At 42.5% G+C, this 72,089-nt stretch overlaps 3 protein-coding genes across 5 annotated transcripts in view; 1 reads left to right on the top strand and 2 right to left on the bottom strand.

Annotated features, from left to right (window-relative positions):
* fam49al (family with sequence similarity 49 member A, like) overlaps window positions 1-18,861 on the top strand; it is a 34,580-nt gene extending 15,719 nt beyond the window's left edge. Inside the window, exons 1-11 of one of the 3 annotated variants that reach the window (XM_069177112.1) lie at window positions 544-582; window positions 4,544-4,623; window positions 8,491-8,612; window positions 9,877-9,982; window positions 12,797-12,933; window positions 13,021-13,098; window positions 13,238-13,354; window positions 15,772-15,851; window positions 16,202-16,328; window positions 17,240-17,310; window positions 17,402-18,861. In XM_069177112.1, the coding sequence (XP_069033213.1) occupies window positions 4,551-4,623; window positions 8,491-8,612; window positions 9,877-9,982; window positions 12,797-12,933; window positions 13,021-13,098; window positions 13,238-13,354; window positions 15,772-15,851; window positions 16,202-16,328; window positions 17,240-17,310; window positions 17,402-17,465 (975 nt within the window). In that variant the 5' untranslated portion in view covers window positions 544-582; window positions 4,544-4,550 and the 3' untranslated portion in view covers window positions 17,466-18,861. Of the gene's footprint in view, window positions 1-543; window positions 583-3,115; window positions 3,196-4,543; window positions 4,624-8,490; window positions 8,613-9,876; window positions 9,983-12,796; window positions 12,934-13,020; window positions 13,099-13,237; window positions 13,355-15,771; window positions 15,852-16,201; window positions 16,329-17,239; window positions 17,311-17,401 lie in introns of those variants that run through there. The other 2 variants (XM_069177111.1, XM_069177113.1) reach the window with 2 other exon arrangements.
* A 13,138-nt stretch (window positions 18,862-31,999) lies between these two features.
* Window positions 32,000-69,732, bottom strand: trit1 (tRNA isopentenyltransferase 1). Its single transcript, XM_069175963.1, has 11 exons — window positions 69,560-69,732; window positions 55,509-55,649; window positions 53,698-53,796; window positions 53,201-53,358; window positions 51,445-51,587; window positions 51,168-51,279; window positions 45,557-45,669; window positions 45,354-45,431; window positions 34,721-34,830; window positions 34,002-34,119; window positions 32,000-33,599 (listed from the first exon to the last, which is right to left on the bottom strand). Exons 1-11 carry the CDS (start codon window positions 69,716-69,718, stop codon window positions 33,379-33,381), a joined length of 1,452 nt encoding a protein of 483 aa, XP_069032064.1. The 5' UTR covers window positions 69,719-69,732; the 3' UTR covers window positions 32,000-33,378.
* Window positions 69,733-70,604: 872 nt separating this feature from the next.
* Window positions 70,605-72,089, bottom strand: part of myclb (MYCL proto-oncogene, bHLH transcription factor b) — a 6,598-nt gene continuing 5,113 nt past the window's right edge. Inside the window, exon 3 of the mRNA XM_069175962.1 lies at window positions 70,605-72,089. This exon is cut by the window's right edge and continues 1,679 nt beyond it. The gene's annotated coding sequence lies outside the window, so the exon portion shown is untranslated.

The following is a 72,089-nucleotide window of genomic DNA, read 5'->3' as shown; positions in this document are numbered from 1 at the left end:
GAAACAGAGAAGTGAGGCAGAAAGGAAAGCTGGAGGGGATATTTTTGAGGAACCTGTTCTGACGTCAGAGACAAAAAGAGAGAAGGAGTTTTCTCTGTTTGCGCATGAATTGAAACGATACAGACACACATCAAGACAATAGAGCCGGAGGGGGGAGGAGGGGGGGAGAGGGGTAAATATCATGAGCGGATCGCATGCTCTGTATTAAAACCTCACCCGGCAGAGTGCCGTCCTCTACAAACATAGCTCGAAGAAGAAAAACAAAGAGCAGCAACTAGCACTGAGCGAATAGAGAAAACCACAGGCCTTTAAATAGATGGCGGAAAAAGAGAAGTGTGAAGTGGGCAGACGCACATCGAGAGAGACGGAGCGAGAGCAGAAGTTTACATCAGTCTCTAAGAGAAGCAGAGCGTGGCAACCAGTGCCACCGTGGGATCGCTGTGAGGCGCGCTAACCTGGGATTTACTCACAGTTCAGACAGCAAAGAGGCCGAAGACAGGAGGAAGAGAGGACAGAGGGGGGGGGGGACGAAACTGAGGGCTGGAGATAAAAGAAGAGGCTAAGCACTCACAGGAAAAGAGGGTAAGAAGAGAGACGCGTGAGAGGCCGCCGGCTGGCTTCATAATTTCCAGCTTTTAAAGCTTGATGAATTGTGTTTGTGCAGCGAGTGTTGTGCGGTTAATTTAAAGACGAGTAGTAACAACTGATGCATCAAGCAACCGACCCAGAGTGTGTGCAGGATGCACGGATGCTGTTTTTTTTTCTCCATCTTCAGCTGAGACGAGCAGACTATATCACCAGGCCAACAGTATCCTGGCAACCATCAGCCGAGCTCTTGCTCTCGGGATGGACCACATGCTGCTCCAGACTCGGAGTATGTGTGTTTATATGTGTGTGTGTGTGTGCCTGGTGCGAGGCTATCTCTAACACACACACACACACACACACACACACACACACACACACACACACACACACACACACACACACACACAATGGGCTATTTATGTGTCAGAAATCTTTCATTTCTTTATACGAGGCTGCGATCTGGATCTCAGCTTGACTTCGCCTTTGCAATCACCTTGTCAGGCTGAAGACGTGAATGTGTTATTCATATATTCATAGTACCGCTTCAGTGTGTCTCTTAGAGCAGGTGGTCTGAAAGTCAGAGGGAGACGGGGTGTGTTTTACACATTTGGACTCCTGCTCATAGGTTACAGTAGTGACTCAGCATGCAGCTCTGTTTCCTGGCCTGCCAACAGATTATAGCTGTAGATGGAGCAGACATACAATACAGAGGCTGCAGTCCTCATCTGAAACTTTGTCAGCGATGGCTGTCTCAGCGACTGGCCGTGTAACTCCATCCCCTCTGTGTGGACCTCAGTGCTGCATTGCAACACCGTTCTTGCTGAGTAACAGCGAAAAGGGCTACCTTACTTCTTTTTTTTATTTTGTTTTTTTGCAGGATGGTGGTATCTCATAAAAATGCTGATGCTGGCCGTAACTCATTCTTGCAGGTGGAGGGTGTGGGGGATGGGGGGGGGGACTGATAGGCCTCCGCTGTGTGCTAACATAGCATATAAACACAGAGGCTACGGCAGAGGAAGTGATACTTGGCAGCTGCTTACCCTCTGCTCCTAAAGTCCCTCTTTATCATCGTGGAGGGAGGTGACGTGTGTGCGTGTGTTTGTGTGCTTTTTTTATGCAACACACACACACACACACACACACACACACACACACACACACACACACGTCCACATGTGGTCTGTGAGTCCACTCCTGGTTAATCCTCTGGGTTAATTTCCTCTTAAAGTGGCTCTAAGCAGCTCTTCCTCCACACTGTATGACAGTTTATTCTGTATCAGCTTGTTCCACTTCTTTAATGAAGCTGTGTGATGTTTGAAACAAGGAAACATTCACACACTGGGCTCAATCAAACATTTTAAACACTAATCCAAACTATATTTGGATAAGTTCTGCTGTGAGTAGAGATACTAGTATTATTGGGACCGATTCCCCAAAATTATCCATCTTACGTTAGTTTGTATCGTGAGCAGAAACACACTCTTTACTCTGTGTGTATTTACTAATGCTTGAACATTTACTAATTTAAACTGATGTGAATTGATTACCTTGTTAGTTGAGAGAATTTACACACAGAATCACAAAAGTGATTTTAACATGCTTTGCATCAATTAGAAAAAGGCACAAATGGCAGCTACTTTGGTGGTAATGAAAATGTTTTCATTAGGAGCCTATTAATAATGAATTTACCTAATAAAGCACAATAAATGGCGCTCCCAGATTGGTCGTACATGAGCTATTTATGATAATAAACAATGAGGTTTCACTCGGTGGAAATAGGGCCCGGAGTCCTCTTGAAACACCTGTGTCCTTCTGTCTGGTGCTGAGCAGCAGGGGTCTTATTGAGTGTTTGTATTGAGTACAAATTTGTTATTATCAGCTATGTGAATAAATGTTACGAAACATGAGTTGCTCTCGAACACTTTCATTTCATCACAGTAGCTGTCAGAGGAAGGAGACCACCGATGTATAGGAACCTGCACACATGTGGTCTTGTAGATCCTCCCTGTCTGACCTACAGTGTTTCCTAATGACGCTTGCATCATTTCGTTTCATGAAGCTCTTTGGGTATGAAGTATACAAAGCTTGTCATAAAGTATCTATGGACTGCTGCACATAAAGAGCATTAAGGAAGCGAGCGGTCCGTACATGGCAGGCTGTTATTAGGTTACCATAGTAATGTAAATGTATTAAAACCACTGCTGAGCTCTAGTGACTCCAATAAGTGAGCTACAAGATTCACAAGTGGATTTCGGCGCTCCTGTAATTGAATACAGCGTACGCCATGGAAGGGATGAACATTGTGATCAGTGTCATTGATGACTGGAGCGTCAGACTTCGCTCTGGACATATTGCTTAGACAGAAGGATGGAGGAGCAAAGGAAGGAGGGATAATTAGAGAAGTGCAGATGGGTAAAAAACTAAACCGGTCCTGACCTGCTGTGTTCTCCATGTGCCTGTTGTGTGATTTCATACGGGTTGCCAGGTTCTGCGTACTGTATGCATTTTGTTGTTTCCTCCCGTCCAGGTCGCCAGCCATGGGGAACCTCATTAAGGTCCTTGGCAAGGATTTAGAGAACTGTCCACATTTTTTCCTGGACTTTGAAAGTAAGTGAGCGCCCGGGTGTGTGCACGTGTCTGTGTGCTTGCGTCGTGAGTGCACGTGTGTGGAGCAGAGGTGTGCGGTGGGAGGTCGGCGGGTGGAGTCGGGGGAGGCATGTTTGGATGTGAGCTGCTGAGTTGTTGATGGTGTGATGTTGTTGTTGAGGGTGTGGTTTGTCATTATCAGATGCTCTTCAGTCCCACTCTCCACCCAATGATGGTCTATATAGATATATACAGGTTTGCATAGGTAGTTACAGTGAGGCATGAAACGTCATCCAAAACCAACAAGTGTCCACGTTTGATAGGAGCATTAACATTTTATTTCATAGGAACTTGTTTATTTTTTTCTGTTTTGCTGCTTCACATTTTAGTTACACATCTGACACAGGAAGTAAATACCAAAAATGGGGACGCTCAAATTAAGCAGGGCAGTCTGGGAGAGAATACTTTAATTATTACGTTTGTGTTTGAGGTCATTTTTGGTTTCTAATTATTTTAATTCTCTCAGTTGAATTCTTCTGTATTTGATTTTCCATGTAATTTTTATTGGTCTTTTAACTTCTTCATCTTCTCTTGCTCATGTTTTTCTTGGCTCTTTTTCAGCTTGTTGCTCTTCCTCTTTTTGTTGCTCTTTTTCCTTCTACAATTTTTAGTTCTTCTTCTTCCTCATCTTGCTGCTTTTGGTCTTTTTCTCCAGCTAGTTGCTCTTGCTCTTCTTCAGCTTGTTGCTCTTCTTCTTCATCTTGCTGCTTTTACTCTTCTTCCTTGTCTTGTTGCTGTTGCTCTTCTTCTTCAGCTTGTTTCTGCTCTTCTTCTTCTTATTATTATTATTATATATTTGAAAGGTTTTTGTCAGAAAATCTTCACATTTTTGCCATTTTTCTATCTTTTGATTGTTTGTTTAAACCTACTATCATCCTCTTGATTATTCATTCATTATTTGTGGAAGATGCTCAGTTCCTACTGAAACAGATTTCTACTTTCAGATCAGTGTATTTTCGTATTTACTGTTTGTTCTGTTCTTGTTGTGTAGTTCTGTGAAGTGTTTCTGACCTTTACATTTGAAAGCTGCTACCATCAGCAGCATCACAGATAGAGAAGTGTGTAAATACTACCATGAGAGTGGGATTAAAGAAGCTCTGCGTCCATGTTGCCATGCTTCACCCAGGACATACTCTCACCATGCCATTCCAGCAACCTCCTCTCATCCAGTCGCCCACCTCGACACCTTCACCTCTCGCTCACCGCACACATTCAGCTCACACACACAAACACATATACACCCACGCGCACACAACCCCAACACCCATCCCCTCATCACCCACAGACTTCTCCCCTCTCTCTGTTCCAGGGGGCTCATGGGAAACCTCCTGAAAGTGCTGGCTTGCGCCGAACTTGAGCATGGCCCAATAGTTTTCCTTGACTTTGAACGTGAGACCATCCGCTTCTTATTTTTTTGAGTTATCCCTTTCTCTTTGTTGCCTTTCCTTTTATTTGTCATTCCATCCATCTTCGCTGACCATTATGCCATCTTTACATCCTTATTTACCCTTTTTGTCCCTCCTCAGCTCCTCTCGTTCTCACCCTTTTTCTTAATCTTTTGATTTCCGCTTCAGGGACTGGCATTTGAAAGTCATTTGGCTTCTCTCTAAAGAGTCTTATTCACACGCGCCACATCTTATTAGATGCAGACAGATGCACAATAGCACGGGGACACTGTAGCAAAAATGACAACAATGATGCTTTTGATCTCCCAAGCTACAAAAAGTGAGGAGAAAATAAACAGTGAATGCCAGTCCTGTAAGGGTTTCTGTTGCTCGGGGATGACGATGGCTAACAAAAAGTCTATCGTCATCCCTCCACCTCCTCATTCCCTTTTGTGACCAGTTGTGAGTCTGACCTATCTGTGAGTGTGTGTGCTTTGCACTGAACAGTGTGTGTGTAAGAGAGTAAGACTGATAAAGAGAAACTGAAAGAACGACAGAATGATTGTGAAAAAGTTCGGTAAAAAACCCACCTCTATCCCTTCTTCTCTCATTTCCCAGTCAGTGAATTCTGAACTTTGCAGTGTGAAAACATCCATCCTAACAAGTCTCCTAATTTGAATGCTCAATGTTAAAGTCTCAATGTACTTTTTGCATCAAATGAAATATTTTACCTGAATATATACTACCAGATAATGTTCATTTCACATGGTAGCAGGTTTAATAACATTTAGTTCGTCAAATCTCAAGTAAAGTAAAAAGTTTAATTTTATTGCACTTAAAGGGGCAATATGTAAGATTTAAGTTGCATCTCATAATACCACTTTGTACCACAAGAGGTGATAGTGAGTTACTCTAGTGTCCATTTTGCTGTCCGTTCATTTCTCAGAGTTTCCGCACTTTGGTTGAATTTTGTGTGTAATTACCCTGCTAACTAGTATTTTACTTTTTTTTAAACTGATGATTGTAAAGTTAGAAGTACAGACCGGTTTGTTTGATTCGGTAAAGCCTGTAGTTGCTTATTCTTTTTAGCGAGACCATACTAGCCACAGCAAAACCACACATCGATGATATTTGATTTTTTTCTTTTGCAGTTTATGTATTCATGAACTGCACTAAAGATCTGTTTTCAAGTTTACAAACAAGGTCAGAACACCTGGTTTGTTTGCTACATAAAATGACTTCAGTCTGATAGCTGATGAGCTAACTGAGCTCGTCACAAACAGCTATTGTAACTGCTCTGAACTGTTTATCTGGTTAGCATGCTAACTTCACCAGACACCTGTGCAACACAAGATATAGACATCTTTGACGTAACATCATAACATCGTTTTTGAATGTTTTAATCAAAACAAATCTTACTTATTGCAGCTTTAAAGTAAAACAAAAATCCCTACTTTAGATTTTAAGACTGATTAGGAGACTAAATAAATTGTTAAGATGCAGATATTTTGCACTGCATCCCAATTTACTTCGCTCCTCCTCAACCACTTCCCCCTCTTTAACAGCTGGCTTCCTCCTCCTCTTCCTCCACCAGTTCGATGTTACAGTGGGAGTGGGAGAGCTCACTGCTGGCGAGAGACGTCAGCTGTCGCATAGGTTGAATTTCCCCCCTTCATTTATCATGCCTGTGATTCACTTGACTTCAAAAGCGAGTGGAGTGAGTCAGACTCAGAAATGGCAGCTTTAGACTCGTCCCTCCCCCTCCTCACCCACCCGGTGCCATCTGTGAGCTCTCCTCCTCAACCCGGAGACACATTCACCTCTGTCACACAGCTCCAACTTTGGTTTAAACTACAGTGTGGTGTCATGAGACTATTTATAGCTGAATACTCGTCGTTCAACTCAGTGTCACGGCAAAGCGTGAAATAGATACGCTGGTCCACTACAGCAAAACGTAAGATTGCCATGCTTTGGGCTGTCTTGGCGTGAAAGTTACATGTTTTCTAAGCATGAAACTTACATGTCCGTATATGTCATGTGAACAATTTCTGCCTTGGGGACAATGAGGTTCAAATTCTGGAGGTGACAACATTTTTCTTGAGTTGTATTTTGTTTCCAAACCACAAACATCTGTTTTTGCAAGTAAAATTTTCCTGTAAATCAAATGTCTCAAAGCATACAGTAGGTTTCATTTTTCAACAGGAAAACACGTCACTTTCACACCTAGACAACGCCAAGCCTTGCTATGTCATGTTTTGCTGTAGTGGACGGGCTTGTCTATTTCACGGTTTGACGTGATACCAGGTTACATTGCTATTTATTCAAACTTTTTGTCGGAGAAGGAATCAAATCTGACTACATATATAAGTCCATACTTTCTCAGTTAAAGTGTCCGTCTCACACATGACAACATGACGTTTACAATTACCTGTTATATAAGAAAACTAAAAAGGAAAAGAAAAAGTAAAGCAACCCTGATTCCTCAAAGCATCTCAAAGAGCTACTTTGACATTTTACTTATTTACTTTCTTGTGTAGAGATGAGAAGATTGATACCACTCTCAAAATATGGCAAGAAAGTAAACTATTCCCTTAATGTTTAGAGCTAATGTTATGGTCATTTAATTAATACCTTGTGAGCATAATATGTTGTTGTTTACAAGGAGAGTGAAGGAGCGCATTAGTAAGGAGTCACTAAAATAGCCGTGCTTGCTGTGCTTATTATGGCAGCCGTGGGGTAGCAGATATTCCATGATTACTATTTCTCTGCAGGGAGGCAGGGCCTCGGGGTGCAAAAAATAACCAGCAGTGCTACAGCACGTCGAGAGCTGCCTCTCACTTTATACCCGAGTCACAGACAAAAGACAAGAAAACCAAACACAGCGATGACTCCAGAGGACGCATCCTAAATTGCATCCCTCAAACACTTAATCCCTCCTGTGCGCATGCAGCACGCCGCATGGGCAACAAGGCAGAGGTGTAACGGGGAGGCGCCCTGCAGCAAAACACTTCAGTTTACAGTAAGTGGTGTTGCCAACGTGTGAAATGGAAAACTAGAAAGACTGAGCATGCCCAGAGGTTGTCCTCCCTGCTGCTTGGTTTTTTTTTTTACATTTCTAACAATTAAATCTTAAGGGCAAAAAAAAATAAAAAATAAAAAGTCTCAAACTATTCATAGACGTGAAAGAGGAATAGAAAGTGAAAAAAGATGGATACGACTATTACATCAATATGATGGGCCAATTACACCAATCCAGGCCTGTATAAATCTCTTCTGAATGGACTGTAGAGACGATTATAGTTCAGGAGTCAGACACGTTCTCCAGGTAGTTGAATCCAGGCACTTTTACACCTTCTGAAAACCATCAAAATGTTTAACTACTACTTGAAGCATTCAAATTGTACCCTGAAGTGAAACTGACTTGTTCTGTTTTTTGTTGGATGACCACACGCTGTAGTCAAACCTCACTGTGTGACAGAGTGTGCCTTACAAGTCTCTTCTTATAACTCTATGGGTGAACTGAATCATTTATTTGCTGGCCAGATTCAGACCGTAGATATTCATGCTGTTGAGTTCACTAACTTGGATGAAATGCAGTGATTTTCACTAATGTTTTGATTGCATCCATGTAGTGAGTAATCTGTTATCTGAGGTTTTTGTCTGGCCTTCTAGGATATCATCATTTCAACTTTTCCTTCCTCACTAACTTCCTTCCCTCCTCAAAACTGTCTCATTTTCTCTCCACCCTCCCCTTCTTCTCCACCTCCTCCCCTCAACATTTTCATCTGTTCACTGCACCTTACATCACACTTTCACTTCCCACTCTCCCTCTCTCTTCCTCTCTCTCTTCCTCTTCTTCCTCCCCTCCCAGATGCCCAGCCCACGGAGGCAGAGACAGCCGTGTGGAACCAGGTCAGCGCTGTGCTGGAGGAGGCTCATGGGATCCTGGCCGAGCTGCAGTCGTACAACGGCGCGGGCCAGGAGATACGAGAAGTGAGCGCGCAGAGCAGTCGATGACTGATGCTGAACAGTGCAGAATAAAAAAAAGAAAAAAGAAGAAAATCTCATGTGTGATTCACATGGCCTGCCGGGGTGAAATCCTGACATGAAGTGTACCATGCAGCTCGCTCTAAATACAAGCAAAGACAGAAATGTGTGAAAGCATCTTTCAAACAAACATTTCATGCAATATGTTGTTTTTAGTGGCGATGTTATGGTAGAGGCATAAATACCATCCATTCGAAAGCTGATATGCTGACTCCTGATTCAGCTTTTCCTCAGCGACACATTACTGCGAACCTTTTCTCTCTGATATTGCTGCTGATAGCTCACCTGTCAACATGTACATGTAGGAGTGCTGAATCATTTCCTCTCCTTGCTTCCGAACTCGGAGGACTTGGAAGCACGACTTAAGAGCAGACTCTTAAGCTATCCGTGTATTTTACTAGATACTTGTTTTTTTAATATTGCACCTGCAGTAATATTGAAACCTTTGCAGCTGTGGGCTGTGCTACCACTACTAACATACAGCTGGATATTTGATGTGTCATTAAGTCCACTGAAGAGAGAAAAGCTGGCAAAAATGGGCCCAAATTTCAACTGAGAACCGAACTCATCGCTATGATTTTGACATTATTATAATAGCTGGAAAAAAAAGACTAGAAAGACATTTTTAAATCTATGTTTGTTACAAAGAATGTTATCATTTACACGCCACTGTAAATGACAAATGCACGATTTGCACTTGCTTGCGTGTTTACTTAAAACTCTAGTGCACAGGTGCTTAAGGAAATTACGTTTTTGTTTTTTTGTAGCAATATATATTTGTGAGCTGTTTTTAAAGATTTATTTCTAAATTAGGAACAAATTGGCTCAAGGAATGCCACAGACAGAGTGGGGAAGTACTGCAAGTATTGAAAGTGAAACTAACATCTTCAGTTTCAGGCTTTTTTTCTTTGACTTAAGAAAAATACCTCACCCTCTTAGGACTTATGTTTCCCCTTGTGTGTCTGTGTGATAGTTTGGTAAACTCTATAAGGATGTCATTGTTATGACATGTTATGAAATCAGTTGATTGGAGTAAATTACATTTTAAATCATATTTGAATCACATTTCAGTCTGTGACTCTGCATCTGAAAGTGAAAATGTTTCACTAAAGTCAAATATCACTTTAAGGAAGAGGATGTAGAGGAGATGGGAAGGCTTTTTAAATCCTTTTTTGGAAAGTAACATCTGCTTGTGTTACTCGCCCTGCAGGCCATCCAGAACCCAGGCGACCTCGCTCTTCAGGAGAAGGCCTGGAACGCCGTCTGCCCCCTGGTGGCCAAGCTGAAGAGGTTCTACGAGTTCTCCCTGCGCCTGGGTGAGCATGGCTGTTATTTACGGCCTATAAAATGGACTTTAGAGAGTGATGTAACGCACTCTCTGGTGGCCGTATTGGTGGTTCAACATGAGCTGAATTTATAGCTGCAAGGCTCTATAACATGAAGTTGAATCTATACAGACAGTATTTACTGTCAGCTCCTGCATATCAAAGAAGAAGGCTTTTAATATGGCTCAGAAAATGTGTGTTTCCTTCACTGTAGTGGGTGAAAGTGTATTCAGAGGAAGGTAGGAAGTCGAATATAGAAGATGTGCAGTAGAGCAGGAGGAGTTGAAAGTTGCACACGGGAAGTGTTCATGTTTACCTCTCCAGCAAAACAAATTACAATGAGCGTTTCTTTCATTTTGACAAAGCATCTTCCTCTTCCTTTTGTTCATCACTTGAAATGGTTGTTTTGTTTCATTATTTGTATTTGCAGGCGCATAAAGTGTACAATAGTGTCCTGGTCTCATGGATTACTACTGCATACCAACATGTCTTTTTAACAGCTGTTCAACAGTTACAAGATGTGAAACCTGTATGTGACAGTCGACGCTGCGAACACTTTGTGACAAATACAGTCATTAGAAAGATATTTTAAACAGCGCAGTGGCTGCAATGTAAATGTTTGATTAGATAAGAGGAAAATTAATTTGAATCATCATCATCGTTTTACATGCATTTTTAGTCTGACAGCATTCCTTAACACACGCACTCACTCATACACCGTGATGTCCTCTCAGCCATCTCTGCAGCATCCTGACCCAGCAGCCAGGCAGCCGTTGCTACGGAAACAGTGGTCGTCCAGCACTGGGAGAGACAGGGAGAGTAGAGAGAGAGAGAAGTATGAGCAGAGAAATAGAGTTCAGCTGCCGCCTCTGCGCTGCCTTCCAATAATACTTTGATCTCAGGGACATTGTGTTCTCAGCTTTCCAATACAATGGAGGTTGACCAATAATTGATGCTAATGTATCAGCGCTAATGTATCTGAGATACAGTCCAACAGACCACCTCACTTCTACCCTGTTTAATGGGAAGAGATCAAATCTTAATGACTCGCAAAGAATGATCCACAACGCCCCTCCTGTTTATGCACCATCTTTGTTTTATTTCTGTATTTGATCAAAGGAGGGAGGAAGAGGTTTAAAAAGTCCAACGTACAGTAAACAGTCCCTTTAAACCGTCAGGAGTCAGAGCAGAGGACAGGGACCATGATCTCCGTGCTAACAGCAGGAGGGTGACTGGGGTTTCTGCCCAGGCCCTTTAGATGAAACACTCCAGCGTTGTATTTATAGAAGGCCTGTATGCATTTTTAATGCAGAGGAAGGGATGGAGCCTTGGGAGGCTTTGCTTCTGAGGAATCATCACTACATGCAGCCTCTGGGGTCCGGCTCCGGTGTCTGATTTGTTACAGGCAGCAAAAAAAAGGCTTAGTTCAATGGCGTATGTGACACGGGGGGATATGTATGGTCGGTGCTGCAGCAGCCACAGGGATGATCGGGCTGTACGGTCAGCCGCAGCGCCATCTCCACAGAGTACCACTTACGGTCTATGTACATTTAGTTTGTGTTGTACAGTGATATTTATTCATAGTTCCTGTGGGCAGATGGAGTCTTGTTGAACTGCAGAACCTTAGCAAAGGGTCAAGATGAAAAAGACTAACAGAGTTACAGCCGTGCAAGCAGCTCTGAGAGTCTGTAATTGGGTGTTTTGAATTAAAATGCTAAGCAGGCATAATGTTTACCATGTTCACCATCTCAGTCTAGACAATTCAAATTAATAATGGAAAAATTAAAGGGAAGCTCCACCGATTTTACACATCAGCGTCTGTTTTACACACTTCAGTCCACCGTGTCAGGATATCGTGTCAATGTTACGATTAGCTCACTTAGGCGTGAAAAGGACACGTGTATTAGATCAGGGTTGAAGAAGGTCATGTGACAAAGAGTGATAAAGTCCATGCGGGGAGGAGGTCAGGAGTGTTTTGATGAAACAAACTTTAGATTTTCGTCCAGGAGTTTGAGTTCCTGAGAAAGCGAAAGTCAATTTGGATTTCTTTTGAGTAATATAAATGATACATACATAAGATAAAAATATTTAACTTGTGTATTGTATGTTAAGTGACTGATGCAAAATTACTTATTTTAACCCAAACCAGGATTGTTTCCTAAACCATGTGGATCTCAGCCACCTTACTTTTCTCGCCTTCGCGAGACAAAATGTGAAACTGACACGGTACTTTGTTGTGGACTGACAGGTGTATTAGAAGCATGAAGTGGTGAGCAATAAAACTGCATATGTGAAAAAAGTTGTACCGAGGTAAAGTTTGATGAACAGACTCAAGTCATGTCAACAACCAATGAAAACGTTGACACCTCGAGCCAGTGTCTAAAACAACTCCACATTCAGAGTTTCACAGACGTGTCGTTTCACACTCAGTGGACTCTACTTCTACTCTTCTACATTTCTGGTCACCTTAAATCTCAGCCGGATGAGGCCCACTGGAGGACCTGAGCCCTGTGCTCCGAGGTCTGTTGGTCTGCCTGAAGTCAGCTCACACTGAGCCCAAACGGTACCCTGTGGTATCCAGCAAAAACATGACAAAACTTGGGTAAAATGATTTGCAGCAGTTAAAATCCTGCTGCTGCGTTTGGTTTTTAAGATGGCAACATGAAAGAGTCTTCAGATCCTGGCAGGATTAGAGAGAATTACAAAGTCTGACCAAAAAGGAGATAAAAAGCCGGCGCAGTTTGACATGCAGTTTGTAGCCTGACTAAATGAATTTCTGACATAGAAATGTGTGTATACTTGCAGAGAATGCCCTGCGCAGCCTGCTGGAGGCGCTGACGAGCCCGCCGTACGCTCCCATGCAGCACCTGGAGAGAGAGCAGGCCCTGGCCAAACAGTTCGCTGAGATCCTTCATTTTACACTCAGCTTTGATGAACTAAAGGTGACAGGGATCAGACCTCAGACACTGACCTTTACTACGCTGAAAAGAAATCATATTTACCGAATGTCACCTTTTCTCTCCACGCAGATGACAAATCCAGCCATTCAGAATGACTTCAGCTACTACAGGAGGACTATAAGCAGGAACAGGCTGAACAACCAGCAGGTGAGGCTGTTTATGTTGCATACACGATCACTTTCTCTCTTTAATCATTAATGAGTGAAGTGGAGGTGTTCCACTCCTCCAAACAACACAAAGAGATGTACAATCAATACTTCATTTGATGTTTTGTTTTGGCTTGCAGCTGGAAGCAGAGAACGAGGTTAACAACGAGATGGCCAATCGGATGTCCCTGTTTTACGCTGAGGCAACACCGATGCTGAAGACTCTGAGTAATGCCACCACCAAGTTTGTTTCAGAGGTACATTTCCGCACACTTCACATCCATGCATACACAAGCTTTCTGTGTCAAGGGTCCGTTACTGAGCTGGACTCCAGATTTACCTCCTGCAGGTTTAGTTACAGTCACTGAGAAAAACAATAAGAGAAAGTCACAGGAAATTGATTTAAAAAGCAACCAAACAATAAATCAAGGGAGTTTTTGCTTTCAGATGATGAGTCAAGGGTGAAGGAATTAGTAGATCATCAGTTCAAGTAACAATGTGGTTAAGGCGCACTGACTCCTCGGTGTGATTCCCACCGTGGAGAAACTTTACTGAGGTTATTTAGGGTTCCTGCTTCTCTTCCCTCTCATTTCTTGTCTCTCTCTCTCTCCCATCAAATGAAGGCAAAAATGTGAATCTGAATGGAGAAAAAGTATCACACTCCAATACTCCATAGCAAGCATAGGTCTTCCATCGAAAAGTTACTTTAATAAAATTACGTACATATCATCAAGTATCAAAAGTACTCGATGCAGGGAAATGGTTCCTGCTATAGTTACACCATTATATATTATTGGCTTATTATTACTGATGCATTCATGTTGTAATTAGAATTTTACATTTGTATTTGGTTGAGGTGGAGCGACTTTGAAATATTTCACAGACATTTAGGTTTAATCTTTTAAACAAAGCATTATATTTAATAAACGTTGGATGTTAAGTCTTCATAAATAAAATATCCAGTAACTAAATATGTCAAATAAATGTCAAGGAGTGAAAGTTAAGACATTTTTACCTGAAAAACAGTAGAATAGAAGAGTAAAGTAGCACAAAATAGAAAGAACAACTACCTCTATTTTGTACTCAAGAACGATATTTGATTAAAATAATTTAGTTACATTTTAGCGCTGCCTAAAACTAATAATTTATCACACCTGTCAAAACACAATCCATTCAGTCATTACTCAGTTTAGAAATTAACACAATGACCAGAAGCTGAGAGAGTTTCTGCTGTCTGGAAATCCAAACATTAATCAGGGACTCATCAATACCAGCACACCTCTATTAGTCACCTGATCCAACTGTTCTGACCACAGAGCTACAAACAGTCTGTTATTAGAGAGCACAGAATACACCTCTAAATGTAATGTGGGTAAAATTAATACGAGAAATCATCAAGTTAAATAAATTACAACAGCATCCCTACATATTCTTATAATTAGTGTTATCACATTTTAAAGAATACAGATTTTTAAATTGCTGTGTTGGTCTGAAATTCACTCTGGTGTTTAGTCTGTTTATGCTGTGGTTCACTTGAGTCTTTTAGTGTGGTGGCAGCAGTCTTTTGCTAACTTTACACCTCAGTGCATCCTGACGGGACACACGACTGAGAAATACTTCTGAGCCTCATGTAAAATGCAGACGACATGCTGGTAATAATTGCCTTTTAGCAGAGCAGCTCCACAGTCCTCCTGCTTTTCCCCCCTCTGCTGATGCACTCTGTCTCCACCGTGTGGTTGGAACATTTTGTCCAGCCAGCACACTAAGGGCCTGATTTACTAAGATCTCAAATAAAGTTCCTTGTGCTAAATTGTGTGTTCCTTCTAAAAGTTTGCAAATTTTTTTGCACCCGTTTTGCTGAGAGTAATTGCGTCATTGAAATCAGGTTCAAATCGCGGTATTTAAATGGCGAGTTTACGTGTGTTAAAGTGATTCCAGCAATAGAAAACAGAGCAACCGCAAAAGGAAATCTGATCCCATTGAAATTAAGAGACATATATATAACAAGAACAAAACGCTTTGTAGGAGATTATTAGCAAGAAAGTCAATCCTGTGGGAAAAAGAAAAAGGCAAAAAAAAGTTTTAATAATAAAACGTCAGCAATAAAAGAGGAGGGATGGTGGATGAGCTCCTCTAACAAACACTGATCAGCAGGTCCGGCTCTTTCTGTGATGAGCAGGTGACTTTTCATTCAGTGACTCGCGAGTGCTCGGGAACCTTTTGTACCTGTGAATTCTGCGGGACACATTCAGGACCTGTGACAGCTCACCTGAATAACTGGACTGGGTGATACCTGAGTAGTACCTGACTTTCAGTCGTACTAAAATACACAACAATCACTTCTCCTGTTTCTACTTTCAGGTTTAGTAAATATCATTGCGGGTGCTAAATTGTTCTATTTGAATGTTCCCTCCCAGTATTTTGCACTTTCAGGTAGACACGCCTAATATTACATATGCACGCAGACAAACACGCCAAATGGACAAGGTGTGTTAAATTGCACATTTGAAAGACGCAATCATCACTGGATGTCATTAGTAAATCAGCTTGGAATTTTTTTTGCACGTGGCATTTGCACGTGATTTTACATGCGCTAACCTTTAGTAAATCAGGCCCTAACTGTTTCCAGACTGATTCTCATATCTGCTCTGGTTTCTCTTTTGTCTGTCACCAGAATAAGACCCTGCCCATAGAGGACACCACGGACTGCCTGAGCACCATGGCCTGTGTGTGTCGCGTCATGCTGGAGACTCCGTGAGTGCTCTCCACACTTCTCTCCTTCATCCCTTCATTCACTCCAACTCCTCTTCTTCTTCTTCTTCTTCTTTTTGTTGTCGTTCCCTGTGAAGGTCAGAAGCCTAAATTCGAATTAACAGGCCCTTTCAAAGTGAACATAAAAGAGGCGTCCTCAAATGTGAGGAGATAATTCAACAGACTGATTCACAGAGTCCTTCATGCCAAATTGAAAATGTTTGATCTTCGTTAATAGATATGTCACCGGCAGCTCATTAGGTTTCGACTCTTTGTCCCGTCCTGCTCTCTGCTCTCAGCTCTCAGTTCATACAACTTTTGTTTTTTGTCTCCATTAACTGTCTCGGTCCCAGGGAGTACCGCTGTCGGTTTACCAACACAGACACCATGCTGTTCTGCATGAGGGTGATGGTGGGCGTCATCATCCTGTACGACCATGTCCACCCCGTCGGGGCCTTCGCCAAGACCTCCAAAATTGATGTGAGTATGACAAATGCCTACAAACATGAATCACTGCTGTCCAATCAGTTTTGAATGTGCCCTATTTTTTGCGTTGTTACTGTATATCCCATGTTGAAAAGGCTAAACCAGGTAAATCTAGTGCACCTGAGGGATCTAAAATAAAATCTGAAATAATGATAAATTGACATTTGGATTAATTTCTACACAGGTCAACCAATAGTCATCAATCACAAGTCATCAGTGTTTGATGTTGTTCTGATATTTAATCATCACAGTGTGCTGTAAGATTTTAGTTTACAGTGAATAAAGCTTGCAGTAAGCCTCACATTGCCTTTGACTGTTGCTATATACCTCCAAACTTATTCTATTTATCTGGGCATCAATGGAGAGTTGTATTAGCTGTCAAGCTTGCATTTGAAACACTTCGATACTCGTCTCCCCTCACCAAATTGAATGGCAAAAGCAAATAGCTTTTTTTTAGGTGCTTTACCGCCACCTTCTGATGGGAGTAACACATTACAACCAGGCGCCGGTAAAAACAAGGGAAATAAGGAAGAACAATATTCGCATATATTAATGAATATTTTTTTTATATATTTTAATGACTATTCGAATATTCAAAAATCATCTCCCATCCAGAAATCAAACAATTTGATGAGAAAAAACTCACTATTTAATCCAGCTGCTTGCAACTCATGTCCACACAAAGACACGACACGTAGATGTTGCTTCATTTTAAATCATTGCAAGCCAAACAGTTGAGCATCCACTGGTCTAACCTTACAAAGACATGTGTTGGCTAATGCCTGACACTAGTAGATGAGGTCACATACCTCCATGTATTTGAGTCTGTTTGGCTGCTGCAGCCGGAGACGAGCTCGATCCTCTGACCTTTCTTTAACTCCCTGTGTTGTCTTTGTGGCGGACAGATGAAGGGCTGCATCAAGGTGCTGAAAGAGCAACCGTCCAACAGTGTGGAGGGACTCCTGAACGCACTGAGGTGGGTATGAACGCAGACAAACAGACATGCAGAGACACGAGGACTAAATAACAGATTTGTGAGAGATTTTTAACCCATCTTCCTTCCTCAGGTATACAACACGGCATCTAAATGATGACAGCACCTCCAAACAAATTAGGGCCCTCCTGCAATGAGAAAGAGAAGAGAGCGGCGGCGAGAGGGGAGAGAGGAAGGAGTGCACTCGACGGAGGAGGAAACAAACACCACTGGCTGATAAACCTGTTTGTTTACAACGAACAAAGAAAATCATCCGCAGGTTAAGAGCAACCTGATGAGAATAAGAAGAGGAAAATAATTATATATATTGTCAGCTGTCCATCATTCTGTCTCTCATTTTGTAAAGTAAGAAAAGAGAAAAAAAAAAAAAAGCAAGAAAAGAAGATATAGATATATATTAAAAGAAGTGAAACACAAGCAGCAGATGAAAAATAAGGTAGGATTAAAGAGGAAGCTATATTGGAAAATTTAAGGTCAGAAAAAAAAACAAAGGGTTCATGTTCCAGCAGTAGTCTGACAAGTATTTTTGCACACACTTTGAAAAACAAATCTCCTTTCCCCTGAAATCTGATCCCAAACTGGTTCCCGGACACTTCAGTCCTACAGTTGGATGTGGGGGGTTTTAGCTGTAGGTGGCCGGCCTCTCTGCCTCCTCCAGCTGCACTGATCTCCACCTGCTGGTGAGTCATGGAGCAACGTGATGGATACTCTCCGGAGATTTGCTCCCACATTCTTTTCTGTGTCTGTGTAGCTGGAGGAAGGGAGGCAAAGACAAGAGCAGCCTTTTTTTTTGTGGGGGGGGAGGGAGGGGGATTTCTGTTTTTTTTTTCTTCCTCATCGTCCATCTTCCCACTCATTCATCCATCCGTCCATCGACTAGACATGTGGTTTTTCCTTGGCATGAAAAGAAACACAGATCCACCCATGTAGTGCGCGCCCCGATGCTGTATCTCGATCCAGCACAAAAAAACATCTCGTGAGCCGTCTGGCTTTTTACTTGAATAATGTGCTTAACTCTCTCTGTCTTTCTCTCCATGGTGCTAATGTGGCGTAGATATCACAGCTTGGTAGATATATCATTTGGCTGTGAGCGATGTAAGACATGGGACAGAAAAAAAAGGGTTTTGTCATCCTTTAATTTGCACTAATATGTTAAATAAGATTTCTCGCTAGTGCAAAAAACTGGATCAGGAATCAAAAAGGTATCCTAGGAAACCACAGCACACTTTACTTCTTCACCCAGTGCCAAAGCTGATTGGTTTACGCTCTTATTATGACATCATTAAGCTGGGCTCAAGGGAGTCTTGTAGTAACACATCACCGATCATTTCTTTAGGTACACGTGAGGATTAGAAAACAGCCAAGAAATGAGATTTACACACATTTTAAGAGAAGATCTGAGTGCTCAAGTGTACATATGTGAGGGTTTTTCTCCACAAGCGTCTACATGGGCCGCTTAGGTCCTCGAGGAAAACACACACACACACACACACACACACACACACACACACACACACACACACACACACACACCTGCATACAAACAACTAGAGCGCTCTCTTTTTAGGTTGATTAAGAACTACGTCATTCAACAAGTGGGAAATAAAAATGAAAATAAAAAAAGATTCTAAAGGAGTTTAAAAAGAAGTGCTGTACTTTGGATGTCTATAGCCCTTAGTCTAATTTAATTTGATCTTATAATATATTTTCTATACAGGGGTATGTGCACAAGCATATTCTGTATAAATACATAGATGGCATGTTGTAAAAGTTCTGACAGAAATGTGTAAATAAGGTGTTTTTATTCATTTTTAATTGTTCAGTGATGCTGAAATTGGGTGTGTTGTCTCTCAGAATTACCATGCGTTTGGCTTGGACCATCGGACTTGCCGTAGTCATAGGTTTCAGAAATCCAGCTTCATTATGGCGAATGAACCAGAGGAGGGAGGGGAGGGACGCTGAGGGGAGGGGAGGGGCAGGGGCTGTCCATTTGCTTGTTCTTTTGTATATTTTGTGCAACAATAAACTTGTCATTTATTACATTCAACCACTGATGTTCTGCCTCTTCATGAGTCTGTCCGATAACTAAAACCAGGTTTTACATCTGGAAGTAGAGGAGATTTTTTTTTTCTGAATTATTATTAATGGATAATTGATTTAACCTTTATGTTTATCATTTAATATAATGCAATGTCTGGTGCACAGTTTCATCCCAGATATTTTTTATTACAGGCCTGTTGCTCTATTTATTACAGGCCTCTAACCTCTCCAAGCTACTATTAGGTTGTCAAATGTAACAGATATGACAGTTAAAGGACCAAATCGCCAGTTATAACCTTATTGCCATCAGATTTAAGAAAATAATGACAAAAAACATCAGTGCTGTCATGTTGAAAAGTACAGTGATGCAGTGAAGAACTACAGGTTAACTTCATCTGTCCGGATTGCTAGGGGTCGAGCTCTAGATGCCACACCAAAACAAATCCTTCCTCTCTTCACTTGTACTGCAACTATATTTCCAAGAATGAAAAATGAGTGCAGAGGATTTTACAGATGTCGACACATTTTGTTTATATTTTGGCTGACTTGGATATTCAGTTACATCTATTTGATGTTTTTATATTCAGAGAATACAGCTGCAGAAATGCAGCTGAGAGGCCGAGGTTGCTGCAGCATCACCCGTGTAAGAGGTTATAGGACCATCTAGAAACTGGTGGTACCTTTTTGTTCAAGTTGCCCTCTGATGTCAACCGAAGATAATTTACTCTGCTGCAATCAATGTCAGTGCGGGCAAGTTTTTGATGAATGCTGTTGCCGACGTCAATCGAGAGAGCCATCTGTGTTTTACTACGTATGAAAGTTTTCTCCTCACTTAGACAGATTTGTGCTGGAGATCTCTTTTGGGATGTAGTGGATAAAACCAGAAAAGACAACAGAAATCAGCAGGACCAAGGGGGCAGACAAAATGGGGGAGGATGGGGATACATGGCAACGTTGGACGAGTGGTTTTCTCAACACATTGTGTTGTGTTTAAAATAGCTTTGAATGTTACAGTATATGATCAGCACCAGCAGCTCCCTGAAGCTGGGGTGCTGCAATGTGACAGACTTGGCAAAGAGAATCGAAGAATTTGGCGAGTCAGGTGTCAGAAGTTTGCATCCTGGTTCAGCAAGGCAGGAAAACATGGCAAAACATTTTCTTTTTCCCTGTTTATATAGCACACACTGAAGAATTAACAACCTCAATCAATCACATTTACCATCAACACTGGGTGGATATCCACATTAAATCCACGCAAAATGTCCTTTTAATCCTTATTCTGGTGAAAGAGAGACAACATGATGCCAGTATGAATAACAAGTTTTAACATTTAAAAAAAAAAAAAGTGTTGAAAAAAGGGCAGAAGAGCAAGTTCATGTGCAGAGTGTGGAGAGTATGGTCAATATCAATAGTACAAACAGAAGAGAGCAACAAAATAAAGCAAAAGAATTATTAAGAGATGAAACAATATGAGAATGGAGAATCAAATGAAAACTGATCAGCATGCAGCCTGTGATGATGGGTCATAAGTAGATGTGGCTTTGATCTGAGAACTTTGGGACTAATAAAATAGCATATTTATCAATCTACATTAAAAAAACAAGACATGTTGTACATTCAACTTGATTGAGCGTCTCCATCACTGACTTCATGAAATATGATTACACAATATTTTAAGGTGGGTTTAGGTTCAAAGCTTCAGTCACTTGTCCACAGATTTTGTTGGTGCCTCATGGTACAAAGTGTTCTCCTGTAGCATGGACTTCAGTCAGGCTTCCCATATCACCACAAGGGGGCAGCAAATGATCACTTTAGATAAAAGACAGAAACTCAAACCGATTTGGATAAATACATATAAACAACCTGCTCATCCTGATCAAAACATAAGAGACTTAATTCACATCAGCTCCTAATCACAGTTGGCATTACGACAAACATGAAACAATTCATGAGGCAATTCATGTGCTGTTAACAAAAGAGCAAAAATGCTGACAATTTTAAAAATTAGACAACCTGAAGAGCTGTAAAGATCAGTTTGGTATTTCACTGGCAGTCACAGTGTCTGTTATGAGACTGTTATGAGTAAGTTTAACTGAAGAATGAACTGCAGGAACACAGTCCACCCAGATGAAAGGTCCGTCTGACAGTATTGTACTGCAGGAATGCTAGAGGATGTAAAGTAGGGCACGGGGGCACAGGAGAGTCTGTCACAAGTTATATATGGAAAAGAGAGCAGCAGGCAGACATTGTACCTTCTTATGGGATAAAAAAAAAACCCACAACCACAGCTTGAACTGTACAGAGAGAGGAGGAGGTGTAAGGAAACACACACACTCCTTAATTAACAATCTTAATTAATCTGGATGTAAAATGTCAAAAAAGATATTAGACAAATTAGGGATCTTGTGGTTTGGAAGGGGAGTGTATCAGAGTGTGTGTGTGTGTGTGTGTGTGTGTGTGTGTGTGTGTGTGTGTGTGTGTGTGTGTGTGTGTGTGTGTGTGTGTGAGTGTGTGTGTGTGTGTGTGAGTGTGAGTGATATGGACCAGTATCCACGGGTCTGGCCTTGGCTGTGTGCCCTAACTGTCATGTAATAAATAAGGAAGCAGTGTTTCACTTTACTTCCCTAATGGCACGCTTTCAAAGTCAGAGGAGCATTAATCCTGACAAAGAAGGGGTATTTTCTAATATGGGACATACTGGGTACTTTCTATAAGGAAAAAATTTACAACTAATTTGATTATGAAATGAGGATGTAGGATTGTAAGTTGTTGGTTTTAGACTGTTGTAATATGGCTGGAAGTCCCATCATAGCAGCAGAGGACAAATAATGACTCAATATTTGTTCAGATAAAAGATCTATCGTAAAATTTTGATTATACAATAATCCTGGAGAGCACACAAGGTCATCATGACTGTTTTTTTTCAGTTAGATTCTTCCAACAGTCAAAGTTATCACAGATGATTCAGAAGTTCCCCTTGTTTGTCTTAAAAAAAAAATCCCCTCCTTTGTTTTCACTCTCTTCCCTCTTAAAGACACACCACAGCAGGGGCTCGGCCAACGGATCAAGTGTTAACCGTTAACTGTCCCCGAGGAGGGAGGGAGCAGCACCTTATCAGACAAACTGAGGGTGAAAGACAAACAGCAGTGGTTTTCCCTCCTTTTGCTTCCTCTGCCGCCTTTCACAGAACTTTGACACACACACACACACACACACACACACACACACACACACACACACACACAGTCTCCTCTTACACACCTAACTGATGGACAGACTTCATATCAGCAGACAGTCGTTGTCCTCACCAGCCGTAATGTAAATCAGCCTCAGACTGTCATTGAAGCTGGTGACCAACTGTCACGGCGCACAAATGTGCTGACCAACTGTGCCGAACAGATCTGGGTGCATTTTAACGAGCCTGAATGTACCCGAATGTGTCTGAATGTGTATTTGTGCCATGAGGACAACAGTGTTCTAGCAATTTAAAATGCAGGATTCAGCGCTAATTTAATACGTTAATACTTTACAATTTAAAAGTTTGTCAGCTTTGGTAAAAGAGAGCAAATGTAATTGATGCGATGTTTCTTTTTAATCTAAATTTAAAAGCCTGACGTCTACAGACCAAAACGTCACAGCTTGTTGACCCTGATGAAGTCACAACCCAAAACTCATTGATTTAACATTACAGTTGTTCTATATACTACATGTAGCTGCAGTTTTTACCCCTGAACATACTGTATGTTTACAGAGGAGGTCACAACTACAGCCACACTTGTAGAATAAAAAATAACTTCACTGTAAAAGCAACATGTTTCAGCTTGTGGCCTCCATCAGCATCATCTGTGTCAAATGTTGCTGCAGCTTTGATCTCTTCACAGTTTTTCCCTCCTCCGGTCACCTTGAAGGAGGTGAACTTGTGCCAGAAATCTCTGCAGTGTACAGTTTGTTTCCAGCTCAGCAGCATGCCCACATATAACATGATTAAAACACACTTCAGTCACGTACGTAACAACATGAAAAATCTAATATTGGAGAAGAAACATTAATAATACAAGGAGCATGGAGACCACATTGTATTGTCTATAAAATGAGCCACTTATTACCTCAGCTAGCATTAGAGTGGTGATATACTCTGCTTTTTTCTCCGTGAGTGATGCACATGGGTAAAGCTTCGAATGCTATGAGCCAGAAGTCATAAATTTATCATTTCTGAATTTAATACACAGACAGAAGGTGCAACCAGGAGTCCCTGCAGAAAAAGCCCAAAGCACAACTATACAAGTTTAATAATCAATAGAGCGCATTACATAACTTCTCTGCCTTGGATCAAATATCACACATGTTGTATGTCAGCTGTCCACTGGGTACTGCATGACTCTAATGTTTCTCCAGCATCAAACACACACACTGCAAGGCAACAGCAGCAGATATGAGATCTGCTGCAGTGTTTCATGCACAGAGAGTGCAATGAGAAATATGTGAGGGTGCATTCACGTTTGTGAATCTAGGTTGGATCCTCCTTCCTGCCGACTCCTTAGCATGTTGCAACACAGCGTCTTCATATAATAGGGCGCTTTGTTAGAAATGAGGTGAAGAGGATGTGTGTGTGTGCACGTGTGTGCATAACAGCTGCTATTGGTCTACATGTCATCTAATGTTACATGTTGCATAACGCACTTAAGACATGAGCAAGCAATGTGCTGTCACACACACACACACACACACACACACACACACACACACACACACACACACACACCTGTTTTACAATACCTGTAAAAAGCTACTGGAGCCTGAACTTTTAACAACTCGTGCAGGTTTAACAGTTTTTGCTAACAAGTAGAAACAGTGAAAGTGAAGTGGTCACAGTTTAATTTAGATGAAGTTCAGGTCAGGGGAAACATGTCGATCTTCTGTTTACAGTCTTTAAAAGCAACAGAAACTAGGCAAGTCGTGCCTGGTAGGTCACACAAATGTGTCGCAGATGGGTTAAATTTACGATGACTTATCACAAAGAGCTACTTTGGGTCCATGAAAGCATGAGATCTCACTGTTTTCACTTTACTGGTGTAATACTGTCAGTAAAACAGCAACTGTACCACAAATATTTCTGAAAAAGTTAAGTAAAAAAGTATAAAGAATCAAAATGGAGCAGCTACTCAGCCGGAAAATATTAAGTCGTGTTGTGGACGGTGGTGAGACGGCGTCTTAAAACATACATCTTTGAACAAACAAATTTGAAAGTGGCAGCAGTTTTCCAAAGCTGAAGCTCGACTGGTTTAACCCAAGGGCAAAGTGGACAACTGACCTGGCTCCCCTGAAGCTCCTGGTTCACTGCGTGTCTTCTGGTTTGTGGTATAACAACATGTGAACACCACACTGACATACCAACAAAGTCATGTTCATGTCCAAATGATGAACATCAAGAAATGTCCATGAAGACCAATATTCAATTCTCTTTTAGTACCTTTAGCTTTCCACCAACTCAACAAAAACTAAAAGTCACATTTTTTAGCTGTTAAATTCTGCAGTGTGTTCACCAGCTATTTTCTGACTGGCCAAAATAAAGAAAAATACACAAACCCCTAAGCGAAAAGATATTCAAGTGCACCAAAGAACTGGGGAAGTGGAGAGATACAGTAATAGTGTGTGTCATCCCTTTTACACTACATGTAGTCATTTGATCCAGTGTAAATCAGTCTCTCCAGGGTCACAATAATTCATGGAAATTCAACAAATCATTTGATTCCTGTAATTTTTCCGTAACAAAGGTTATCATAAACTCCATTGAAGGTAAGTAGAACTACATTCAGTGTAGAAATAACTCATTTACCGTCAGCAAAGCTTTTCAAACTCTTCGAGCTCTCCTCCCATCATCAAAACAAACATATGCTGGAAAGAAACAGCAAAACAGTGAGGGGATTCTGGGAAATGTGGTTTTATGATAGGAATTAGGCTACCAATGTGTTGAATTACATGTCTTACAGTTGGACAAGATAGTACTAGTTTTGTACATTAAGTATGTGTTCAATAAATATCATACAAAGCACTTATTTTACTGAGGATGTCGCTTAAGTTTTCAATATTACAGTCACAAACTGTTTTTTTAAAGATATGTCACTTTTATGACTCAGGTATATTGTTTGTCTTTGAGCCCATTAAATTCAGACAAAAACAGTTACAGGCGTCCAGTAGCTTAGTTTTGCTCCCCGGTATCTAATTTGTTGAAGAAAAACTGTCAAAAAACAATGTATATTAGTTTATTCTTGTAAGATTTATAATAATTTATATTATGACATGTGATTGTGCTCCTTTAATCTTCACCTAAATTAATCCTAATTTAAACTTCAACTTTACAACAGCCTTAAGCCTTTAAAAGTCGTATTTTACAAACTGCAGTAGTAAAGGTACACAGCCTGCCTGCGCGCCGCTGACTTCCACCCCGGCAGCGAAAGCGTTAAGCGCTGCAGAAGGAGGCGGATCCCGACTCCACCCACTCCGAGCCTATTTGCATATCGGGCGGGAAGCAGTGGCTCTTTGTTGCTGCTGAGCCCAGCCAAAACCCCTCCCACAAAACACCGCACTGGCGGGAAAAAGCCGGCTACAGCGCTTAACTCACTGACAATGGAGAAACCGCACACACACACGCGCGCGCGCACGCACACGCGTACACACACACACACACACACACACACACACACACACCTCTTTGTCTCATACTGTACACTCACTGCAGAGACTACATGAAGAGGCAGTGAGGCTGCTTTGTTGCTTCTTTTACAAGCTCGCACACCCATTTCCTGCCTGAGAGCAAAGGTGAAAACAAGTGGACACTCATATGAACGAGACAGAAGATGGACAGGAGGACGGAGGCAAAACCAAAGTGTGTGAGGAGTGGGACAAACATGTAGCCCAGCAGACATAATACATCAAGAGTAAGCAGCTTTTCTATAATAAGCACACAATGTGTGACATTAGACTACAGTGCTCTCTCTCTCTCTCTGTGTGTGTGTGTGTGTGTGTGTGTGTGTGTGTGTGCGTGCGTGCGTACGTGCCCTCCGAAGTGCTGCCCTGGGAAAAGTGTTCACTGGGTTGCTGGAAAAACAGGAAGGCATGTCATGCTCTGGATTGGGGAGGGAAGAAGAAGAAGGAAAAAAAAATAAATAAAAAAGTAGCGAGCAGCCCCCGCATTACATAACCTGGCAGGAAATATGCAGCAGAGAGAGAGAGAGAGAGACCGAGACAGAGAGACTATAGGAAGCCATGCATCCACGGCACCTATGACACTTTCCTTAAAGGCTTTTCGCATCTAATCACATCTCTTCCTCTCCTCTTCCTTCTACCGCTTTTTCGTATACGGTGGCCGCTACAGGAGCCAGACAGCGTGACGTAAAGCGAGAGATGGAGAGAGAGAGAGAGAGGAAGAGGGAGAGGAAGAGGAAGAGGGAGGGAGAGAGAGAGAGAGAGAGAGAGAGAGAGAGGAGGCTGCATGAACTCATTGAACCCCTTTGGTCCCTACACACACACACACACATCAATAAATGATGGCCTGCACTTGGCCATGGATGCATACATCACATTGAAACGTTATAAAACATCATCCCCGGATTGGGCTGCAACACACTCATTCTTCATTGTGCAGCGGTGTGTGTGTGTGTGTGTGTGTGTGTGTGTGTGTAAAATCCATAATGCATACAGGTAAAAACACACAACTATTGCACTTCTATTAAGGGAACCACACACACACACACACACAAGCGCTTGAGCAGTACAAAGCAGCTGCAGTGTGTGTGTGCTTCATATTAAACTGGTAATATAAAACAATAAACCTGTCACAGCACGCACGCACGCGCGCGCACACACACACACACACACACACACACACACACACACACACAACACAGTACTCTTTTATCTGATTGACTCACACTTGACTGTTGTATTTCTCACTTGGTTACGTAACACTCAAGTTTTGAATTTGTCTTTGTCCTCTTTCTTATAGATGGCAAAACACTGACCCTGAACAGAGGAAGTTGGCATGCAGGAACAAACACACAAACACACACACACACACACACAAACACACACACACACACACGGATCTTTACAGAGAAAACGATGTCAAGCACAGGTATAAGCACTCGGTACGCTCTGTATTCGGGACAAGGCTCAAACAAACTCACACTGAGCGGCTGCCACTCTGATGGTTGACCTTTTGCCGCTCTTAACCGTCTTTGCTGGCAGTGACAACAAAAGAGATACACATTCCCAACCAAGTCCTTCACGTTCTCCAACTCTGAGATTATAAATGTGCGGTGTCTAGTATTCTGCCACCGACAAACATTCAGTATTATCTATAAAACATGACCCAGCACAAGACATATTTCCCCCAAATTGGTATTCAAGTCAACAATGTCTTCGGCTACAGCTGCGGCTCTATCTGATTAGCCGCTCGCATGTCTGTCTGTATGTGTCGGTGCGCGAGTATTTTTCGTCTCGCCAGGGCCAGATGGCAGAGAATGTTTAGTCAAATGGGATTAGAGATTAGGATTAAGTGGACTTCAAATTACCTAGACGCACAGTCACTGGATGACACATTACTACAGCTCAGAGGAGGTGAGCCCCGGCGAGTTCAAACACACACACACAGGCGTATGTTTACCATCGCTGGAGTACGAAGCGGGTAAATACACAAACACAAACCGTGAAGACAAAGTTCTGATTGGCTCAAAATGTTGCACGACAGTAAATTTGGGAGAACTATATTGTGGTATTGAAGGAACAGTTTGACATTTTGAAAAATACACTCATTCCCTTTCTTGCATGAAAGAGTTAGACGAGAAGAATACACATATTACTAAGTGGGCTGAATGCTGAATATCAAGTTACATCCAGCAGACGGTTACTTTATCTTAAAATGGAGACAGCGTGGCTTTGTTTTGATAACAAAAGCTGGATATTTATAGAGACCGTAGACTATATTTAAAAGTGGATGCAGATTCCAAGTCTGAAAAGTGAAACGCCATAAAGTGTAATACCACCGGAGGCCACTAAGTGTTGGCTCCAAAAAGCCTCTGGCTCCATAGACTCCCATTCAACTCCTATGAAATACCAAGTCAATTAATTTTTTCCACAAGTTCTGATGATGTCATTCACTTAAGTCACTCCTTCTTTATTAGTTTCCAGTTATCCGGTCGAACTGAAAATAATCCCATCATTAATTAGATATGAGGCCTCAAAAACTGGTATGTTTTTGGGCATGTCTGTTTGATTGACAGGCCTGTGGTGCAGTCAAGTTTCCTCTATAGATAGACATAGCATAATGTCCTCGAGTTCTCAATATGATCTAGTCAGATTCACCGCTTGTTCCTCCCCAACTCGTCCAAACATGGTGACTTCTGGATTCAAAATAGCGTGATGGCGACGGACGGCTGGTTGCCGCTTGGTAGAACCATGAAAACGGCATCAATCATCAGACTCTCAGCAAGAAACTGTTGTGATATGTTCCCAAATAGTTGCTGCTAGCAGTTTTGTACAGCTGTACACTGTGGGCCTGATTTACTAAGATCTCAAATAAAGGGTACCCAAATTGTGTGTTTATTCCAACAAGTTAGTACAATTATTTTCCAGTCGTTCCGACAGAACGACCGCAAAAGCGAAGGGATGTCTGATCCCATTGAAATGAATAAATATTGATATAACAAGAACAACACGCTATGAAGGAGATTATCAGCGATGAAGTCAATGCCGTGGGAAAAACAAAAAGATCAATAGATGAAATTATGAATAGATGGCAAGATATTAGGCGGAAAATATAAAAAAACGGCATAATTAAATAAAAAAAGGAGGGACGTTGGATGAGATCCTCTAATCAACATAGATCAGCAGATCCAGATTTTTCTGTGATGAGCAGGTGACTTTTCATTCAGTGGGAACCTGATGAAGCTCCCTGTGAATTCTGCGGGACACATTCAGGACCTGTGACAGCTCACCTGAATAACTGGACTGGTGAAATATCCAAGCAGCGAAACGCTGCAATGACCCAGAGGCAGGAAAATGCTGAGTCGTAAGAAGTGTTTTTAATTGCTGGTATTTCGTGGCTCCTCTTTGTTGTTGGCTGTCAATCATCATTCAGTTCATTCAATAACTCAGAAATGTCATCGCTGGACAAACGATGTCTGAATAATTAATACCTCTGGAATCAAAAATGTTTCCACGGGTGTAAAACCACATTTCTCTACGTATTCTTTGGTTTCTCTGCGTCTCCTTCTCACCACAATAAGAGCAGTCGTCTCTCCAGATTTGCGCACCTGATTAATGCGTTCCTTTCAGTCGTACTAAAATACACAACAATCACTTCTCCTGTTTCTACTGTCAGGTTTAGTAAATATCATTGCGGGTGCTAAATTGATCTATTTGCATGTTCCCTCCCAGTATTTTGCATGTTCAGGTAGACACGCCCAATATTAGATATGCATTCAGGCAAACATGCAAAATGGACAACGTCTGTTAAATTGCACATTTGAAAGACGTAATCCTCACTGCACATCGTTAGTAGATCTGCTTGGACATCTTTTTGCGGGTGATGTGAAGTTTGCACGTGATTTTACACACGCTAACCTTTAGTAAATCAGGCCCTGTAAGTATACCGAATTTCCCCATCATGGGATTAATAACATTGTCATAATGCAGCCCAGTATTACCGCAAAGTGTGTAATACACCCGCCTGTCCACCAGAGGGTAGTTTGTCTTTGTGACGGTGAAAAGTAGAACATGTCGCATGAAGCAGGTCATGTGACAAACGTCATGTGACGGAGTACAAAATTAGTGAAGTCCTTATACTCAGGTGATAAAGGTGGCCTGATGGCATAAATGGCAGACTTTCACCCAGGAGGCCAAAGTTCTCGTCTAGGAGAAGGTGATGTGGATTTCTTTAAAGCAATGTACATTTTTACATAATCCTAACCACGTGTTGTTGTTTTTCCTGGATCCTAACTGCATGTTTTTTTTTTTCACAATGCTAACTACATGTATTTTTTTTATGAATCCTAAACCTCATGGTTTTTTATGCCGATGTGAGACAAATCTGTGAAGCTGACACACTGTCCTCTAGTGGACTGGTGAGTGTATTACATGCTTTGGCGTGATACCGGGTTGCATAATGGAAATGCTAACTTATTGATGCTTAGATACGTTTACCATGTTCCCTATCTTAGTTTAGTGCATTAGCGTACTAACCTTTGCTAGTGAGCAGCAATCCCAGCTGAGGCTGTCTTTAGTTTCGCAGAAATTTGGTCACAAACCAAAGAATTGGACAAAAGGAAACTTTAACCAGAAAAAAGTTAATACAATTCTTCCTCTGGGCATTGTGAATATATGTACCAAATTTCTTGGCAGTCCATCTCATAGTTGTCAAGATATTTTGTGGTCCCTTCTCAATTGAACTGCACCCAAAATAACATCTTGTTTGTGCAACTTGCAGTCCAAAGCTCAAAGGGCACTTAATATGCAGGATAACAAAACAGAACAACAGACTGCTTCTCATTTAAAAAGAACAAACTAGCTGATGTTTGCCATTTTTCTTGATAAATGACTCATTGATTTATCAAAATTGCTGTTTTCAGAACATTTTCTGTCGATTATTTCAGCACTCATTTAAACAACTGCCATCATGTATCCATCATCATTATACAAATTAGGTGCCATCTGATGTCTAGTGTAAACCGTGAATCCACAGGAAACACGGGAGCCAGTGCATGCAGTACAAAGTCCACGGCAAACGGGGCAGACAACAAGCATCTATAGGCTGCAGCATGCATTACATAAGTCTGCCTGCAGTTCCCCTGCGCTGGCCTCATGTATAGGACAGTGTGCTCTGTGAACAGCTACTGATCGGCTATAGGGCAGCACGGCTGGACTGAGGGAGGGAGGGAGAGGCAGGAACGGGAGCGCGGAAACTGGGTGAATTATTGTGCGGCTCGCTGACTGATGCCGCTATACATACAGGCACACACAGACAGACACGGGAAGACACACACGCACACACAGACAGAAGCGAGATCTATGCCTGCTACGGTAGCAGCAGTCATCAAATCAAGACTGCAGAAAACTCTTTCAGAGGACGGAGGGTGTGTTTGGTTTTATTGGTGTGTGTGTGTGTGTGTGTGTGTGTGTGTGTGTGGGAGGGGTTCCCATTTCAAAGCTGGTTTGGTGTGTTTCATCTTTGCGCTCGCCGTCAGAAGCTAACGTATTCATTCAGTGCATGTAAAGCGTGCGTGCCCGTAGATGATCCACCGCATTACGGTGCGTAAACCACTAATTATCCTTGTGACCGTGGTCGCTGCCCTACTTCTCCTCTCCTGCGAGTGTGTATGCAAGGTTCAAGGGGCTTTGTGTCATTGGAATTGCGCAAGCTTGCTGCTTTAAATGCGGAGTGATTCAGCAGTGCCTGGAGGTGCCAAGCCAGACCCGCTGAGGCACTCTAGATAAGCACATACCACACAGAAAGTGAGGCATTTTTTTTCCTCGTTCAATGATCACTCTCATTTTTGTTTTTCTGCTTTTGTAATTACAGAAGTGAATATAATGGAAGACAAAAAAAAAAAAAAAAAAAAAAAAATCACTGGAGGGGAAAGAAAACAGAGCAGTTGTAGCTTCCATACAAAAAAAAAATATACACAACAGAAGGAAAGAAAAACAGACCGTCCAAACACAGGAGGGGGTTATGAAAACCAGACACCAGTTGCATTGTGACCTTTGCTATCAGTATGACTCCCATACTGGATGGTAAGCCCCCAGTAAGCTTGAGGCCTGACCCAGTTTGGAGAGGGAGAATGTGGGACACACACAGACACAGACACTTTCAGCTATTATATAGCTGGAAATATTTTTAGTTATGTGGATGAGGTCAAACACTGAGAGGCTGTGAGCTGAACATGCTCTGAAAGAATACATTTAAGACTAAGAGTGAAAACTTAAAAAAGATGATGGAGTGTTGACCGAGAACAATTGACTTTTTAAGGTGAGAAAAAAAAAAAGAAGTGTCAGGTGAGGAGCTGGAAAAGAGACGGCAAAAAAAACAGGCCTTTGGATCAGTGCCAGTTATTGTGTAAGTGGTTTCACAGCAGGCAGACACCTTGGTTTGAAAGAGGGTAACGCTGCTGGATAAACAAAGAAGCTGCAATCAGTTCTGTGAAAACACCCGACCCGGTTTTTCATACCTCCGTCACGGCAGAAATTAGCTCTGCTGAATGACAACAGCACAAATCACGTGACGAGTCATTATCAAACAAAGAAGCAGAAAAACCGTATTTCATGACAGTAAAACGAGGTGGCAGCAGGCAAACAAAGCACGGTGCCCAAGTGCTGTGTAAGCATACCAACGAGAGATCACGGTAAACCTGCTGCTGACGTCTCAAACCTAGTTTTATGGATTTCTTATTTTTTTTTACTTTAGTGATAGAAACGCACCATCATCCACGAGAGGAGAAACGTCCAGGGATTGTTTTTTGGTTTATTCAAAATAAAAGTGAGTTGGGGTTGAGCTTAAGACAAAGTATAATTTTAGAGATGGAAGATTTTCAGTAAATCTTCCTTTCTTTTAAGGCACATTCTGCCTTAAAAGATAGAAAAATATAGATAGAAAAATACAAATAAACCTCTTAAGATTTAAATAAGTTTTCTGGTATTGAAAAAAAATCATTACATTTTAATTCTTTGGTGATAAAACATCTAATTTATCCTTTCAAGTCCACATCACTACGAGAAAACAAAACTGCTTTAAGGATCTATGTTTGTGTCCATGAGCATCTATAAATCAAAGTATTTTGCAGGTTCTTAATGTGTTTTTTGTCATCTAAAGTTGAGTTTTATTACTTCAATTCAGCTTTAGGGGAAGACAGACAGTAGCCCTATGAGGACTGTAAAGAAACATTTTTTTTTGTGTGTGTGTGCAAAACTGCTGGAAACATAAATGGAAATGAATGCAGTCCAGAGTCAGCGCAGCTTTTAAAACGTCACAGGTACTTCCTCGCGTGTTGTCCGTGCATCTTTGCAGGAGTCCTGAGAGGTTTGGCTGCAGCCCGGGGCAACAGCAGCACAAGAGTCCTCTGACAGAGTCTCTCCTGCAGGGACAGGAGGTGCAGGAGAGCTGTGGGGCTGGTCACAGGTGGGATCAGACTTCCTCTTCTTCCTCACATGATAGTGATGCTTCTTGGATTTCAAGTGAGCTGCAGGTACACAGGACGACAGACAGTGAACACTCCTGGATATATAAAGATCCAGACAGCACAGTTTGATCTCAATGATACTTGTAGATCATCATCCACGTGAGTCATGCACGAGAAAAATAAGTAGCAACAGTGTGACAGGTCCCAGAGGTGATCAGATTTGTCATGGCTCATTCTTAAGTAGGTTTTAAGCTCTTGTAATCTTACAACAAGGAGCAGAGAACACTAAAGTGCTTTTATGTGGCCTCCATTCAGATAATAACATGTAGAGATGGTTTATAAGGGTGTTAATGCCCCAGAGATGTTTAATTTTAAAGCGTATACAAGGCTAAATAATTCACAACACGCGAGTCAGTGGGATAAAAATGTCATCCTATCATATGATGTGGTCAGCAGCCTCACCTGTCCACTCCAGGTCACCAATGATCACTTTGTCACACAGATCACAGGTGTGGTGGCTCCGTTTGTTTCTAAGCTCCGCCCCCTGCACTCTGATTGGTGCAATAACTGACTCTTCATTCTGATGAGTGAAGCACAAAGAGTTGGACGCCTTAAAGGAAAAAGAGTGTTTTGGACATGCTGAGTTTACTAACCATAAAGGCAACAAGAAGGCAGGTAGGAAAGGAAGCAAGGAAGGAAAAATGTAAGGAACAAAGTAAAAGGGAGAATTTCACAACAAAAGAATGAGAGGTGAGAGTCAAGCAAGAAACAAGAAGAAGAAAAGGCAGGAGAGGAAGGAGAGCAGCAAAGAGAAACAAGGAGAAACATTATGAGCAAAGTTTGAGACGGTAACATGGGACTAAAGACACAAGAGAACAAAAAGGAAGGAGGGAAAGCCATGAAAAGGAGTAGTGTTGAAAAAAAATAAAGAGACAAAGTTGAAAAAAATACAGGATAGAGGAGGGAAAACTGCCAACAATCAAGAAGAAAAGAAGGGGGGGGAAAAAAAATCAGAGCATACTGTGAGAAGAAGGGGAGAAATGGAGGTAAAAGACAGAAAGGAAGGAAACGTAAACAACAAAGTGATGAAAGAAGTTAGATTGATAAAGAATACTGGGACAAAAAGGGGAGTAAAAGAGGAAGACCTGTAGTCCCAGATGAAAGGTAGGAAGCTTCCCCACCTTTCTGAGACTGTCCAGTATCTGCAGTGCAGGGTTCAGCACCGTCTCCTCCCACCTTGACACGTCCGTCACGTCCAGGCCGAACACACCGGGGACGTTGTCTCCCGGTCCTGCACGCACGGAAAGGTCAAGCGCACTCACTTAGCGCACATTATTCATTTTTACAAGGCCAACACAATAAAGGCTGCCAATAAAAGTAATGAGGACTCATATTTGATTCAGTGTTTCCAACATTTACTTTTATTGAGTTGGTGAAAAGCCACTGACATCAACATTTAAACGACCACCTACCACTACTATTAGTGACAGCGCTGCTTTATAATGTATTTGGATTAAGCCAGCATGCAGATCAATTTTACACCCAAAACATCATAAATAAAAAATACTGTCAATAAATCAGATGATCAAATAATACTCTATCTGACCAGCACCTGTTTATTCTACAGGCTACAGAGGGTCTGACTGTACATCAGAAAGGCTGAGATGCACCAGCACAAATTGGGAAATGTACCAGAGCAGCAGTGATGTGCCGGAGCCACACCCTGAAGCTCCGACAACCTGCTGACTCACACTGGCTCGATAATGTCTCTGCCTCTTTCCTCCCACCAGTCTCTCTTGTGCACCATCTCTCTTCCTCCCACAATCAGTCTTGTTTCAGCTTTCACTCACTCTCTCTCTCTCTCTCTCTCTCTCTCTCTTTCCACCCCCGTGTTTCTATTTTGCATCAGTCAGCAGTCTGCGGGCCAGGCCTCAGCATTAAACAGCAGCACCAGTTCCTGCCCTGTCTGTCTGTCTGTCTGTCTGTCTGTCTGTATCGAGAGACCCTGCCCTGCATCGACTGAAGACAAAGAGATGCAGTGGAAATGTACATCGGTGCAATTTGGAGAGAAATTGACGTCTAACAGGTAAAACGTTATATAAACAAAGTCATATTTTTATGTGTTCGTGCTACATTTACAGCATCTACTAAATTAAACACGTGATTCAGATACAATATGAGAGCAGAAAATACAGGAAAAAGAAATCAAGAGTGAAAAATAAAATGAATAGTTTGAAGAAAGAGACATGACTGAGTCTACAGCCATATTAGCAGCGAGCTGTAGCTCCACTTTGTGCCCAAGAATAACAGTTGATATTTGGGAAAAGGGTTAGTTATATTTTTCTTGTACATAAAAATGTATATTTTTTTAGTCTTTATGGATGGGAAAATATTGTCAGATCAGCAGTTTGTGGTTTCAAAGCTATTCTATGGACTTTTATATTTATCAGCATCTATTACCTTCAAACCTTAAACAAACGAGTTCACACAATGCTGATTACACTTATCGGCAGATACATCTCTGGGTTTTTAAATCTGGTGTCTGGTGAGACATCCCCACGCTGACCGGATGACCGTTAACTGGGCGTGCTCTGTGGCGGAGCATGTGCACCGGAGACTTCTGCAAGCTAACTTACAGTTTAGCCCGATGCTAACTTGAAAGGGGAAAAAAACAATTCATTCACGCTGCTCTTCTGGACTATTCAAAATGTCAAATTCTGATAGTTGGACGTGTCATTTTGTCGCAGTTGCAAACTTGTTGGCCGCGTTTTTGTAATTACTCCCACTGACAAAAGAGGGGCAACAAAAGCTGTGCACTGCAGGTTTAAATGAGCCTCCAGGCTTTTCAAGCACTGCTTGTTGATTGTTTTAGATGAATGACATCACTTGAGGCAATATATTTTGGTGGATTTGCCCTTTAACGCCGATGTTTCCTTGTTCTCTGCTGTAGTAAGTCGAAGGAGATACACAACTGGAACCTGTTCCAGTCGGGGTGCCTTTTTTGCATTTAGTATCTGTGTGTTAATCCCAGACTCTCATGTAAGTGAATCCCATTAACCTGTAAAGAACTGTTAGCCAACTCAATTATGGCTTAATCCTTTCCACACAGACTGAACTGTGGATTTGAGGGCAGCAGACACCCGATAGACTGAAGTTAGTATCTCCACTGGGAACCGCCTCCATTAATAGAGAGGAGCACAGCGTGTTAACTGTATGACTGGTCATCTTTATTACTAACAGCGCTGACTTTGTGTGCGTGGGGACACTGAGGTTTCACACATCCACACACAGAGCCAACAACTTTCTTTTTAGCAAGCAATTGACACGAGCTGCATTTCAGCTGCTTCTGGTCTAAACTTTGCATACTGTTAGTTTAATCTACAGACAACCACTTTAACATGGGACGTGTTGTATTCTTCTCACATGAAGACCAGCTGTGCCGAGATAAATAGCTGTGAAACGGTGTCAAAGCAAAATAAACACAAAGATCGTTAAAGTTCACCTGCATCATTTGGCTTCACTGGAGGTTTTTTTTTTCTGTTTTATGTGTACACCCCCAATTACTAAAACTCTGTCCTCTGTGTTTACACATGTTGTCCGTCAGTGTGTGTGTGTGTGCGCTTTTTAACAGCAGTTACTGTTAATCAAAGCTTCAGATTTCACTTGCGTGGTTACTGTGTGTTTCTCTATGAGTCTTTTGTGTTTGCGTCTCAATAGCAGGCAGGCGGCAGCAGCGAGTGTCACCTGGCATATCTGCACAAGAGGCAGAGGTGCAGAGAGGTGTCTCCTTTAGGGTGCTCTAATATAAATACCTCACCCCTCCAGGCCACCACCGCGTGCCCTCCTGTTGCCGGATCTCCCTTCTTACTTTGTTCTTTTGTCGCTCTCAACACCAACCTCCCCCAATTCCCTTTTGCATCCACCAGCCTCCCACTGGGCAGAGGGGCGGGGTTGTGGTAAATAAAAGGCAGATACTGTATGGTGGGTTGCCAGATGCTGGGTGGAACCCCCCATCCCCCTTTTTACCAGTCCCATTAGGGATCTGGTGAAATTTAACTCTGCTAATCCAATGACTTGAATGAGGGTTGATAAGAAACACTGAAGAGACAAAGAACAGGGTGGGCGCGCACACAGTGAGCGTTGCCTTTCAACACACGGGAGAGATCACTTTGCCAACAAGGAGGAGCAGAATCTGTCGCGGGCCAGCTGCTTGCCAGCACTAAGTGTGTGTGTGAGTGTGTGTGTGCGTGTGTGTGTGTGTTGAAACAGTAGCCCACCTGTTGCAACAAGCGGGCCAGGAGTCATTTGCCGTGTTGTCCTTGTGTTTGCTGAGTGAGGATGTGCGCCTGTGTGTTCTTTGCTACAAAAACTCCACCACCAGCCCTCAGAGCGGCTTCCTCCACCCCCACCCACACCTCCACCCCCCTTCCCCTCCCACCACCTCCACCCCCCTCGGCCCCAGCTGTGCTTCTTTGGCTGTCGTCCACACTGGAGCACGGCAGCTGCCTCCATTCACTGAACAGCCTCCTTCCTCTTTCCTATAGTTCCTCTTCCACTTGTTGTCTCCCTCACCTCCTTTTGTGTCCTTTTGTTTATCTGTTGTTTATGACCAGGTCAAGTATCCCAGTTCAAAAGTTTATCTATGTGGGCCAGGAGATGCTCAAAAAGATGCAGTATTGCAGAAGTTGGTTAAGGTATATTTGGATTTTTGTGGGCTGAAGGAATGTAAGAATTTAACCTCTGCACACGGCGGCCTAAACAAGTAATAAACAAAACGCCCGTCAGGACAGACTTCAGCATTCCCACTGAGGTGCTGCAGTTTTCTTGTGACCTGTTTTCCATCAAACCTGAGGCACACGTCTGTGCAAAAGCTAAAGAGGTAACGTCTCGAAAAATATGTTGAAACAGCAGAATGAAGGCAGTGTAAGTTCTCTCGCTCAAACAGGCTGAAGATGACTTAAGACAGTTCTTTAGATGCCTTTCAGCTGACTGATGCATGTGATTGTCTTAGTGAAACTGAAAACACCAACGATTTGTGTTATGATGATTCAAACAGGCCAACTTACTGTTAGTCTGGATACTGTTTCACTTTTTTCACCTTTAAAAAATATGGACATTAACCTGCTAAAAGCATCTTATGTTTGCTTAGATTTGTTTCACAAACAGACCCATTTATTGCTAGTTTGATGGAGACCGTTTTACTCTGCACTTGTGGATATGGAGCTGTCAATAAAATATCCCATATCTCCTCTGTGTTTTAGATGTTATGTTTTGCACTTGTCTCAAGCCTTGTAACCACAGCTATCCCATTTTTTTGTTCAGACCAAATGGCAACCAACGGTGACATCACCTGTTGGTTTGTGAACTGCTGTTCTGAAGCCTCGGGTTCCAAAAATACCGCTTTTGAGACCTAATATGTAGCCAACCCCTAGCGGCCCTCGGTGGTATTACAGTTTAAGGCACTTCCTCATCGGCCTAATTTTGGAAATGTGGAAGCAACAAAGCAAAGATATGCACGTGACTAGATTATTCTTTGAAGTAATATATCTGTTCAAATTACACTGTCTATATGTGTAACAGTTATTTGTAGCCATTAATTGACAAAATATTCTGAGCACAGTGATTTTCATATTTAAAATTGGCCCCTACCCTACATACAGTGTACTTCTCCTCCTCCTTCACTTACAGTAGTTTATTCTCCTTCACTCTATTACAGCAGCTACAATCACTAACTCTGTACAAACAAGGGATCATATGACTTCTTGCAAGAGAAAAAAGTCACTGTCAGTGATGAGCGGACAAATCACCCGACACTGCAGTGCCACTCATTTATACAGAGCACTTTAGCATCTTCTGTTTTGTTTTTATGGCCCTGATTTGATTGTTTATGTTCATTCTCACTGCTCTCAAAGTGCTTACTGCTGCAGGCAGCTGTTTCAGATAAAAAGCACTCAAAATATAATTTATTGTATCTGGCAGCTAAAGAGACAAATATTTGCCTGAAAAGTTGGTGGGGACCAAAAAATAGTTAAAAGGAAAATTAATATTGGACTTTTGTTGGGACAAAAAATGAATCCAAATGATAACGTTGCTCTGAAACTGCAGGACGTGATGATAAAGATGATAAAACCTCCCCATTATGTTTACATCTCGTTTCTGCTGCCTCCGCGTGGCCATCAAATTTTTTAGGGCTAAGTTTTGAATAAACCTCAGACAGTTTTCAAAGTACCTCAACATATCGAAGAGAAAGTGACTGTATCATTACAGTAACTGTAATCATAACACTTTCCCTGCTTCTTTACACAATAGCAGCTGTGTTTTGTAATGAATGACGTCGTCTCCTGATTCACATGCACCCTGTGGTGTTTTCGTGGTGATAGAGAGCGGGTGACATGCAACAAGGGCCGCTGTCTGGACTTCAACCAAGGACGTTGCGGTTGCATGCCCCCATGACACCCCTGCTATTTTTATTCTGTAATAATGGAGGGTGGATGTGGTGTTCTCTTTCTCAATACACCAACATTTCTGCCTCAGCCTAAAGGAAAGCGATATTTTAGATACGATGTTTGACACAGATGGAAACAGACCTACTTCTGACCCTCTGTCCCTTTTCCTCCAGCCCTACCTGGTCTCTGTCCACCTAGAGGAGGTCACTGAGAGGTCTCTATGGCGACACGGGCTTGGCTTCATCTCCACGGGAGGAGGTTGCATTTGTGTGTGTGCATTCATGAAAGCTTCACACTTGCTCGAAGACAAGGGTGTAAACTCGCTGCGCACCTGTTGCCCCAGCTGGATCAGATTACCTTCACTCTTCACTACCATCCGCCCAGCCAGCCGTGTGCCGTTCCTCTCCCTCCCTCCCTCCTCCCTCCCTCCCTCATTCACTCACTCCTGGGACTAAAAAGACACCTACACCCCTACCCCTGTTACTTAACACTCACGGGGCCTCAGTCAAACTACACCTGCGAATCCTGGTTACCGGCCGGGTGCGTGTGTCTTTAGGGAGTTTAAACAAACACTTGGAGGGAATCTGGTGTTCCTGGCATAAAATGCAAATTTAAATGACTATAACCTCAGATTAGCATTTTCTTTAAGGGTAATTAAATCCACTAATTAAACATTCCCCTATAACCACACACACACAGTGTCCATATGTGTACACCCAGACACAGACGCACTTACAGGCAAGTCCAATTAAGCTTGATTTAGTTTGAGATGGCCGATCAAAATCCCACAGCAACCAAAGTTGAGTCCATCAAGAAACCATGGATCCAGCTGAAAAGTATTTCCGTCACTGACCACCCACCCGCTCTCTCTCACTCTGTCTGACAAACGATGCGAAACCCTTCGACTGTGAACTGTAAAACTGGGTTAAACTTGCGCCTCCGAGGCATGTTATTCTGCCTCTTTCTGTATATTTCCATGTAAAGTCAACATTCAGGTCACTCTCCAGCTTCTCTAACCTACTTCATTGTGTTCTCTCTCTCTCTGTCTGTCGTTTTCAATTCGTCTTTCTCTTTGACCCGCTCGTCTCTGTATGCTCGGGTTGGTCCGTGTGGACCCCGGCGACCCTGTTGCCCGAGTTTTGTGTGGTCGGGCCAAATTCCCAGCAGCTCTGCAATGCTTCAAGAGATTAGCCTGCTCAGCTGAGGCCTGCCTGCATCTGTGTGAGCGTGTGTGTGGCTCAGACGAGAAAAAAGAGCTCAGCTGTCGCAGCGAAACAAAGGTAAACAGAGACGACACAGGACGGAGAGGTGGGGTGAGCGAGGTTAAACGGCAGAACCCATCAGTTAGGACAACCCCACACAGGAGGGGACACGAGAACAAGGCTATCCCTCAGTAAATAGTTAGAGACCTCGACACTGAGAATACATCTTCAACAGAAATCACAGTAATGTGAAGGACTATAATCCAGCTGTAACCTTTAAAAAGGGAAATCCTGTGTGTATCACCCGCGATGGTACGCACCGAGCTGTGTTCCAACTCGCATACTTCACTTAGTACACCAAGACTAATTACACTAACACACTAATTTGTTGTCTCAAATTGCACTCTTGTTCTGTACTTACTGGAAATAACCACTGCATTTGAATACATCACCTGCAAACATATCTGCCAGCTTTAATTATTTTACCCAGAAATGAACGTGTTTCCGTACCCTCTGTTTAATGCACTCAAACACACTAATGACTTTTGTCCTACAGCAGTATGGTGATACTTCAAGCCTTGATGCAAAAATTCTTTACGTCGGTGTTCCCTCCTTTTCAGCTTCAACGCCAAAATGGCGACCGTTAAGTGTGGGAAGTGTCCAGCGTTTCATACCTAATTTTTGGACAGTTTTGATTGCATCATCTGGGTACTTATATACTTGTCAGGATAACGCTATTATGCACTCGAAACAGTTGCTGTGTTCCAAATGGCGTCCTTGTGTATTAACACTCACTACTTGAAGTGCGTAGGAGTTTTCACAGTGTCAAGTACAGAAACATGACGCACTCGAAACAGTCCAAAAAAATAAAAGAAGTGTGTCCCCTTCTTGGCTATGCAGAGGAAGGGAAGGGACGGGACCACCGATGTAAAGAATTTTCAATTTAAGGCTTCTGAGGAAGCTGCAGCTGTTCCTGAACACCACACAAAAGTGTTTCTTTTTCACTACTGCTTCTGGACAAATGCCGAGGTTATTTCCGGTCAGTGCAGAACAGCAGAGCGCGATTTAAAACAACACTACTCTGTCTCAATTCCTGCACTACATGAGTCCTGACATGCAAGAGCACTATTTGTTAGTGCACTAAGGGCAGTATATAATTTAGAAACACAACACAGACTCCAAATAGACATGACTGGGAGCAAAGAGGGTGAACGTACGACAGATTTCCCAAACATGCAGTGTCATTAAGCAATAAAATTGCTCCTGGCTCAACATTTGCAGCAAAGTCGTCCTGGAAGGCCGTACATGGGCTAATTAAATATGCACAAGTCTACATTCCTTGTCTTGTAACATGAAGGCCTTCTTCGTGCTATTTATTTAGCAATTGTTGAAAGAGCAGTCCATCAAAAATCCTTTCCTCATATCGTTACCTACTGTGCAGTTCTCTGTATCTACAGTAAAAATCCTTCATATCAGGAACCTGTGACTTAACCTGGACCTCCTGGATCGTTTTTCTTTGTCTTATTGATACCTACAGCAACAAACAAACACCAAATCCTGGTATTATTGGTTAGAAACGCAGGGCTGTGTTTGGTCTGAACGCCCACTAACATCCAGGTTGACGCAGACCTCAGAGACTTGTGCAGATTCTACACAACACAACCGACACGCGCTCTGTGCTTTTCCTTTTGTGCCTTTAAAAACTTCTGGATAAAGAAAGTTTCAAATTTTTATTTCAGAACTTTAGAGTTCATCTCGTCTGCTGCCACCTGTACTGCCAGGCTTGAATTTCTGGATAGCTGTCAATCATCTTTAAAAATAAAGAAATAAAAGTAAACAGAGAAAGCAGTTCCATGGAAATAAATGCAGTGAACTAAAAGCAGCGACTACAATAGCTACACATATTTCTGAAGGACTACTTTTTCTGTTTACGTTTGGTCTGACTCAAAGACAACTTTAAAATGCTGCAGGAGGCTCATGGTCTTTGTCCTGATTAACGCTGTCCTTGCTGGAGTGTGTATTTGTAAAATCTGGAGAGTAAGATATATTATTATAACTACTGGTCAAACTCTGAGTTTAAGATCCAGGTTGACACATACAAACAAACAAACAGAACAAGCCTACATTTACACACTGCAGATAATTTATGGTATAGAAAGTTTCAGTTGATCTCCTCTGCTGCCACCTGCACTTTCAGGCCTGATGCTGCAGACAACCGTCCTGAACATCGATCAGAACAACAAAAACACATGCATGCAAAACAACACAGACAACTTCAGACAGATTACCGCATATGTAAAACGGCACAGACAGACACACACACATGTGATGAAGACCATATGGTGTGTGTGTGCAGCGGATAGGCAGGCAGTCAGAAAGAGGGGTATTGAGGTTTAGGGCCTGGCGTGGCCTTAAGCCACTTGGGCCTAACAGGATTAGGAGGCCGGGTTACTGCAGGGCATGCTGCCGGTGGGACGGAGAGGCCAGGTTTCCGTTTTGGGAAAAGAGAAACACACTCGGCCTTTCTATAGATCTGTAAAAACCAGTCTGACTTCCAGGGGTTGTGACCGCGGTGGGAAATTCCCTCCTACCAAACACAGGTTGACTTTGGCTGCTGGTGGCCACATTTCTCAACCTGCGATGCCAGCCACTCTGGCTGGTAACCAAACCACCAAAATTAATTTCTATTCATTTGGTAGCACAGGGAACTCGTACTGGAACAAAATCAGTGTGCGGTCCAAGCTGCAGGTGTGTGCTGGGGATATAACTTGAAACATGATCCTCTGTGCTACATCAGAGCAGCTCACACATGATGTCAGCTCACATCCTACTGTGGGCCAGTGAACACATTAACCTGGTGATTTTCACTAGTGAAATACATCAGATGTAATCAAACATGATACAGTTTTACATAAATAAATTATTGTTGCAAAAAAATTAACTATTACAGAAATGAGTTAAATGTGAAACTGCAGCCAGCAGATTAGAATTAAGAGCCCTAAACCACAATTTGTTCCTTGACACTTTTGTTTTTTGTAAGAAATAAACAAAGAAGACGTCATGCGTTGATTAATGAGCTTTAGACGTGATTTACTTTCTGCTTCCTTTCTTTATGTAACCGGTGGGCTTCTGCATTGTGTTGTTGTGGAAGGAGGGGCTTTAAACTTTGTCCACAGAAAGAGGTTTTAGAGGTTGAACCAAGCCACAACCAACTGTAATGTCACCCACTGGTTTGTGAACTAACTAAAGCCTCCAATTCAGATTTTGGCCATTGCCATCTTGCTAGTTTGGAGCAGGAAGTGACCATATTTGGATGAGCTGGGGAGGAGCAAGAGGTGGATCTGACTTGATCTGATTGGTAACCCGAGGACACTACACCCACCCATCGAAAGCCTGTCAATCAAACAGACACGCCCCCAAAAAACATCTTTGGAGCCAACCCCTACTGACCCTCGGAGGTATTGCAGTTTAAGGCACTTTCGTATCGGCCTCATTTTTCAGACCTGGAAGCTACGTCCACTTTTATATCTACGGTCTACGGGTGGAACAGATTTAGTGTAATTATATACAAAAGGTAATGTATGAGACATTTATGCTATTGCAAATTAGAAGTTCCCTCACTGTAGCTTTGTATTGAACTTACAGACAAGAGAGTGGTAACAATTTTGTCATCTATTTGTCAGAATGAAGTGAAAAAAGGGTATTTCATGTTGAACTAATCCTTTAAAAGATATACAAAAAAGTGTCTCCTTTAGACATAAATCAATTTTCAAATAAACATGTCAGATTAGTGTAACCAAAATAGCTAAACTAAGAAGGGACACATGAATACAAAACACACACACACACACACACACTCAGTACCCTAGAACACAATACGGTGGCTGAGAGGCTTATTGTGAGTTTAATGGAGTGCATGAATCTCATCTTGTTAAGGAGAGTGCTGATTGCTAAGGAACTGGACTGCGGAAGACAAACACACACACACACACACACACACACACACACACACACACACACACACACACACACACACACACACACACACACACACACACACACACACACACACAAACTCTCTCACTCACACACAAACAAATAATCTTACTCACACAGACTCACTCACTCACGCGCACACACACACGAAGTGGGTGACGGGTACTCACGTTTGAGGAAGCGGTTACGGACCCATTTATTCTGTTTGCGGGCGTAGCGCCTTGTAGCGATCTTCAAAGCCTCTATACCTGGAGAGAGGTTATAGATGAAGAAGAGACAGAAGAAAAAACAATCCTTTAATAGTTTCTTGTGGTTGATCAGTCAGCCAGTCCACCAATCCACCTCACTGACTTTGATCGGGTATTTCTCTGACCTTTGTTTCGCAGTGTGTCTTTCTCCTGCTGTGTGCTGCTTTCAGGGACAGTCAGGTAGTCATGAAACTCCTTAAAACCGATCGACTGGAAAATCCCATGTTGATAGTCCTGACTGGGAAGAGGAAGAGGAAGAGGAAGAGGAAGAGGAGAGGAGAGGAGAGGAGAGGAGAGGAGAGGAGAGGAGAGGAGAGGAGAGGAGAGGAGAGGAGAGGAGAGGAGAGGAGAGGAGAGGAGATCCATCAATGTAAAAAGTTTTGGTCTCCAACTTGACATTTATAGACACCCAGTGGTGACTCATTTCACCTTTTCCTCCTCCTCCATCTCTCCTGCCCTCCCCGAACAAAGAATATCGGAGTAGATGTGAGGACCTTCGGGGGACAAAGTGACAAAATGACATTAAAAAATAAAACTCAATGGATCAGACAAGGGGACCCACAGGTGCTTAGACTCAGTAGAGTGACACAAGGTTGGGTCAGAATCCCACTGGTTACCTCGGAGGACAGCAGAACCAGGACATTTTAGTCAATGTCAGACCCCATCACCCCAATTTGAGCAGTTACAGCCTGTTCAGGCCCAAGCTGTAACTGCTCCACAGTTGGTATGCGTTATGTTCAATGACCTAGACCTTCTCCAAAATTGGCAGGATTGCAAAGACAGTACACGAAAGCGGTGGTGCAATTTGTCTCTCTACCACTAAAAGGAAATATTTTTCCTGTCATACTAATTTTACTCTTATTGGAAAAGAGCAGCGCTGATGACAACAGGTCCAATAGCTTCAATGCATGATCAGGAGGGTAAAAACAATATCAGTAAAATACTAGTCCGGCTTTAACCTGAGCTGCAGAACAAATCCTGAGGAAAAGTTATAAAAATAACACCCTCATTAGCAGATTCTGGCAAATGTGCACAATTAACGGTCATTTTGGGAATAAACAGCTCCTGTGCATGCAGACAAAAAACACCTTAAACGGTCCTATGATGAAGATATTCAAATTATTTTTGTTGTTTTGATCATAAAGCAGGTTAAGGTCGTGTATAAATACTGTGAAAGTGTCAAAACCCCTATTCAGCAACTGTGCCGTTTGGACTTCCTTAAATTGTGTGATGTCACAAACACGTGTCATAACTCGTATGCCTTCAGCACAGCCCACTGTTGAAACTTTTATGTGGAAGAAACAACGAGTGGTCACTCTGTCTAGGAGCTAGCGAGCTACAAGACCGAAGAAAACCTGGACGCGTGTCAACCAGGAAAGAGTCAGAGAGGTAGAGCCAGTCAGAAGAGAGTCATTGATCTCAATGTGTCTTAAAGACTCAAGACACAAAACAGCCTCTTCTTGGTAGAGCTCTAGAGAGAAGCCTGAGAGAGGAGATGCAAAACAATGCTGAGATGGTTTTTGGTACACAAAAAAAAAAAAAAATTAGATAAAATAGAGAAGCTCTGAGACTATAAAGAGGGACTCGTTTCTAATCTGATTTATGGACGAAGATCCTTCCGTACTTTCATTGCATTTTCTCAGTTCTCATAACACTGCAGAAGTCACCACACACAATAAGATGCTGATAATTCTCTGTTGTTGTGTTTTTAATTCTGTTATTGGCGGGAGAACAAATATTCAGGAAAAACAAATTGCAGCCAACAGTAAGGAGTGGAGGAGACACCGTGACCTGCTCTGATATTGTTCAGGTCATCACACCGAACATGTAGGCAAAAAATAATCTGGATCTCATAAAAAAGAAACTTTGATGATAGAATTGTTCACTTAAATAGACTGTAGCACAAACATTAAAACAATAAGGACTGTTCTGGGTTTTTAATTTATACACTTGTAAGAGAAACAAGGAGAGGAAATAACAAAAATAAATCTGGCTAGACGGACAGAGAAATCTGAGAATAGTGAAAGCACAGGAAATGTAAAGTCAATGGAGGGAGGAGAAGAAAGACAGAGGAAGAGAGGGAGGGGGGAGGGAAAGATTTGACCTTGATGTCTGGCCACAGCAGCCAGCCGGGAATGGAGACATTAGGGTAAAAGAGAGAAAGACAGACGGAGGGAGAGAGCGAGAGAGAGAGGCGTGGGGGGGAGTAAAGTGCAAGGATGATCAGATTGCTGAGAGGGCAATAGTGGCAGAGATGGAGGGAGGGGAGAGCATGAGGGGGAAGAGGAGGAGGCTGGGTGATGAGGTGGGATGATGAAAGAAAGGAGGGTCGAAGGAAGGGAACTGGCAGCTTCCTGGGCATCGTTCCACCAATGCATCAACTCCCCGCAGCCACACCCCATCACGCACACACACACAGACACACACACACACACACACACACACACACACACACACACACACACACACACACACACACACACACACACACACACACACACACACACACACACGGTCAATATCTGCTACAAAGACACAAACACACTCGCTGTTAGTGAAGCTGACATACATGTCCACACTTTATCCAGAACACACTAAACTCATTTTGATAGATTCATATATTTTACATGTCATACAATATGCTTTGCACCATATGGTGAGTAGGTAGCTGCTAATCTAAAAATGTGCTGGTGGAGATGATTGAGAACTCGTCGCTGCCAAACAAAGTGCCTGTTGTTAAAAAGTAAAAATAACACTTGCTGAATCGATTGTAGGTCATTTTTTAGTGGAAATGTCAATCATGACATCTTCCATCTGGTCTTGCCTGTGCTTCAATGTTAGAGTGGAAAAAGAAAAGCATTCAAATTGTAGAAAAAGCTAATAAATGTTTTGTTTTGACAGGTCCAACATTACAGTGAGTATCTTAATGTTTGAAGCACGGCATCTAAAGCACATCCAAATAACCTCAGTAGGACTTAAAGTGCATGGTTCAAACGGGTAGTTCGGTCTCCTGATTAATCACGAGTGTTTTTTTGGGTGTAACATGAAATAAACCAATCAGTGTCATCTCCCATTTCCTTTTCAAAGCCTGGTGCACTTTATAAGGGAGGATCTGCCAAGTCTTTGGAAAGAACTCTTCTCTGCAGAAGAAACAGATCGGCTCAGATTGATACACCAAATAATATTCTTTCTCCGTCTTCTTTTTATTTTTCATCTTTTGTACAATTGCATGCTGCTGCATGTCCATGTGTGTATAATGAGCAGCGAGCAGTGCACTCGCCTTTTGAAGGTGAACATTACCGTCTTAATAATTCACCCTTAAAATAACAGCAAAATGCTGCAGCATTGACCTAAGACCAGGTTTTTGTTGGTCAATCGCTTTCCGTTGCCTCATGATAGCAATGCACCACCAACACACCGGACCGCACCTCATTGTAACACCCAACATGCACACTGGAGCAAATACGGGCACAAGTACACAGTGGTACCTAAACAAGGTGGACGCTGGGTGTAAGAGAAGAGCCCACTGATGTCTGTGTTTCTTTTCCACCAGTCAGAAAGTAAGAAAGAAAGTAACCAGGATTATTTATGAGAAAACAAAATGCCAGTGATTTCTTTTAGTCATTTCCACAAAAATGAATTATTGTGCGTACACAGCTGAGTTCAATTTATTGAATTTATCTCTGTATATTTGTAAAATAACAATTGTTAGCTTTGCAGTCAATACAATCTGCCATTCATCACAAGCCACAGCCCACATATAAATTAGATGGAATTTATTTTCCTCATTTAACAATGTTTTCTTGCCTCTTTTCTTGGCAGCCGTGCCAGAAGGGCTGTTTTAATTTTGACAGATGCTTTCAGACAAATCTTAACTATCTGCAGTGATCCTGGTGAAAACAGTTATTCCTGACGTGGGATTAATGAATCAGATGATTCATGTAGAAATGACACAATCCTTATGAAGCCAATTTTGAACTTTTTAAACCGCAGAGGATTAATATCACCAGCGGTAGAACTGAAAATATGACAGCGGGCTGCCATAAAATAACAACAGGAGTTCAGTTGTTTGATTTTCAAACACATTTAGGAAGAAGATCCCTCTGAATCGTGGTGAGCCAACATCGCTAACAGGACAGGAAACAGTGGCGTCATACCACAGTGTGATGTCACTCCGGTATGATGCGCATCATGTGGTTACTGTTAGGAAATGTCAGATACAAGCCGGTAATTGTGTGAATCTTGATCATCTTTTCTTCAGATAGCATCTCAGACACACGGCAGGGTCTCCTTCAAGTCCTCTCAGCGTGGAGTTAAAACTCCTGAGTCACTGATAAGCGCAGATCACCATACTCCCCTGATGATGCTGATGTCCCACAGAGGGAAGCTTCTCTCTGCAATTATTAATAATTGCTGGACATCCTACAGAAAAATCAGTCCCGTCTGAATTGAACTCGCAGCTGTGTGGGCTGAATCTAAATGTGGCCGATGAGAGACGACTGTGCACAGAGCGGAGTGACCTGTTAGCCTGGGAGAAGAAATAAATAACTGGATATTACAGATTGCTGAAGTTCACTTCACTCCTATTGGCCTGCTCACATGAAAGAGAGGAGTTAACTCTGAGTCCAGACTGACCGTCTTGATCATTCATTTAGATAAGAGGATGAGAATGTCATGTTGAACTCCTGGGACATTAAAAGCATCAAACTCTGTGTTAAAAGCAATAATAAAATAGATACATCACTTGAGGTTTTAGGCCAGATAACGGAATCCAAATCCAATCGCAATAATTCATGTAAATTAAACCAATCTCCACAGTATTTGTGTGAAATTACAATTTCCCCTAAATTTCTGCAATTTCTCTGTAATAAACCCCATCAATAGAAGCTCTACTGAAGGCACAAAGTCGGCTTTCCACAAAACTTTATCAACAAAAATAACTCCTGATTTACAGTCAGCAAGGCTTTTCAACCTCTGCTCTGATCATCAAAAAAACACATGCTGGTTGACAGGAATAAAAAAAAAAATAAAAATGGTAAAACCGCAAGTGACGGCATTAATGGGAAATGTGGTCTTATGAAAATTAGGCTACCAAATGTTGTATTTTCTCAGTTTAATCATACAGTGTGTGTTAGTAAGTGTGACTTTTTACCTTTGAGTGGATGGTTGAGTTCAGTCGATAAAAAAAAAAAGAAGAGAAATGGTAAATGGTCTGTACTTGTATAGCGCTTTATCACCTTTCGGTCTCAAAGCGCTTTAACATGGTTTTCCCATTCACCCACTAATGAGACAGATCACCATGCAAGGTGCTGCCATCAGGAGCACATTCACACACCGATGGTCCACCATTGGGAGCAACTTAGGGTTCAGTGTCTTGCTCAAAGACACTTAGGCATGTGGACAGGAGAACCTGGGGATCGTACCACCAACCTTCTGACTAGTGTGCAACCCACTCTACCGTCTGAGCCACAGCCTCCAATCAGGCGACACTAAAATATTTCCAGCTATTTGTGAGGTGCAGTGAGCCAATTATCATATGAAGTGAATATACAAAACCCTATCTTCATTTGTAGTAAAAAAAAAAATTAAAAAAAAAAATGTCCCCCTCAACTCGCTATATTTGCCAATTTTCACAATTTTGCCTCAAAGAAACAAAACAAATCCTGAAAACTAAATTGTATCAACATTTCTGAAGAAAGTCACTGCAAAATCAAGCATTTTTTTTTTTATCGTTACCTGTCATCCCGAACTTTCTGCTGATTGTATCTTATATGGAAGTCTCTGAGCTCCTCTATCAGTCCTGCTGACAACATCTCATCTACACGATCGTCTAACCGCTTGTCTAGAGCTGGAAGAGAAAGAAGAAGTAAAGAAGACAGAGCAGAAATATATTAAATGTAGCATGAAAATTAAGACAAGGCGTCCCTAGAAGCTTGTTTTACACTGCTTTTAAGTTCCTACATCCATATTGTCGTGTCCGTAAAGAGGGACAGAATAATTGCCATCTCCTCACCCTCCATGTCAGCGTGCAGCCAGAAGATGCAGGGGTCTGGGTACCTTAGCGGCCCCCCAAGACCATCCCCTCCCTCCTGGCCCCTCTGCTCCTCCAGCCAGCGGCTGTGAGGGACGCCCGTCTCCTCATGGATTTGAAGACTCCTGAAGATGACAAGTTGAATAAAACCCATATTTTACACTGGAACCTTCTGTATACACAACCAAGCAAAGGTTTTTGATACAAACTCGTATGATGCCCGTATATTATGAAATTACATTCCACTATATATGTGTGTGTGTGTGTGTATATGTGTGTGTGTGTGTGTATATATATATATATATATCTCCAGCAGGCCTCAGCGGGTAGAAAGGGTGGGAGATTAGATGAGCTAACCATCCATTCATCCATTAAATCCAATGAAATGAAAACCTCCTACTCCCTCTCTTCAGTCACAAAGTCAGCGTGCAGTTTGAAAGCAGTGAATGTTGAGGAGTGCTGCACTGGAAACAAACCCGGTGGACAAATAAAGACATAAAACAAGGAGAAACATAAACTACGCGCACGAAAGAACCAACGCTGTATGAAATCGCTTTCTTTTTCTCACCAGGACATCGTCTGCATTCAGACTCGGCTAAACAAGTGTTTGAGACGCTGAGATTTAAATCCAAAGCAGACTCTTTGGTCACGCCGGGCTGCACGGCAGGGTTATGAGGAAAAGATGATTCCTGTCGTCTGCTGTCAACTTAAAGAGCAGGGTAACCTAACCCGCTCACACAAAGGACAGAGTGCATGCTGCGACTCATCAAGCTGCGCGTGTGCATGCGTGCGTGCGTAAGCTGACACTCGCTGGCTATATACTGGGACTGTCAGCCTGAGACAGAGCATGAGCCCTTCAGGATCTCACACAAAACATTGGAAAACTCGGCTTTGACACAAAAACAACAAACACACTACACGCCATTTTACTTTGAAGGTGAAACACACACTCGTGTTTTGTACCGCCACGTCTTTTTGGGTGCGTTTCAACGGTGGGAGAAACAACGATTTTTATAAAACGCCAAAACAAGTTTGCCAGCCGGGCACAGAACGAGAACAAACCTCTAGATAATTATTTATTTTTTTCCAGTTAGCTAGCTTAACTAGCTTGTAAACCCTTGGACCAGTAGTTGTTTGTTAAGCTATTTAGTGGCAATGTATTTTAAAGGCTGCAAAAGTTCCAGCTGAATTGTTCCCTTTTGTTGCTGTAGTGTTTCTTTTGCTCTTATGTATCTAACTGTAAACTAGGACATGCTATACAAGGGCGGATCAAAAAAATTCAGAGACTGCTCCTGTTGCGTGTGAATTGTAAGATGCTCCGCCGCTCGGAAACACAAATGTCGCTCAAAACACCTCTTTAGGCTCATTGCTTCATTGATGTTGGCTTTCCGAAGCATTTTGAGGTTCTCCGTTTGATGACTTCCTAAGTTTGACACAAAATTGAATGTGTGCTCTCTGCTCTTATTGATGCATGAACCAGCGCTCACAAAAACCTCCATAACTCGGGTTCTGATTTTGATTACGAGCGATTACATTTGTAACACTTCCTCACAAAGCTCGTAGCCTCCTCCAGCTCTGCGCACCGTTCACACGCACCAGGAGCAGTCTCAGAACTATTTGATCCAACCTTGTACTGCAAATGCACTTCACAAAAGGTGATAAATCAACACCACACATTTGCGTGCCACAGGTACAAGAGTGTAACATATACACCTGAAGACATTACCAAGTGTTTCACCTGGCTATCTTGCGCTTGTCGTTGGGGTGCAGCATGGCGGCCATTCTGGGGTCCACCTCTGCCAGCCGTTTATGTAACTCCGCCCCTCCCAGCTTCTCCAGCTCCAGCTTCCTGTTTGGAGCCCCGTCTGCTCCGTCAACAGACTCCTCGTTCTCCTGCTGTGGGACACATTTGATTTAGGATTTGTTTCCAAAGGCTTCATATATTAATGGGTCCTTTTAAAACAGCGGTTTGGGTCAGAAATAACATGCAATGCAAATAGAGAATAAAGACCAGAAAATAAACTCGGGCAGTGTGATTAACAATATTCAGCACAAAGACAGCATTTAAAGGTTAGAGTTAAGTTTCAGTTAGTTGTGACCGCGACATGCACTTAATGTTGTCTTCTTGTATAAAAAAAAAAGTGCATTAAGATAATAAGAAATGAATACATTAAATGAGACTAGCAGCATCAGAGCATCATAAAGGACAAAGCAAGGTGCACTTCTGACACTTACTGCTGCATCCAGCAGGACTCTCCACAGCAGAGACTCGATGTAATAGTTGGTTCCTCCGACAACGATCGGCAGTTTGTTTCTGCTGTGCATGTCATCTATGTTGGAGCGCGTTAAGGAAGAAGCTGAGCTTTGCACAATGAATTCAGCGGCCTTTAGCAACACATTAACATTTAGAATGTTCATTTTTAATAAAACATTTAACGTTTTAATTAAATGTAATTTCCCATAAACATTTATTTTTGTCCCACCGCCCTCCATTCAGATTCACTTTTGGCTCTTCATAGGACAGAATTTGGGCACGTGTGCCATAAATCATCTCTTTATCTCCAGGTTTAAAATTACTCTCAGTGATACTAAAAAGTCAGACTTTGGAAACTCTTTGCTTCATTTCAAAATGTAATAGACTAAACAATGAATTGATTCATTGAGAAAAATAACTGGCAGATTAATCAATAATGATTAGTTGCAGCTGTTTTTTTACTGAAGTCATTATCAGTCATTCAGTGTAGCTCAGATCCAAAATGAATAAAAAAAATTAAAAAAAACCCTTCCTGATCGCGCAGACGGAGCCGTGTGCCACACCTTATTTCCTCTCTCTCTCCTTTTCTGTCGCATCTTCTCTCATCTTGCACTTTTCCTTCTCTCCTCCTTCCTTCCTCCTCCCTCCCTCCCTCAAGTCGCCCACCTTCCCTACTCCAGGATAATTAAATAACCACTGAAACAAGATAAAGGCCCATCAGCCATCGTCACTCCCTCTCTCTCTCTCTCACACACACACACACACACACACACACACACACACACACACACACACACACACACACACACACACACACACACACACACACACACACACACACACACACACACACAGCTCTGCACTTGCAGAGGAGTCATGGAAGGGAGTGAGGACGGTCACTGACAAGCAGCAGGGAAAATGAAGGGAGGGAAAACAGAAGGAGCTGGAAAACTGAGAGCTGAAGAGGAGTCGCAGAGGAGAGGAGGGTGTTTGTGAGAATGACATGTTGAGTGAAGGGCTAATGTCTGATGATGCATCATTAGGTCCGACGTCTTTGAACTTCTAAAGCTCGTCAGCCTTCTCCCCAAATATCACACACCCCTCATCCTCTTTTTGTTCCCCTTTTCTGCTTTACAGTTAAAATCCTCCATGCTGCCTCGATCCCCACTAATCTGTATTCATCTCTTCCCGTTTCTCCTTCTTCCCACCAGCAGGCTTGCGCTGCACCAAGCCTATTCTTGGAGCTACCGCATCCCCTCACCGCACTGGTGAGTGAGTGAGTGTGAGTGTGTGTGTGTGTGTGTGTGTGTGTGTGTGTGTGTGTGTGTGTGTGCGTGCGTGCGTGCGCCATCCTGATCTATTAATACCCTCTCTAGTTATCGCCTCCTCTCTCCACATCTGTGTGACGGCCAGTGTCTGCGGGAGGGTGTGACTGCCTAGAGTCTCCAAGTGTGTGTGTGTGTGTGTGTGTGTGTGTGTGTGGACACCGCAGACAGAGACTTCTCTATAAATACCGTCTCCAGTGATCTCTCTCTTCTCATTTTCAGTGCAACATCTGCACTGACAAAACGAGGACACAGCAGGAATACACACACACACACACACACACACACACACACACACACACACACACACACACACACACACACACACCAATTAGTAAAAGTCAAACTGACTCGCAGTTACCACTTAATAATCTGGGGAGGTTAAAGACGTGATAGCAACATGTGGAGAGGTGTTACCGGAAATTTACCACTCCCCATGCTTTCACCCTTTTCCGGGAAAAGGATATCAGCGCCAAAGCTTTGTTCCTGAAGTCCACCACCGTGTAGCTGCTCACCAGCGGGTCCACAAAGCTGATCATGTGATGTCTGCACTGGGCGCGCTCCTCGACCGTCACCTTATTAGTGATGATGTCCAGACCCTGGTACACCTGGAGGGGACGCAAAGGAGCAAAGACAGCATAAGTAGAAGTAAATCACAGAACAAAATGGGTGTAATAGGAGAATATACAACATATGTCAATGATGGAACTAGTACATTAACACTATGACTGGATAGTGTGCCATAAAATGGGAGTTTACTGGAAGTCATATGTCCAAGGAAGAATAAAACTCCGGACAACGCTGTAAAAAATAGCCTCCATAAAATAAATATGTCAGGAGATTGAAATCTCTGCTGCTAAGAAGGTGTGTGTAGGTGTGAGTGTATTTGTCACTGTCAGAAACTGAGCGCAGAGCGATTATGGAGGAAGGAAAGAGGTGCGCTGTCTGTCCACCGTGTGAAATGGCTCCGACCATTCCTGCAAATTATGACACCCATCTTCTGTCCACTTTACGTCCCCCAGCGAGGGGGACTCCCTCATGGAATGTGACAGCCGAGTGTCATGCAGCGGTCCATCACGATTTTCAGTCGACAGTTTCACTGGGATGTCTCAGGATTCGGAGCACTTTCTAACCAGGCTTCTCTGTTCTTGAAGCATTTTACCATTCTTTAAACTTCAAAGTCATGTCTGTGATTATTATGTAAATCCATCGCTGATAAAAAAAAAAAAAAAGAAAAAAAAAAAAAGAAAAAAGGTCCTTTTGGAGTTTCAATATGTACTTCCTGATTGGATCTGCACTCTGAGAATGGTGTTTGAGATGTTCAGTTTGTTCTGGCTGACTTCACATTTGGTTTTAAGATAAGGACATCGTTGTACACCCATCACATCCCCGAGAGCTTCATAACGACTGTTGGCTGTATTAGCTTTGAGCAAGTACATGTGTGTCTCAGAAGATTAGATGTGCTCGTGAATGTGGACTGTGATTGGAAGTCATTGTACTTAAAGATTTGCTTTTTGTCACTTTTGAACTTCATGACCATTTATTCGATTTTGGGATGTATGGCATTTAGAAGGCCAAATGGTTAAAGTTAACGAAAAGTACTTCATGGACTGACCCTGTGATTCAAATCTGTTCGAATTACAGGGGAGCTAAGTGGAGCTCAGCTCCCCTGAAAAGGACATGAGCTTCCCTAAAAAGCTTACTTTGAACAATTTAGGGGGAGCTCTAAAACATTGTCCATTTTTGGAGTCACAGGTTATAGCTTTAGATTTTCTGTGCAGAATCACGAGGTAAAATTACAGTAAAGAAAATGTCAATGTCACGTATTAATTCAAAGTGACAACCAACGTCACCCATTGGTTTGTGATTGGCTGTAATGTGGCCTCAAGTTCAGAGTTTGGCCGTTGCCATCTTGCCGGTTTCGAGCGGTTTGGAGTCGGTAGTGACCATATTTGGGCGAGCTGGGGTTGAACTGGTGGATCTGACTTGATCTGATTGGAAACCAACGTTCCACCCACCGATAGCCGTAACCTGACTGCACCACAGACCTGTCAATTAAACAGACACGCCCCCATAAACACAGCTTTTTTAAGTTTATTTTCTAATTAATGACGGGATTATTTTCAGATGGACAGCCAGAAAACTAATAAGAAGGAGTGACTTTAGCTAATAAAAACAAAATAAATCCTGGGAATTTTTTTTTATTGACTTTATTGAATGATTTTATTAGAGAAGTTGAATGGGAGTCTGTGGAGCCGGAGGCTTTTTGGAGCCAACCTCTATCGGCACCCGGTGATATTGCCGTTAAAGGCGCTTCCACATTGGCCTAATTTTTCAGACCATTTTTATGCGTCCACTTTTATATACAGTCTGTGGTTAATTCACTTATTACATACCAATTTTCTAAAATGTGCCTCCACTAATAATCACAATGCTTTCACAAACGTTGCTTTCACAGTCTTTATTTTTCGTTTTGTAATTTTCATAATTTTTCACAGCAGGAAAAACAATCTGCTCATGTTAAAGTCAAGAGTGACTTCATTCAGTTGTTCCTTCATGCTGTGCAAATAATACTTGTGTGCTCCAGTCTGGCTGACTGCTTTGATTAAAGGCTGCATTTTCCTGTTCTGAAATACTGAAAAATAGTGCTTTGCCCAAGCTTGCTTTATTTTATTCAACTTTAATCCCATCCGAATCAAACCAGAAGTGTAAGTGTACCGGTAAGTTTGGACTCAAAGGGGTTTCATAAAGTTTTCCTGGCAACCTCAGGCTGATTCAGTCTGAGCCACACTTTGAATGGTTGATTACAGACTACACAAAGATTCTGTGCAGGAGAAAGAGCCTCAAACGTGTATTTATATGACATATGGAGGGATTGATATTTTCCACCATGTTTAAATAAGCTAAAAGCTAGTTTAACATTCCTGCACTTATTGTTATCGGTGGACATAAGCACCAACACCAATAAATATTTGAAATAAACTAGTATGCACATGTATATCAGCACAGCTAATTTATCTTGCTAGATCTACTCAAAAACACATGAAAATGTTTTTACAAGGTGCAATCAAATGCACAGTAATGCACATGCTGCAGTGGGATGCAGTACCATGCGTAAACAAGTATTCCAAGATATGTCGCTTGATCCACACCAGTTTTACGTGTGCAGTATGTGCACATTTGCCATTTCAACATTGGCAAAAGAGTCCATTGATAAACCATTGCTTCAGAGTTAAAGAACACGATTAAAACCATGAAGCATGGCGGTGGTAGTATCATGTTGTGATGGTGCTTTGCTTCAGGAGACAGTGATGCACTTCACAAAATATGTGACATCACAAGAAAGGAGAAGCAAAACATTGGCCAGGAAGTTAAAGGTCGGTTGCAAATGAATCTTCCAAATTGGACAACTACACTAAGCATGCTTTCAAAGTTGTGCCAAACGGACATATAGACAATAAAGTCAAAGTTTTGGCGTGGCCACCACAAAGCCATAAACATAATCCAATAGAGAAATTGTGGGCAGAACTGAAAAAGTGTGCGAGAGCAAGGACGACTATTCCCGTAACCTAATGTGAGAAGCTTGAGGAAGGACACCTGAAACGTTTGACCAGAGTTACAAGGCAATGCTACCAAATACTTAAAGTATACGTAAATGTCTGACCCACTGGGAATGTGATGAAAGACACAAAAGCTAAAATCAACCTTTCTCTCTGCTATTATTTGGACAAAATTCATTCTTAAAATAAAGTAGTGATTCTAATCGCAGAGATTTGTATAACTTTACACAGATAAAATGTCCAGAACAACTGAAAACTGAGTTTAAATGTATTTGGTGTCTGTAAACTTCTGATTCCAAATGTAGTTTCAACTTCAGTCTTTAAACATGAGACAGCTTTTTCTACCACCTGAAAACAGCTCAACCTTGTTTTTCAGTTCAGCGTGTTACATGATGTGCTCACATCCTCTTGAATGTCTCCAAACTTTACTACCAACCATCTCCCTGTAGTCTAAGCCTTGTAGCTCAAGTCAACAACAATAGAGACAGTTTAACCCAACAGACCTAACCTCCTTAATCAATACAGCCGTGCGGGTTATTCGTTGTAACCTTGGTGACCGTGTCTGTGGGTTGCGTGTACTTCACCAAATGTTCTTCAGCTCTGTGGCAGGCCAAAAGTGGGGAGCAGGGCAGGGCAGAACAACCCAGACTGATAAATTATTCACGGCTTCTCTGCACGACACCCCCGTCAGCCAAGGGAGGGATGGAGGGATGGAGGAGAGGAGGGATGGAGGAGAGGAGAGGAGGGATGGAGGAGAGCAAATCAAGAAGGGTGAACATTTGAAGAGGTGTTTGGAAGAACAACAGCGTTGGAAAGATAAAAGGAAATGAATAGACATAAGAGGAGACAGAAGAGCGCTGTGTACTTGTTAGAGAGAACAGGATGCTCCCTGACACATTTGCGCACATTATCCACCACAGACACACACAGAGAGAGAGAGAGAGAGAGAGAGAGAGAGAGAGAGAGAGAGAGAGAGAGAGAGAGAGAGAAGGATGATGGAGAAAGACACACAGATGCTCAGAGGGGACGACTACTTGGTGTGTGTGTGTGTGTGTGTGTGTGTGTGTGTAATAGAAAGAGATACGGAGAAAACCACTTAAGGCTCTTAATCTTACACCGGGGGCAAAGCAGCACCAAACGCTACTTTCAGACCAAAGCAGTTCATTTTCCCTTCAAACACCCACGTTGTTTAAAAAGCAAATGTACCTCGGCTCATATGAACGCCAACGGCCGTGCTGGTCTTAAAATGAGGTGTGGTCAGGTGCACTGTTGGAGCAGAACGTGATGGACCAACACAACCCAGGTTATTTGAAGGGCGCATAATTAAGAGAGTAATGCACGCAACATACACTCATGTCTGTTTTTGCTTTGCTGCAAACAAGCAAAGATATTTTTACGTTTACACTGTGAAATATATTTATTGTGTACATCAATGTGCTCAATATGCACACGAGCAGATCTGTGTCCTCTGCAGACAAGAGTTTTTGCCAACGACTTGACAAGTCCGCCATTACAATAGCAATCTGCCACAGTGCAAGCACACAGGCTCTTAAAGGGAGATGACACTGACTGGTTTAAAAACACAACTATGGTTGATTAAGAAACTAAGTACTAGGAATGGGGCATGAATTTCAAATAGTCGTTATAAACTATAAATCTTCCTTTCCCCCCTGAATATTTCATTAAAAATCAAATAGTTCCGTGCAAATTTCAAATCGTAGTTTCGCCTGAAATTCTCACCTCAAATAAATACCACACCTCTGAACCATGTGTCGTACTTTGCCTCAGATTATCAGAAGTGGATTTGGACACACTTTACATGCATTCGGTAAGGTTATTGTTAAAATAGAGCCCTTGGAGAGTGAATCTTAAGCAGGTCTCTGTAATCTGGGTCTGGTCACTATGTCCATTTAGCACCTGTTGTGCTTTCGGCTTTTCAATCATACCATACACTCTTCATCATATGATGAGCATAAGAAACGAGCCTCCGCTGCACGTTAACAATCAGCTAAAATGTCTTTCACTCGAGAATTAATAACAATTCCTCTCCCCCGTCTAGCCTCCTTCTCCCAGTTCCTGTCACTTCGTCCACTCTTGCCTGCCATCGTGAGAGCCCACTCTCTAATAATCGTTATGCAACCACCCCTTAATGTACGTTCATGTGTTCTCGTGAGACTGTTGCGAAAACAGATTGTGCTGATTTTAATTTGGCCTTAAAGAAGACAAGGAGACCCGAGAGTAAAAGCAGGCAGAGGGAAAAAAAAAAAAAAGAGTGTAAATCAGAAAAAAAAAAAATGAAAAGAGCCACTTGAGCGGAAGATGCGGAGAGAAAACTGCTTTGAGGGTTAGCTGTAAATGAGAGGGAAAATGAGAACGAAATGAAGACTTCCAAGTCGAGGCGGTGGAAATGAGCTACAAATTGCAGCGATGCTCGAGCTCAGAGTCATAAAGGATTCAAAGATAAAAAAACAACAGAGCTAATCGTGTTTACGAGTCTTCTGGAGGAAACTGAATGAAGATGTCACAAGAAATTGAGGAGATTGGATGACTGACTGTCAACCGCTTTTTAAGTAAAGATTTGAAATTATTGAAATAATTTTCGAACAGCTGGCTGGGAGGGGAGATACAGGAACGCATTAATGGAGACAAAAGGCTGACAAAAAGTAAAGGAGGGATCGATTAGCGCTGAGCAAGTTATTTGGTTGCAGCTAATGCAGGTCATATTTCACACCATCTGAAGAGCAGTTAATAATGTGCAGCGTATTCAATGCCGGCATGTACGACATTTCTAGGCAGGCGGACGGATACTTTACAGCCACCTCTGAGCTGCAAGGAGATGAAGACATTCATCACCCCGTGTGTTATTATTTAAACTTGTTCCAGCCTTTTGTGTCATTGTAAAAAAAAAAAAAAAAAATACACAAGGAAGTGCAAAGACAGTTTTCTGGGAAGTTGTTGAAGAAACGTTTTCAGAGAATTCGTCCCATTTAGCTTGTCTGATTCCAAAAGTCATAATTCAAATTGATACACTTCAATGGAAGCAGGGCAAATGTGGGTTCAGCTGCCTTCTCCTTCCTGTCTCGCTTTTAAATGGATGAGACCATGTGGCTTGTGTGTGTGTGTGGGGGGGGGGACAATGAGCTCAGTGTTCGAGCTGTGCAGAGCCTGCAGCCGGCCTGCCTGGCCAACCTTACGCCCTGCACGAGACAGCTGTTCCTCTGCCACATAAATAAGGGGGGAGCATGGCCGAAAGAAAGGCGGCAGCAGAGACGGAGAGGGGTGAGGGCAGAAGAAAGAGACACAGAGAACAAACACTCTTTGAGACATGAAATAAGATTTCAGAGAGAGCAAAAGAGGATGAATGGACATTAAGAAGACCTTTCAGAACAGTGTTCGACCAACGTAATGGTTTGTCAGTGCTGGTGTTTCATTAATGGGCCGACAGAATGAGTTTTAGCTGGAAACATTTTTCTGAGAACGCGTCGGACCAAATCGATTTCGGCGCCACGTATTAAACTAAAATAAGTTGATAAGCTATTAAGAGTTTGGGAACAAATGATGGGTAATTAGCCTGTTGCCACTTCCCTCACACGTGTCACAATAATTGCATTTCAACGCGAGAGCTGTGGTGCTTTACTTTGAAAGGGAAGGTTCTGAAAATGATTAGCATTTTGCTAACAAAAGCTAACGTAAGGCTCACTCTGTGGAGTTTATCTGCACTTTAAAACACATCGCATAACAAATATTGATAGCAGAATCACAAAAAAACAGACCAACAAAATACTTGACTTATTATACAAAGCAGACAGGTGAAAAACAGCTAACAGGCTACAGGCAGCTTCCTCAATTTTGAACTCTTAGTTTATAATTTATCTGCAATTTCACCAAAATTCACTGGAGTCGAAACGCACACAGACTCAAATCAGCCCCGCGAGTGAACCCACTAATTGCCTTTAGTCAGGTTGAAAGTGACGGTGTGTCTGTAATTAAGAGGTTGATGCAAAGTGACACATAATCTCATAATCCTTAGAATATAATTAAAAATTCTACAAGCCTAAATAAGATGTTGGTGCGTGGACATCCGCTTTCCGTTTCCCAAAGAGAGGTTTACAAATGTTAGACGCAAGAAAAAAAAACGAACAACTGCATCAGATCAGTCGACTTGATACCTTTGTTTGGGTGCTGGAAACCGTCGCATCAGCACATCCCTATGATTATACCGTAAAACATTACTACAATTTTAAATTAGCCGTACAATTTGTATTTCCTAGGTTTCAGTTATGGTGATCTATATTACATAATTACATTTTTCCCCCCCCACTTAAAGTGGACATTTACTGCCATGAAATGTTAAATGTTTTGATCAAATGCGTCAGTTGTGATCATTTAACACTGGTTGAAGGCGGTGCAATTCATCCTCAGTCTGACCTCTAGACAGGTCCCTACACACAAAGGTTTTTATCCTCCTCTTTGCATCCTTTCCTCCGTTACACTTAAAGCTGAATACCTATTTGCCTATAGTCCCTCTTTTTAGCTCTTCCATCGTTCAAGGCACCATCCTTCAACAGTTTATCCCTCCATCTTCCTCTCCTCCGTCTCTCTCTGTGGGGAATGGCCCAGTAATGCCAGACTAATAAATCATTCATGACATAGCCCCACCACCCCCTCTCTCTCTCTTCCTCCGCCTCCTCTTCCATATCCTGCTATCCTCCTCTCCCTCGGTGCTTTACTGTAGCTGTGACCGCATCACCACACCCGCAGACTGCAACACACACACACACACACACACACACACACACACACACACACACACACACACACACACACACAATAACACAAACATTTTTTTTTGTAAGAAAGCTATTTAGCTTTCTGTTCTGGCGCTCTCTTAAAATGGCTTAGATGACTTCGAAAGATGCATCAGGAATTGTGGGGGCGGCAGCATTGCCTCAGTTACAACACAAACAGATACGTCAAAAAGCCCAGACAGGTCATGGCCACACCAGACAGATAGAGAGACAGTGGGAGGGGGAGAGAGAGAGAGCGCGAGAGATGGACAGATATGCGTGATGAGAGAGAGGAAGAGGAGGCTGGAGGAGGAAGAGGAGCACGGGATGAATGCGAGTGAATTGGAGGCACATAACACGTAGCGTAGCGGCACAGTTTTTCAGTGTGGGACGTGTTTAATACGTAGATGAGCAGCTGTGTTAGTGTGTGCATGCGTGTCACAACCTGTGGCCCGCAACGAGCGTAAGCTCCGTAAGAATAAACACCCCTCACAGCGGCCAAATCACAGCGGCACGTCCATCTACATTTACGACTTAAACAGGCCAATCAGCCCTCTGTGTTTTCAAAAGAAAGACTTCCTTCACTGCACTTTTATGGCACTACAAGGGCCGAGATGACACATGACAGCTTCCCCGCTGTTCAGGCCTATTTTTCACACATTCGAGCAGAAAGAGAATAAAGCCTGACAAATCATCCACCTTTTCACCGCTCACGTCGTCCTCCAGAGAATGACGCAGCGCCTTCTTTCAAACACGCATAAAGCAAAGGGTCAGCGGCCACCAAGGCGTCCAAAAACACCCCAAACCAACGTAATGGCGGATGACCTGCTAAATTGCCCCCGAGGGCCTTTGATGGCCCTTTAGTATGATCCCCGCCCCTCCAGCCCCTCCAACTCCACCCACACATAAACGCAACACCGAGCTCTCTTTTTCCACCCTGCAGAGAAGCCCTTTATTTTGTGGTAACAAAGTGTTATCCATCGAACATGTGACATAAAAAAAAAAGAGCGCGTGCATAATCCTAACAATCATACTGGCGGTATACGGTTGTATAGTTTTGACTACTAATAATCTATCTAGATTAAAGGAAGTCATTTTTTTCCATTCATTTGACTGTTTTTTTTTTCCATTTTGTTTAACAGACAGGTAACAACTTCTGGAAGCAGAAATTCCATGAAAGTGAACATAAAGTTAGCTTTTTTTTTTTTTTTTTTAAGTTAGTAAACTGTTCCTTAATGGTGCATTCAAATGTCCCTGGGAAACTAAAGTATCCAAGACGTAGATAAAGCACATGTAGAACTTCAAAGACACGCTGCCTCTCTTTTTTTAAACATCTTAAATATGTCAAGCGCCAAAAACAGAATCAGAAATAGCCTAAATATCACACGATTCACAATATTACAGAACCACAATTCATATTTAAAAAGCACTGTAAGAGTGGCATCATTACCAGCACCCTCATCAGCAGTAACTACTCATTAAATCTCTCATTAAAGCACACTAAAACAGACGGGTCTTTTCACATTCCTTAACTTTGTAATTAAGTCAACTTTAGCTGCACTGGTGATGATAGTAGCAACAAAATGCTTTAGAGGGAGAAACAACACAAAGATGACTGAAGACATGGACAGTCTACTGGGTGACGGAGGCACTGATGAATGAAGAGAGACACGGACAACTCCACAGTACATTTCACTGACTTAATGCAGTGCAGCAGGACAGGGCTGCATATGACTGATGATCACAGCGTTACGGTGTACTGGTCTAATGCTCTGTCACATGAATCACTCAGTCTGTCCAAGTCAACTGGTTCTTATTACCAGTAATGACCTACAAAGTGTTGTCGGTAAGAAATGCCTTGATAAATCATTCACTCTTCTGAGGTCACGCGTGATTAACAAGTGTCAGCAATAGCCTGATTTCACCTGTTAAATCCTGCATCTTAAGAATTTTAAACAAACAATGCAACAAAAACTTGTGTTGCACTGTGACCTGGTGTTACATAAATACTTTTCTCCACCTCAGCTGTTTACTTTACCTCAAAAGGAGCAATATGTAAAATCTTTAGTTTAAAACATTCAAAAATGAACTCAAATTATCCACAAAATGTAGAGAACTAGCAAGCTACAGAGCAAGCCATGTCCCCGTCTCACTTTGTACCACAACATGGAATATGGACTCACTGTCGCATCCAGTCTGCTCTCAGTCTTTTTAAATCAATGCAACAGTAAACACAAGAGGCTGAAAGTCTTGGCAAAACTTAACTGAAACCAGGCTTAACTTTGGCGATGCTTTCCATCACTGGAGACAGCTCTTGGTGAGTAAACGAATGATCGAGAATGGTAAGAAAACAGGTGTGGCGATAAAGATAAGTAATTGTGTGATGTCAGTGGCGTACTGGCCATCGGGAACACCGGGACGAAGCGCAGTGGGTCGCTGCATCGGTGGGCTGGTGGGCCATCAAAAAACCCACGAAGACTTCATCGGACTCTTTACCAGGTCCTCTCTGTGGGCCGGTCCTTCAGTGTGCACGAGAGAATCCGTTAACAGCTGATAAATCCAGGGCTGAATTTCTTTCCTTGTACATTTCGGTCTAACATTACTGACGATGTCCATATGTTAAGTAAGCTGTTTGTTGTTACACCGTTCAGACAATATAGAATAATTTTGTATGCCTACAACAAAAAAAACTACAGGCTTAACCAGTCTTTTTAGCCGATCCACCGCTGGGTGAATACAATCTAACTTTACAATCATCAGTCATAAAAATGAAGGCAACTACCGGTGCGAACATGGGGAAACATGCAAAGACAACTACGGCCGTCAGAAATGTCTGCGTGGAAATCCTTCAAAACATAAATAATGATGAGGTGCGGTCCAAACCATGCAGGTAAAGCTAGCATACACGCCTTCCACTGCTAAGCACACTCATAGAGGGAAGCACCGAGCAAACGGCCATCTCTTTATATTCGTGTGTGTGCGTGTGTGGAGGGGGGGGGGGGGTAATCTAATAGTGCAGAGCAAATTACAAATAGTAGATTTGCTTGAAAGCCCCACCCTTACTACAGTGTGGGTCATTGAGGGTACAGAAAGGGACATTTTAAACTGTAGGATGATCAATTTAACCAGAAACATTTAAACCTCTGAAGACTTCTTTAAGTCTACCAGTGATTGAATTAAAGGCAGGTAAATTAGAGAGAGAGAGAGAGAAAGCAGTCTACTCTATGCAGCGAGAGGAGAAGGAACCCCAGGAAATTCAAAGTAAAAGGGCATCGAGTTCGGTTAAATTTAGTAAAGCAGATGCTGTACTGTACTACTAACCCAGTTCTGGATTCATCTACTGAATACGCTGCACCTGAAATTCTCTGTGTGAAATAACAAGACTTTAAATAACTGGCTAATTTAAGACTGCAGTTAACTAGTGAGAGGATTTTGCAACATACAGGTGAGGTGGCTGTAAAACCTAAAAATCAGTCACACATTTTCCCATAATTCCTTCTCCGAGTCTGGAGCACCCTTACTGGTCCCCGGACTCCACTTTGGGAACGGAGGGTTTTACACTACTCGGCAGCGCCTCATTCAGTGACAGTACAGCGAGGCACTTGTGATAGCATGTTCATTTAATGAGTGAATAATATCCCCCTGCATGTCCAATGAACTGGGGGCCGGGGGCTTGGGCCAGGGGCAGGAAGGGGGAGGGGGGTTGTTGTTTGATAACACAATAGGAGTGTTAGGGAGTGTGGGAACCAATTCTCCCCGGGACAATAGACACTTCCCAGTGGCCACAGCGTGCCCATTCACTATCAGCTGCTGGGCCGGCGTAGCACGCCGCTGAATATGCACCAGCTCAGCACAATGCTGCTTTCTCCCAAACAAGACCAGACTGTTTCCTATCCCAAAGACAACACAGGGCCGGCTCCAGCCCATACACAGCCTCATTCTCACATAAGCAGTCTCTTTCTCACTCACTCCATGTCTGCTCGTCTCTCTCGCTTTCTCTCGCTGTCACACACACCCAAAAGGCCGGGTAGCAACAAGGCCAGGGATTGTGGAGGCTGCGTGGCTGCCGCGCTGTATCTAGGCCACCGCTTCTCTCCACCCGGGCGGCCGGTCGTCGAGATATTCTGGGCTGAAAATGTTATTAGCGTAACCCAGTTTGCCCACTACCAGGTGCTGGAAGAGGCGCTCCCCACAGGGACAGACACTCTCAAGGACAATGCACACCAAGAGCCTGGAAGGAGGAAGGAGGGGGAGGGGGGTGAGGAGGAGGTGGCGGTGAGGCAGGAGAAAGGTGATGAAAGATGTGATAAGTTACTGCAGCCAAAGAAAATCACCGCCGGACGCTCGCTGACGTGTGTGTGGAGCTGCAGACCGTGTTCATGTTTTCTGTGTGTCCACGCTGAGGTCTGCTGCAGCCCCGACACAAACCGGTACCCAACCTTTTCCTTTTGTGTGCGTGCCCTCTGGTTGCTGTGGCAACCTAGCCTGAGAACCAAAAGGCGAGGCGGGGCCGAGAGACAGCGAGAGAGAGAGAGAGAGAGAGAGGAGAGCGAGGCGTGAGAGTTTTTAAATGTCGCTCACGGAGACCCGTCTCCATCACTACCGACAACATTACACTGACTGACGATCGTTTCCTGGACGCACACTGTAAACATCCCTCTATCAAACAACACATGATTAACCCAATGACACACACACACACACACACACACACACACACACACACAGGTATGATCCTATGTTCTTATCGTAGACTCGTATGGCACCGAGATCATCAATAAAAAGCAGTAACGGATCAAGAAATATTTCCACAACAACACGTCAATGTTCCCGTTCCATCATGGACTCACTCGTGACTCATCTGCAGTCACTTACTTTGCTTTATTTAGCTCAGAGCAACACAACACAAAAGACCTTCACACAATTTAACATGTTGGCTGCAAATTAAGATATTTAAATATTTCTATCTGCAGATACACGATGTGTCACCTGCCGCCTGCGTCCACTCCTCAAAGTGCAACCGTTTCACATTTGAATAAATGATTTCCAATTAATCAACATCTCACTTTATGACTTGGTGATTTGTGTAGTCATAACTCCTCCCATAACATATTAAGTACTTTCTAGTTTTATTTTTCATGCTTCAACAGATGCTCCTGATGTACTCTGGATTTAAGGGTTATTAATAGAAACATTACATCCACTCATTGAACTTCCTTTCGCTGCTTCAACACTTCAATATTCTTGAGTGGAATCAATCAAGTTGATCTCATCATATCTTAATATTTTGTGATTGAACTAAAGTCACAGTACTTTATAACAACACCACAGTCAGTACATGAACCTACTAATGTACTTATTGTACATTACTTTGTGGTATTAATATAAGTGGAGTCACACCTCAGACTGAATAATGAAGTGAAAGGTCTGCGTGCTGATTCACGGAAATTTAACAATAACGTTATTATAAAACACTTCCTTCAGTGATTTATGTTTATTAAAATATAGCAGATATTGACTGTGACGTCACATCAGGCTAATTTGATGCGACAGCCATCTTTTTTGCCATCATTCAAATGAAGCACGCTTTCCTTTGTGCGTTTTCAGAGACTTCAAAAGGCACTTTGACCTTTACTTAAACAGAGTTGGTTGTATTTGACCCGATATCGATGTTGATTAATGCATGTCTTCCTTTCTGCTGCTGCCCTGTCCCCCTCCTGTCCCCCTCCTGTCCCTCCACACTGAAGCTGCAGTCCACCACACGTGACATTAAAGGCTCCGCTGCTGCTGCTGCTCATCTAATGTGAGTTTTCCAGCTTCGTTACATCATAATAGAGGCAGCGTGAGATGATGTTGAGCATCATCCCGTCGTTTTCCCGGTGTAACGTCCCGTGTCTCCTGACGTCTCCCGGTGTCTCCTGACGTCTCCCGGTGTCTCCTGACGTCTCCGGGTGTCTCCCGGTATCTGGCGCAGCGACATTTAGCTCCACTAACATTGAGCAACATCAGCTGACGTGATATTTGAGCTTCTTTGCGGTCGGATCTGCGTACATTTATCTGACGAGCACGTGTTTAATTCTGCTCGACTCCATCTGTATTTAACAAGCCGACTTATCTGAAGCGTCATGGCTGCCATGTCGAGGACTCCTTGCGCCTTTCCTCGTCTCCTACCTGCATGGAGTCGGCGCTGATTATTTCTCCCTGAAGCCGTTTTCCGATCTCGATCGCCAGGTTGGACTTGCCGGTGCCGGTAGCTCCCAAAATCACCACCAAAGACGGGACCGTCGCTCTGCGCAGAGCGCTCTGCACGCTCCGAGTGGACGCCGCCATGATGCTGCTTCCTTGGCGCCCAGCTGACGACCACGCGCATGCGCTGTTCGGCAGAACAGATGAGCGGTGGGTTCTGTTACCACGCAACGGGCAGCCGTTACTGTGGCAACGTTGATTGATAGGGCAATTATGTGGTGTGTGACGTTGTTTTATTTAGACTAATTTTATCATTTCAGCCTTCCTGACATCAATTAAATAATTTTATGAATCAATAAACCGATTTCTGTCTATTTCAGAGGAGGCAGCCGATCAGGAAGTCGTCATCATGGATTTATCTCGCCTCAGCTCTGTATTTTCGCAGACATCAGACTGCTGGCTGCATCTACGTGCACGTCTGTGAAATGCTTTACGGAGACATTTTCAGCAGAGATGAAGTTGGTATTGTTTCTATGGAAACTGTCGGAGCTCTGCAGTAGAGAGCGAAGATGCTTGTTGCTATGGTAAAGATGCCAGGATGGGGTTACCTTGGAGACTGCTGAGGACAAATGGTGGCTGGGGACAGGGAGAAGTCTGTTCACTCATACAAGTGGTTTTAATAGAGAAACAAACGTGTGAAATAAGATAATATTCTGATGCAGCTCAAAATGAGACGAAGACGATGATGAAAAGATGCCACGTCAAATATAAGCATATTGAAGATGCTAATTTACAGCGAGAAGATCATTATTCTGGAATAAAAGAGACAAATGAGTAATTTTATGATGTCAAACCATGGAATTTATTAATTTTCTGGCTTACTCTTCATACATAGAGGCTTATGAGGTACAGAAGAAAACAAAGTGCTGAGACAAGGCTCCAAAATCACCATCGTTGAACTCCCAAAGTAAGTAAGCGATGTCCACTGCTACCACGACTGCGCCGCAGCGGACACCGGTGACCAATACCAGTAACATAAACAAAATTAAAAATCAGTGCGAACCACTGCTGTGGGTGCACCCTGTTGGAAAATAATCTAATCAGAGCCTATTGGTGGTTTGTGCTTCATAAATCACTAAAAGATAACGGATGAAACGATGACATCCTTAAATACTCTTCAGCCAGACCATCATAAATCCTCTGACCTGGTAGTCTCATCTGAGGTGGCTTCTGAGGTTGTGTTATATATATAGATATACACAGCATGTTATAACGGGTCGTTTTCCTCAAGTGCGGCTCTGCGACAAGAGCTACAGACTAAATAGGCTTTTTCCTGAGTGCTGGTAAAGCAGGGCATGCTACTCATAATGACGGAGCCGTTTACAGTACTAGATCCAGGGCTACAGTGGCTTATGGGACAATGGGAGGGGGGGGAAGAGGGGGGGGAGGAGAGAAACGGGAAAAGCATCAACATTAAGGTCACTGAAGGCTACACACAGCCAGAAGTTTAATCAGTAGATCCTCTTAAGTCCCCACCCCCTCGCCACACCAGCTGCCCCCCCCCACATCCAAGAGGGTGCTGCAGCTACAGAGACTGGATTGAACGCAGGAGGATTTCAGGTGCTTTCCGCTCCACAGAGAGAGAGAGAGAGAGAGAGGGGAAAAGAAAGCAGACCATGCATGACAATTTTCAGCACAAAAACCACCAATTAAGCCCTGCCAAGCTACAACAAAAACAAAAAATAAACAGTCATTAGCTCACACTAAAACACAACTCGGTAGGAAAATATAGTATAAAACTTTTGTCAACTTTTGACTTGTACAAATAAAGAAAAACCCCAGAGACAGAAAAGTAATGAACAGTAAACGAAAACAAGTAGGCTTTGCAAAAAACAAACAAACAAAAAAAAACCATTGTGACAAAGTGGCTAGTGTGATCAATGTTCAAAGTGTTTTATTTCAACTCTTTTTATTTTTTTATTTTATTTTCATAATCATTTTATTAACAAAAATAGAAGCTTTGAGTTATCTTTGAAAAGCCAGCAAGCTTTGGGCCCCGCTTCAGGACGCAGGGGCCCCAACAAAAACTAGGATGAGTATAGTAGACAGCTCTGGTTTTGGTTTGGAAGGGACTGTACAGGAAAGGGTGCTATACATTATAGATTATGGATAATCTACATACATTGAAAGGCTTCTAAAGGCATCCAAAATAAAAAAAAATTAAAAAAAAGTACAAATATATCAGACAGCAAGATGAAAGAAAAGCAGTTGGGCTTCATCTCCAAGCAGCAAACACAGATTTACTTTAAGCCATTCTTCAAAAGGTTTCTTTTAGTTCACTAACCGAAGCCAACATTCACCTTTTGGCTGCTCTCCATGGCACAACAATACGAAGAGATAGAGGGAAATACTTTCCAATGAGGACTTTTTTGCAGATTGTTTGTTTGTTTGTTTTGCATGAAAATAGGATGAATGTCAAACAATGCCTGCATGGCGACGCATATTTTTATTTTCT

Source organism: Embiotoca jacksoni, unplaced genomic scaffold (assembly GCF_022577435.1).
Source record: "Embiotoca jacksoni isolate LCO1_2020_lvr unplaced genomic scaffold, fEmbJac1.0.p SCAF_7, whole genome shotgun sequence".
NCBI classification, from domain to species: Eukaryota; Metazoa; Chordata; class Actinopteri; family Embiotocidae; genus Embiotoca; species Embiotoca jacksoni.
The sequence above is the reverse complement of the archived record's forward strand: the minus strand, read 5'-3'. Positions and strand labels throughout refer to the sequence as shown.

Excerpts from the sequence above, each read along its gene's own strand:
- trit1 (XM_069175963.1), bottom strand. The coding sequence starts at position 69,718 with ATGGCGGCGTCCACTCGGAGCGTGCAGAGCGCTCTGCGCAGAGCGACG. Across the intron at positions 55,650-69,559 it reads TCAGCGCCGACTCCATGCAG|GTGTACCAGGGTCTGGACAT; the intron begins GTAGGAGACGAG and ends CGTCCCCTCCAG. Across the intron at positions 51,280-51,444 it reads GCTGCACGCTGACATGGAGG|CTCTAGACAAGCGGTTAGAC; the intron begins GTGAGGAGATGG and ends TTTCTCTTCCAG.